The 60438-nt window shown below is 59.2% G+C and overlaps 4 protein-coding genes across 7 annotated transcripts; 3 read left to right on the forward strand and 1 right to left on the reverse strand.

Moving 5' to 3' along the window:
• Window positions 1-9550: 9550 nt before the first annotated feature.
• Window positions 9551-24647, forward strand: MAJIN (membrane anchored junction protein). Its single transcript, XM_062196386.1, has 11 exons — window positions 9551-9651; window positions 12391-12436; window positions 15358-15433; window positions 15600-15725; window positions 16517-16548; window positions 16854-16942; window positions 18735-18798; window positions 18913-18969; window positions 23283-23355; window positions 23983-24091; window positions 24536-24647. The coding sequence occupies exons 1-11, from the start codon at window positions 9551-9553 to the stop codon at window positions 24645-24647; spliced, it is 885 nt and encodes a 294-aa protein (XP_062052370.1).
• Window positions 24648-26843: 2196 nt separating this feature from the next.
• Window positions 26844-27547, forward strand: GPHA2 (glycoprotein hormone subunit alpha 2). The gene is made up of 4 exons (XM_062196389.1): window positions 26844-26852; window positions 26911-27010; window positions 27162-27346; window positions 27446-27547. The coding sequence occupies exons 1-4, from the start codon at window positions 26844-26846 to the stop codon at window positions 27545-27547; spliced, it is 396 nt and encodes a 131-aa protein (XP_062052373.1).
• A 188-nt stretch (window positions 27548-27735) lies between these two features.
• PPP2R5B (protein phosphatase 2 regulatory subunit B'beta) lies at window positions 27736-36193 on the reverse strand. The gene is made up of 14 exons (XM_062195880.1): window positions 36089-36193; window positions 35317-35779; window positions 34431-34627; window positions 34089-34190; window positions 33874-33966; window positions 33620-33750; window positions 31811-31870; window positions 31626-31734; window positions 30370-30423; window positions 30236-30286; window positions 29832-29951; window positions 29052-29179; window positions 28777-28878; window positions 27736-28391 (listed from the first exon to the last, which is right to left on the reverse strand). The coding sequence occupies exons 2-14, from the start codon at window positions 35513-35515 to the stop codon at window positions 28235-28237; spliced, it is 1503 nt and encodes a 500-aa protein (XP_062051864.1). The 5' UTR covers window positions 35516-35779; window positions 36089-36193; the 3' UTR covers window positions 27736-28234.
• An 8812-nt stretch (window positions 36194-45005) lies between these two features.
• ATG2A (autophagy related 2A) lies at window positions 45006-60169 on the forward strand. 4 transcript variants are annotated; one of them, XM_062195883.1, is made up of 41 exons: window positions 45006-45243; window positions 46399-46561; window positions 46650-46802; window positions 46946-47048; window positions 47296-47431; window positions 47541-47639; window positions 47824-47920; window positions 48006-48170; window positions 48272-48412; window positions 48722-48959; window positions 49035-49182; window positions 49284-49376; window positions 49595-49750; window positions 49858-50101; window positions 50364-50460; window positions 50551-50710; window positions 51237-51379; window positions 51465-51604; window positions 51711-51877; window positions 52175-52325; window positions 52456-52655; window positions 52747-52827; window positions 52989-53095; window positions 53185-53277; window positions 53894-53964; window positions 54095-54171; window positions 54507-54677; window positions 54810-54936; window positions 55021-55235; window positions 55437-55645; window positions 55851-55983; window positions 56945-57151; window positions 57277-57378; window positions 57461-57545; window positions 57620-57755; window positions 57839-57911; window positions 58071-58153; window positions 58333-58454; window positions 58542-58696; window positions 59359-59511; window positions 59589-60169. In XM_062195883.1, exons 1-41 carry the CDS (start codon window positions 45073-45075, stop codon window positions 59820-59822), a joined length of 5799 nt encoding a protein of 1932 aa, XP_062051867.1. In that variant the 5' UTR covers window positions 45006-45072; the 3' UTR covers window positions 59823-60169. The 4 variants fall into 4 exon arrangements, with proteins under 4 accessions (XP_062051867.1, XP_062051868.1, XP_062051865.1 ...); XM_062195884.1 differs by having other exon boundaries at window positions 54507-54671; XM_062195881.1 differs by having other exon boundaries at window positions 54810-55235.
• Window positions 60170-60438: the final 269 nt, after the last annotated feature.

Here is a 60438-nt window from a genome sequence, read left to right on the forward strand (position 1 = left end):
ATCACCTGTCAGGTGGCATCTGCGCTTGCTGGCTTTTCTCTGCTTTTTCAAAACCTTGATCTTTATGTGGTTGTTTTCACTAGGGTTTCAACTCAGTTGTGATCTCTTCTGAAAGGCCTTCACTGATCGCACTAGCTAAAGCAGCCTCCTGGTATTCTCCAGTGTAAAACCCTGGTTTCGGCCGGCGCCGCGGCTCACTAGGCTAATCCTCCGCCTTGCGGCGCCGGCACACCGGGTTCTAGTCCTGGTCAGGGCGCCAGATTCTGTCCCGGTTGCCCCTCTTCCAGGCCAGCTCTCTGCTGTGGCCCGGAGTACAGTGGAGGATGGCCCAAGTGCTTGGGCCCTGCACCCCATGGGAGACCAGGAGAAGCACCTGGCGGCAGCCATTGGAGGGTGAAACAACGGCAAAAGGAAGACCTTTCTCTCTCTCTCTCACTGTCCACTCTGCCTGTCAAAAAACAAAACAAAAAAAAAACCCTGGTTTCTCCACGTGACTTAGGGTCCTCAGATTACATGTAAGGGGCTGGCATTTAGCCTAGTTAAGATGCTCACATCCCGCAGAGTATCTGGGTTTAATTCCAGGGTCTGACTCCTGACTCCAGCTTCCTGCTAAAGTAGACCCTGTGAGCAAGTGATGACTGAAGTGGTTGGTTCCTGTTACCCATGCGCCAGACTTGGATTGAGCTCCTCACTCCCAGCTTCAACCCAGGGACTGTCGTGGGCAGTTGGGGAGTGAACCAATGGATGAAATTCTCTCTCTCTCTCTCTGTCAGGTTTTTGTTTGTTTGTTTGTTTTTAAGATTTACTTCTTTAGGAGCCAGCACTGTGGCGTAGCGGGTAAAGCCGCTGCCTGCAGTGCCGGCATCTCATATCTGCCTGGTTTGAGTCCCGGCTGTTCCACTTCCAATCCAGCTCTCTGCTATGGCCTGGGAAAGCAGTAGAAAGTGGCCCAAGTTCTTGGGCCGCTGCACCCACGTGGGAGACCTGGAAGAAGCTCCTGGCTCCTGGCTTTAGATTGGCGCAGCTCTGGCTATTGCAGCCAACTGAACCAGCAGATGGAAGACCTCCCTCTCTCTCTCTGCCTCTTCTTCTCTCTCTGTGTAACTCTGACTTTCAAGTAAATAAATAACTCTTTTAAAAAAAATTTACTTACTTGTTTTTATTTGAAAGGCAGAGTGACAGAGAAATCTTCCATCTGTTGTTTCACTCCCTAAATGCCCAAAACAGCCAGGGCTGGCCAAGCCAGAGCCAGGAACTACATCCGGGTTTCCCACGTGGGTGGCAGGGACTCAAGTACTGAGACATCATCTACTGTCTCCTAGGTGCATTAGCAGGAAACTGGGTTGGAAGACAGGTATGACTCAATCCTAGGCTCTCCCAGTATGGGGAGTGGTGTCCCAAGTGGCTTATTGTTGCTCGCCACACCTCCTTTAATGTAAGCCCTAAACACAAGAAATCGTATTCTCTTCCTATATCATCGCCCAGAGCCATGCCTGAAGCATTATAGACTCATATGTGTGCTAACTCTGCTTAGCTGTACAGTCTCACTAGCCCTGTCTTGCCCGTTGAGCGTTCCAGACTCCTATACTTCTGTCTGCTGAAAGTGCCGTACTTTTCTCCTCACTGAGGACCCGTGCACCTGCTGTTTGCTGCGCCATCTCACACCCTACACTCACTCTCCATTTGTGCCTCTAGCTCGTCCCTAGTCCTTCAGAAATGAGTCGCTTAGGCTTCTCTGTAACATGTTTCCATATCACCCCGCCTTTCTTTCATGGCAGTTGTCATTCTAAAAACTATTTGTAAACTCTGTGAAGGCAAGGATCAAGTTGTTATTTTTCCTGGTGTTATCTCCAGCAGTTAATTGCTGGTGCAGAGTGGGAAGGCAAGTATTTGTAAACTGAAGAAGCAAATGTTGAATGAACACAAGATTGAAAAGATTAAATCCGGTTAAAAATTGAGAGAGCAGTTAGCACAGAGAGTGAGTTAACTGAATCTTCCCCACCTTCTTGAAGAAGTAGAAGTCTTGGGTCATGTAAGATAGCAGACTTGAAAACATTAAGCAAACCAAAAGTGCTTTATAAATACAGATACTTTTAAATGAGGCCTCTTCGTCAAATCCCTGTGGTCTGGTGGTCTTCCAGAACACAAAACTTTGTTTCTTAGCAATCATTATATCTGATTCTGTTATTTTAGAGAATGCTCAGGTGTTAAACTGTGAAGAATTTAGGTGAATAGTGAATCTAGGTCAGTTTGTAAAGTAACCACCTTTTTGAAACTTCATTCAGCTGAACTGCCTTGCTCTAGGGACACATCTGAGTTTTAGTGTTGCCTTTGATGTGTGACCTTGGCCAAATCACATTATCTCCTCTAGCAGGTAGATCTTTTTATAAACCTAGTGAGTACAATTTTTATCTCCCCAATATGTCAGCAAAGTTGGATTAAATTAGAAAAATATTTCAGATTTCCTGAGTGAAATTTGTTCTGTTTATATTAGAAGTCATTTTATTAATTTCTTTAGAAGCCGCCATTGTTTCATGCCAGGAAAAAGCTGTGTATTTGTTTTTTTTAAAGATGCAATTATTGGTTTGAAAGGTGGAGTTACAGAAAGGCAGAGGCTATCTGGCGCCGCGGCTCAATAGGCTAATCCTCCGCCTAGCGGCGCCGGCACACCGGGTTCTAGTCCCGGTCGGGGTGCGGGATTCTGTCCCGGTTGCCCCTCTTCCAGGCCAGCTCTCTGCTCTGGCCCAGGAGTGCAGTGGAGGATGGCCCAAATACTTGGGCCCTGCACCCCATGGGAGACCAGGAGAAGCACCTGGCTCCTGCCATCGGATCAGCGCGGTGCGCCGGCTGCAGCGCGCTGGCCGCGGCGGCCATTGGAGGGTGAACCAACGGCAAAGGAAGACCTTTCTCTCTGTCTCTCTCTCTCACTGTCCACTCTGCCTGTCCAAAAAAAAAAAAAAAAGGCAGAGGCTGCAATGGCTGGAGCTGCGCCGATCCAAAGCAAGGAGCCAAGAGCTTCTTCTGGGCCTCCCGCTCAGGTGCAGGGGCCCAAGGACTTGGGCCATCTTCTACTGCTTTCCCAGGCCACAGCAGAGAGCTGGATTGGAAGCGGAGCAGCCGGGAGTTGAACCGAAGCCTATATGGGATGCTGGCACTGCAGGTGGCAGCTTTACCCACTATGCCACAGCTACAGCCCCAAAAGCTGTGTATTTGGAACAAGCTTTCTAGTCATATTTCCTTATATCCTTCTTCTGTCACTATGACCCTTGAGATATGTACATCAGAGACTTAGGATTTACAGCTCAAAATTATAAATGATACTTCCATTCTCTTTAGCCTAGAATATCCTCTCCACTATTTGTCTTTCTGAAACTAGTGATGCTTTTTTTTTTTTTCCTTTTCTTTTTAAAATCTACTTCCCAACATGTACTATTCTAGGGCAGCTCACCCAGTGGTGGAACCGAAAAATCAAATGTCCTTTATTTTCTGTAATTTTACATCCAGATGTTTTCTGGATTCCTAATAAGGTTGGTAGGATCTTTAGGGTGCTGCGGTGAATTCAGTGTGATATGAATGCTAACAGACAGCTTGATCTTCACATAACAAGCCACAGCTACTGGACAGGGTGATGAGATGAGACACTGTTGCTTTCCCAGAATGAGGAGCACGGTGCTACACCTGTTGACCAAAGGTAGTCTTCATTAGGTTCTAGGATGAAGGTGGAAGCAGAAGACGCACTTAGGTGAAAGAAACCCCTTGCTGCTCTATCGAGTGGTCCGCTAGGGCATTTTGATTTTGTGTCAGGGTGTCTTCCTGTAAGGCTTAATTACACACCCCCCAACAAAACAGAACAAACTGTCACAGTTTTGAGGACAAATCTACTCCTGCACAAATACCGTTGGCATTTTAAAGGTTATGCGTTACCTAAAAGAGTGGGAAGAGACTTAAGAGGAAATAGACTGCCATCATAAACATAGGAGTATCCTGGAGAGTCTTAGGTCTTTAACCTCTTCCTGTCCATATCTGAACACTTTGTTTAAAAAATTACTTCTTTTTAAAATGTTATTTATTTGAGCTGGTGCCGCGGCTCAATAGGTTAATCCTCTGCCTTGCGGTGTCGGCACACCAGGTTCTAGTCCCGGTCGGGGTGCTGGATTCTGTCCTGGTTGCCCCTCTTCCAGGCCCTGCACCCCATGGGAGACCAGGAGAAGCACCTGGTTCCTGCCTTCGGATCAGCACAGTGCGCCAGACGCGGCAGCCATTGGAGGGTGAACCAACGGCAAAGGAAGACCTTTCTCTCTGTCTCTCTCTCTCTCTCTCACTGTCCACTCTGCCTGTCAAAAATTTAAAAAAATAATAATAAAATTTTATTTATTTGAAAGAGAGTTAGAGAGAAGAGAGAGGTCTCTGTTCCACTGGTTCACTCCCCAAATGGCCACAACGGCTGGAGCTGAACCAATCTGAAGCCAGAAGCCAGGAGCTTCTTTCAGGTCTCCCACCTGGGAGCAAGGGCCAAGGATGTGGGCCACCCTCTGCTGCTTTCCCAAGCACATTAGTAGGGAGCTGGATCAAAAGTAGTGCAGCCAGGACTTGAACTGGCGCCCATATGGGATGCTGACACTGCAAGCTGAGACTTTAACTTGCTGTGCTACAACCCGAGCCCCTAAAAAATTACTTATTTATTTTGTAACCTATTTGCTAAGCACTACAATAAATAATTATACATGTGTTATTTCAATAACCCTCCTAATCAACTTGCAAAGTGAGGAAACAGAATAATTCCTTTTGAAAATACAACTTGAAGACAAACAAATGTGAATATAACCTTTCACACTCCAAATTATAAGTCTAAGAACCTTTCATCAGAAAAGCTTACATTTTGGTTTGCGTCTTTGTACCCAGAATGATTTTGCCTTGAGTCACCCAGAGTCATCATGGGTATAGCTTAATGAAGTGACTCACAAGATGCTATGTTACAATGGAAAATGCGTGAGACAAAGGGCTCAGCAGTCTTGGGGGACTGATCCCGGTTCCATGTTGATTATGTGACTTTGTGGAAGTTATTTCTTCTCTGATGGAGTTACTTCCTTCTTATCCCTTCTAAAATGAAAGGCACTTCCACTTAGAGGCGCCTATGAAGTTCTAGTTGGAAATACAGGCTTTTAGAGAGTATGAGTCTACTTCAGCGAGGGCGGGCAGACCTCTGAGGCCAGCCAAGCATTTTTGAAAATGGAAGGAGCTGGTCATCCATCCTCAATATCAATTCCAAAACATGGATGTTGGATTCACAGCATCAGTGAGATTTCCCTGTTTTGTTGCCACACTCATGAGTAGCCAGAGAGCCTGTCGTATCTGTTTTCTTATTTTTTATTTTTTAAAAATTTTTTTGACAGGCAGAGTGAGAGAGAGAGACAGAGAGAAAGGTTTTCCTTTGCCGTTGGTTCACCCTCCAATGGCCACTGTGGCCGGCGCGCTGAGGCCGGCGCACCGCGCTGATCTGAAGGCAGGAGCCAGGTGCTTCTCCTGGTCTCCCATGGGGTGCAGGGCCCAAGCACTTGGGCCATCCTCCACTGCACTCCTGGGCCAGAGCAGAGAGCTGGCCTGGAAGAGGGGCAACCGGGACAGAATCCGGCGCCCCGACCGGGACTAGAACCCGGTGTGCCGGCACTGCAAGGCAGAGGATTAGCCTAGTGAGCCACGGCGCTGGCTAGACACTGTTTTCTTATCTCCTTCCACCTCAGCAGTATCATCACCCTCAGGGCAGTCTGTCCCACTTCAGGTTCTGTGTACTGACCAATATGCTTCTTGAAGTGAAACAAATGACTAAAATCTTGAAAAGTCTAACATCGGTCCCTTCGTGTCATTTAACTCTAATTCTTGGATATTTTCAAGGAAAGATTCTTGGTTGAGATTTGTCAGGTTTTGTGTTGAGATGAGTTTTGGTCTCTTGAATTTGCTTTTCTTCTGAAGCATTAAGAGGAAAAACTCTTTAAATCTGTCATAACAGATGATGTTTATATAATACTTTGGAGTTTATGAAGTGCTGCCTACAGTATTGCCTCATTTAACCATCCCCCCTCCCACTCCCTACAGTGCAGGGGTAGTGAAATCTCCATTTGTAGATATGGAAACTAAGAAAGGAAGAGACTAGGTGACTTTCTCAGGGCATAATGACTAATAAGAGGCAAAAGTAGAACTCAAATTTTGGTCCTCTAATTTCAATTCATATGTCTCTCGCACTAACTCATACTGTTTGTAATTGTTCTTTGTTTTAAAGCCATCATGATTTGTGGCCACCTAAAAATGAGTCAAACCTGACCCTTCATCTGCAAGAGCCCACCAACTTAATAATAGTTACTAGGACATAGTGTCACCATGGCTACAGTACCCAGTGTTAGAAAACAACTCTGTGAAATCTTTGAGCACTACTACTATGTGTTTCTTTTGAATTGTGCTGTCTAATCTTTATTTTCAAATGAAGTAATTAGTGTGTGGTGTTTGTTTCTGAAGCGGGCAGCCAGCAATTAGCTGGAACAGGCCCTGGCTAGAAGAGGGTTATTTTTCTTTTCTCAGATAGCCAGCGGTAGTGCAGCACAGATTTCCTCTCTGGATTGTCATTTCCAGCAAATGGCCTTCATTTCCTTTGCTCTGATGCCCCGACCTCAGTCTGTAGGGAGGTGACAGAGCTTAGAAGAACCCCCTGAATATTGAGAGCCAAGTTCCTGTGGCAGCAACCTTACTTCACCAGGTGGGCTCCCTGCCTACTTCGAAAAGTCGTCTGGCTCCAGAACTCCAGCAGAGCAAGCCTGGGTTCCTACCATGCCTCGGACATGGGGCATCAGCAAATTTTTCTCAGGATATGAACAGTATTTCCCCTCCAGTAAGTCTGCATTTGGCAAAAACTGTCTGTTTTTATTTAAACTGCGATTCTAGTCTAAATAGTCCCAGGGGCTCTGGCTCCAATCTCCTGTCCTTCTAATCCCAAGCAGCTGAGATCAGACACTAAGGTATCTCCGTACTGGCAGCCCCAGACTTGAACTTTGGAAATTGTGGGAAATTTTACCCTTTGGGCACACGGAGCTTCTGATTCCACCATACAAGAGTTCCCTGCCGAGTAGAATTGGCATCAGGATAATATAGAGGAATGAATAATGAAAATAGTCTTTTATGTGTGTTATGGTATTTTGTTACTTACAAAGTGATTTTTTGTTTGTTTGTTTATTATCTTGATTGTTTTTCCTCCTTATAACCCAAAGGAGAATACTGGTGGAGTGGGTAAGACTGTCAAGGCTGGATTTCTGCTGATTCAGTTGGAATCCACATTCCATCATTCGTAGCTACAGGCAGATGACCTTGTCTCCAGTGCCTCCAGTTCCTCATCTATCAAATTTACACTATTTCATAGGCTTGTGAGGCTGAGATAATGTGTCAAGCGTTTAGAATAGGACATGTCAGAAATTGTTAGTTGTTATTGTATAAATAAGAAAACTAAGGCTCAGATAAATTATGTTATTAGAACTGGGATTCATGGGCCAGCACTGTGGCATAGCACGTAAAGCCACCACTTAACCTGCGGGCATTCCATACGAGCACCAGTTCGAGACCCAGTTGCTCCACTTCTGATTCAGCTCTCTGCTGTGTCTTGGGAAAACAGATCCCTGCCACCCATGTTGGGGACTGAGATGAAACTCCTGGCTTCAGGTCAGCCCAGTTCCAGCCGTTGTGGCAATTTGAAGTATGAACCAGCAGATGGAAGATCTCTCTCTTTCTCTCTCTCTCTGTGCCTCTGCCTCTCAAGTAAATCAATAAACCTTTAAAAAAAAAAAAAAAAAGGAACTGAGATTCAAACACAGATTTTCCATAAATTGTACCTGTTCTGTCTACTCCATGTCAGCTACCTCTGAAATCAGTACCTTGTGTTGTATAAAGGTAGTTTTGACTATCAGGAACTCTGGAAGTCTTTCTCTAATTACTTTTTTTTTTTTTTTTTTGACAGGCAGAGTTAGAAAGAGAGAGACCGAGAGGAAGGTCTTCCTTTTCCATTGGTTCACCCCCCAAATGTCCACTACGGCTGGCACTGTGCCTATCCGAAGCCAGGAGCCAGGTGCTTCCTTCTGGTCTCCCATGTGGGTGCAGGGCCCAAGCACTTGGGCCATCCTGCACTGCCTTCCCAGGCCACAGCAGAGAGCTGGATTGGAAGAGGAGCAACCAGGACAGAATCCGGCGCCCCAACCGGTACTAGAACCTGGGGTGCTGGCGCTACAGGCGGAGGATTAGCTTAGTGAGCCACGGTGCTGGCCACTAATTACTTTTTTTTTTTTTTTAAAGATTTATTTATTTGAGAGGCAGAGTTACAGACAGAGAGGTCTTCCACTCGCAGGTTCACTCTTCAAATGGCCACAATGGCCAGGGCCGGGCCAATCTGAAGCCAGGAACCAAGAGATTCTTCTGGGTCTCCCACATGGATGCAGGGGCCCAAGCACTTGGGCTGACCTCCACTGCTTTCTAAGGCCATTAGCAGAGAGCTGAGAGTGGATCATCTGGGACTCGACCAGTGCCCATATGGGATGCTGGCACCACAGGCAGAGGCCTAACCTATTATGCCACAGCGCCAGCCCCTCTAATTACTATTTAAAGTCCCATCTGAAGAGATGGAGTACAGGGTTTATTATCTGTATTTACAAATGGGAAAAGCGCTCACAACTTAGACAATCATAGTGCACTTGATTCTTACCTCTGAGTGCATGCTAAATGCCATCTTGTTTTTGTTCCATCTCTCCCCTTTCCCAAGTTCTCTACAGAAAGGACCTTAAGGGGGCAAAAATTCTGGAATAGGAGTAAGAAATCTAGTAAGTGGTAGGAATATAGTAGGCCCTCATGGGGCACAGGAAACCTCACAGACTGGAGAGATGTAGCAATTCAGAGGTAGGGGAAAGAAGGCAATCCTGGCACCACTGGGAAATGGTAATGTGCGTCCTTATTGGCTGTGGCAGGAGATGTGTGATCCCTTAATTTTATCTAAAATTAATAGCAGAAAACTCCTAGTTGTACCTCTTCTTGGTGCGTATTTTGCATTATCTCATTACTTAACGTGAGTCTCCTCATATCCTCCTTGGTTCCAGGTAAAATAGGGACGGGGAAGAGAACAGATTCAGAGATGCTCAGAAGCTCTTTATTCTAGTGGAAACTCCGCGTCCTTAGAGCAGATGCTAGCATTATAAGTCTAATGGAACAGAAGTGATTTATACAAGGCCATTAAGATACCCAACAAAACGTGAATTCTGGCCTTGGGACTTCAAGCATAGAGGTCATCTCACACAACATGTATCTTTCCCCTGCGCAGAGGGCCACGACCCAGCCATGCATTGCAGGACTGAAGCTGGTGCACGGGCAGGGGTGCCAGTGTTGGGCATTTTACTCATGAAAAGATGCTGTAGATTAGGCAGGCCTCCTCCCCTGTATCTAAGGCCATTTTTAGCTTGTTAATAATGTATGTGATGTTAGTAATTATCTCCTGTTTCTACTTTATTTAGGCTGTCACTTGGAAGCAATGAGTTTAAAACCATTTACCTACCCATTTCCAGAGACGAGGTTTCTTCATGTCGGTCCCAGTGTGTATAAATTCAAAATCAGATATGGAAACAGCATCAGGTAACTTAATTTAAAAAAAAAAAACATTATTTGAGACAGAAAAAAAGAGAGACATAGAAGGAACTCCTGTCCACTGACTCACTCCTCAGTGCCTGCAACAGCTAGGGCTAGGCCAGGGTCAGAGCTGGGAGCTTGAAAATCAGTCCACATCTCCCTTGTGGGAGGCAGAGACCCAGCTACTTGAACCACCACCTGCTACCTCTCAGGGTGAGCAGGAAGTTGGAGATGTGAGTTGGAGTATCTGTCCAGTTGTAAAGGTAGGAGGGCGGCTTGTACAGCAGTGTAGCACATTCTCACAGGTCACACCTCTGCATTCACTCAGTCAGGAGACTGGTTGAAGAAGCACCTTGTTGGATTCTCTCTTCCAGGTATTTTATATTAAGTATATTTATTTTTCATACAGGTTTCTAAATTAGACACCAGGCCTTTATTTATTTGAAAGGCAGAATGACAGAGACAGACAGATGGAGAGATCTTCATCCACTGACTCACTCTCCAGATGGCCACAAGACCTTTGGCTGGGCCGGACCGAAGCTAGGATCCCAGAACTCAGTCCAATTCCACTTGAGCCATTACCTTGTGCCCCCTTGGGCACATGTTAGCAGGAAGCTAGGATTGGACGTGGAATTAAGTTTGAACACTGGTACTCAGTATGGGGTGTGTACATCCCAGTATCTTAACTACTACTACAAACACTGGCTTGAGGATGCTCACTTTAATCATTTCTATTCAAAATGGTACTGGTATTCTAGCTAGAGGACTTAAGCAAGAAATAATGTGAACTAAAATGTATCTAAATTGAGAGGGAAGAATGAAACTATCCGCATAGAGAACACACACACACACATACACACACACAGAGAGTATTAGAGCTAAGAAGTAGAGCAAAGTTACAAGATATAAGATGAACACATTGATTTTTGTGATTAAAATGGTAAATTTAATGTTTTTTAAAGATTTATTTTACTTGAAAGTCACAGTTACACAGAGAGAGAAGGAGAGAGAGAGAGAGAGAGAGAGAGAGAGAGAGAGAGAAGAGGAGAGGAGAGAGGTCTTCCATCCACTGGTTCACTCCCCAGTTGGCTGCAATGACTGGAGCTGTGCTGATCTGAAGCCAGGAGCCAGGAGCTTCTTCTGGGTCTCCCACACAGGTGCAGGGGCCCAATGAGTTGGGCCATCTTCTATTGCTTTCCCAGGCCATAGCTGAGAGCTGGATCGGAAGTGGAGCAGCTTGGGGCCAGGGGTGGTGGGGTGGTGGTGGTGCTATGGCACAGTAGGAAAAGCCACTGCCTACAGTGCTAGCATCCTATATGGGTGCTGGTTTGAGGCCCAGATGCTCCACTTCTTAACCATCTTCCTGCTGATAGCCTAGCGAAAGCAGCCAAGATGGCCTAAGTCCTTGGGCCCCTGTACCCATGTGGGAGACTGGATGGAGCTCCAGGCTCCTAGCTTTGGCCTGGCCCAGCCATGACCATTGCAGCCATTTAGGGGAGTGAACCAGAGGATGGAAGATCTCTCTTCCTCTCTGAAAAAGAAGCTGTTAAACAATGGTGGATAGTTTCCCAAAATTCAAATTTTTGCTTTGAAGAGCTGGTGCTATGGTGTAGTAGTCCAAGTTTCTGCTTGCAGTGCCAGCATCCCATATGGACACAGCTTCATGAACCGGCTGCTCTACTTTTGATCCAGCTCTCTGCTATGTCCTAGGAAAACAGTAGAAGGTGAACCAAGTGCTTGGGCCCCTGCACCCACCTGGGAGCTGGGAAGAAGCTTCTGGCTCCCAGCTTCAGATTGGTTCAACTCTGGCCATTGCAGCCATTTGGGGAGTGTACCAATGGATGGAAGACCTTTCTCTCTGTCTCTCCCTCTCTATCTGTAAGTCTACCTCTCAAGTAAATAAATAAAAATCTTTAAAAAATGGTTTTTTGCTTGAAAGACCCAAATTTATTGTTGACAGTAAACAATCAGTTGATTTCCTTATGATGATGTGTACTTTATTCATTTTGAGGAAAATGTCTGTCAGACTTCCAAGTCTGACAAACCATAGTTTATCAGCTGATCATTCAAGTAAAATATAATTTTATGAAAAAAGCAGCTAGTTCAGTTTGCGACTTGCACAGTCACACAAGTGCTTTTTCTGAAGACAACCATCATGTTTGGTAGGCAGACTTGCTTTATGCACACTTCCGGTTTTACCAGGTGCCACATTGAATAGCTGTGTAATCAATGGTTGAGATTTTATAAAGTCATTAACTTTTTACTGCTTCCAGAATGATTTGAAATGAAACAGGATTTTTCCCTCTGTGCAGCAGTAGAGATTGCTGTGAACGCTGTCCTAAGCTGCACTCCAGCCTCACGCAGCCGCCCAGATTGTGCAAAAGCACCGGCAGTTTTGCCCACCACTGCTTTTGCACAAATGGGTACACGTGTTAACCCAGGGAAAAGAGTGAAAGAACATCTTAGTACCATTATTGTTAAGAAAATACTTTTGACCTTGGAGATTCTTTGAAAGGGACTTAGGAACTCCAGGGTTCTCCAAACCACACTTTGAATGTAACTTGTCTAGCAAATTGCTAACTTTCACAGGAAGAATCTCAGGTTTTGTCAGGTTACTGGAGAAGCCATTTCAGTACAGCCTTGTCCCAGTGCTCAGACCAACCACCAGTGTCATTCATGCTCTACAGAGTCTGCTCGTTCAGGGCTTTCCATCTTCTTACTCGTCTCTGTCTGTTTACTTTCTAGAGGAATAGAGATAGAAAATAAGGACATCATCGTCGAGGAGCTGGAGGTAGGAAAAGCAGCAGACCACGTTGGGGCGGTTGTTCTGGAAGGCACAGATGCCCCCATGTCCACACTTGAATTTCCTACAAACTGGTAACCCTGGGTAACTTGGCTTCTCCTTTTCCACACTTCCTCTGCAAAGAAACTATACCGTGTTTCAGAGAAACTTAAAGCCTGTATCCTTCCTGAATTCTAGTGAAGTGTCAGCACCTTGGAGGCTACGAGTTGCTTAGCTTCCACTAGAACTCGCAGCCGTTGGCAGGCGGCTCTCTTTCGTGGCGGCTGGCATCCAGGAAGCTTCCGGAGGACGGCTGCCTTCTAGAGGGCTCTGGGAAACCACCCCAAACCACCGCCTGGCACTTGACGTTCAGGAAGCTCACTGTAAATACACAGACAAGGCTGTTGTGTCTCCATCCGAATTGGAAACATTGGCAATTGCTCTGTTCCCACATCATTTTCATTCCATTTCTACCCAGCTCTGGTTTAAGTTCTGCCACGGAGAGACGACTAAGCAGTAAAGTAAATCGGTGAAAGCACTGGACACAGAATTAGAGTTCTGGGGGCTGGCCCTGCATTCCAGTCCTGGCTTAGCCATTGTTACCCTTGGCAAATCATTTATCAGCCTGACTCCAAATTGCCTGGATATAAATTGAGAAGTTTAAACTACAGGTGGAGTAGGTTGGGATTGAGAATTCTTTTCAAAATTTGGAATATTGGTCTCTGCATAATAAGATTTCTTGGGACCCAAGCCTAAACGTGAAATTAGTTTATGTTTCACTTCTGCCTTATGCTCTTAGCCTAAGGTAATTTTATACTCTCTTCTCACATGAAGTCAGATGTGGAATTTTCCACCTGTGGCACCATGTTACTGCTCAAACATTTTGGGTTTTGGAGCATTTTGGATTTTGGACTTTCAGATTAGGAACGCTTAACCTGTGGTTTATCCTATTCTAACGGTGCAACTCAGTAACTTATGACTATTGTGACTTACGAAGACATATGCCTCCTCATTTCAAGGAATTAGAATACTAGTAAAAATACACTTAAACAGAACTGCTTAAAACTTTGAGGCATAGCTTTTAAGGTACCTGTGGCTCTTCAGCTAAATGTTGAAAGATCCAGTAGGACCTTGTAGGACCTCAAGGACATCATAAATTACAAGTAACTTAGTAGGCACCAGGAGAATTTTTGTTTATTTTGTGAGCACCTTCAGTTAATTTGGGCAGGAAAAAGCTCAGAACAGCATAGTAGAGTGAAGGGAGCATGGACTTCAGAACCATCCAGTCTAGATTTAAATTCAGGTTCTGCCATCATAGTGTGACTTTGGGCAGACTAACGGCCCTGAGTCTGTTTCCATACCTGTCCAGTGGGTTAATAAGGAATGCCTGACTTCAAGATCAGAAATAGATGTGTGCAATACCTGCCACTCAGGAGCTCAATAAGTGGTAGCTGTGAAGCATTTGCATATTTTATATATCATATTGAAGTTTCCAAAGTGCTTTTTATATACTTTTTTTATACTTCATTAGTTTGGGGGAAGATGTCATCATTCTCTTTGATTTAGCGAGCATTTAGTGGGAGGCAGTCTACCTTAATAGTTAGGAATATTTTTTTTAAAGATTTATTTATTTATTTGAGGGGCGGCGCCGTGGCTCACTTAGTTAATCCTCCGCCTGCGGCGCCAGCATCCCATATGGGCACCGGGTTCTAGTCCCAGTTGCTTTTCTTCCAGTCCAGCTCTCTGCTGTGGCCTGGGAAGGCAGTGGAGGATGGCCCAAGTGCTTGGGCCCTGCACCCACATGGGAGACCAGGAGGAAGCACCTGGCTCCTGGCTTCGGATCGGTGCAGTGCGCCAGCCGTAGCGGCCATTTGAGGGGTGAACCAACGGAAGGAAGACCTTTCTCTGTGTCTATAACTCTACCTGTCAAATAAAAAAAGATTTATTTATTTATTTGAAATGCAGAGTTACAGAAAGGCAGAGGCAGAGAGAGAGAGAGATTTTCCATTTGCTGGTTCACTCCCCAGATGGCCACAACGGCCAGGCGGAACTGGACTGATCTGAAGCCAGGAGCTAAGAGCTAGGAGCCAGGAGCCATCCTCCTCTGCTTTCCCAAGCACATTAGCAGGGAGCTGGATTGGAAGTGGAGCATCCGGGACTTGAACCAGTGCCTGTGTAGGATGCCAGCGTTGCAGGCAGTGGCTTTTTCTGCTACACCACAACACCAGCCCTAAATATTAGCTATTATAATCAAGACACCATGCTAGAATGCAGAATTCAAAGATAAACAAGACACAGTTTCTGCCTACTATAGGCCAAAACATTAGGAAATGCAGTAATCTTATAATAATTCCAAATTAATTAATTGGTAAAGACTAATAGGCTTAGATTAATTAGGGGTTAATCCAGATTTAAAGAGCATAGAAAAAAGTTTCACTTAAGCAAAAGCAAAATAACTATTTAAGTATTAGTATTGTTCATTCATTCAATAACCGTGTATGGAGGACCTGTGATACAACACTCCCTATGGTGGGCACTGTAGACGTGATGGTAAGATAAGTCAGGTGCACGTCCTACTTCCAGCAGGTCTCCTGATCAAATGAAACGTATGTGTGTGGGATGTAGTAAAGGGCCAGGGCTTACTGTGAAGTTTGAGTCTAAAAGTTGATTACAACTTGGGGAATCAGGGAAAGCTTTCTGGAGGAGGTGTCTTGAATTTAAAGGATATGGTAGGATTTGGCTGATGGATGGAACAGGTGTTTCAGGTAGGAAATGAGCTGTGCAGAAGCATAGAGAGGGAGAAGCAGGAGGCACATTGGGGGCACAGCAAATACTTCAGTTTCCTAGAGCCTGCGAGGAGCAGTGATGAGCATCAGTGGGAATATTGAGTCTCAACAATATTATTAAAGAATTTTCAACTGTTTTTCCAGGATTCTATCCGTGTGGTCTTGGGAAACTTGGACAATCTGCAGCCTTTCACTACAGAGCACTTCGTTATATTTCCCTGTATCCTTTCTTTGCTGGCTGCCAATGGGCTCCCACTCATGTTACATTCGCGTAGCTTCAGCGAAGCTGTAGGCAGTTTGGAGGGGAGAGGAGAGCAAGTGTCGGCCCTCAGACGGTGGCCGGGGTGCGTGCTGGCTTCCTGCTCGCTCCTTAGCTGTGTCCCCAGATAAAAGCAAATGGGAAAGAGTCTCTCACCTGAAATTCAAACATGGGGAAGCTGTCCTGATCCCGTACCCGTTTGTGTTCACACTCTACGTGGAGCTGAACCGCTTTCATGAAAACCTGTCACCTGGTGAGTGACATGATGGGCGTGTGGCTGGGAGAAAAGAAAACAGATCCGCAGTGGGAGCTGAGCGTGGTGAGCAGGCCTGCCAGCCTGGGCTCCAGCCACAGTGCGGAAGTCGGGAACACATACAGCAAGCCAGGGTGGCCTTGCCACTTAATAGCTCTGTGACCTTAGATAAATGACTTGATCTTCCTCCACCTCCTTGAGGAAATGGTGAGTAATACTAGTACCTTTCTCATCGAGTTATTAAGAGGATTAAATGCTCCTAAACTTAGATTTATATCATAATGCAAATACAGGTAAGCGAAAGCACCAAGTCTGGTTTAGAGCAATCAGTGGAAGCTAACTGTTCCGTGAACGTGTCCGTCTGTTTTCTCCGGTGACCTTCACGTTAGTGGTGTTGTAGAGGAATCTCCCGATTTTTACTACCTGAGGGTCATGACTGTGTTATGCCTTGAAGAAAAAGTAAGCATTTTGATTTGAAAAAGGGTGCGAAGACCTTGCCTCCAACGGGTTGGTCACTGATGCCTGAAGTGGCATTTGTTTCCTTTCATCTCCTTTTAAGTGGCGTATTGCTGCAGTGCGGATCAAACCTTTTCAGCTTGTAAATGACAAACGTTTTGAGACAAGGGGGAAGAGAGTTTGGACACTGTTTCTAGGGAAAGTGGTGCCAGGGACAAGGGAGATGGGCGCATGGGAAGGTTTTGTCTACAGCCAGTTCTGAGAAATACACAGCAGCCAGAAAGCCAGGCGGAACAGAGGCTTGATGCTTTCTCACGCCACGTTTCCCATTGCAGGAGAAGCAGTGAAGGCCACCCCTCCTGGCAGGGTAAGTTCGCCTTCTCTACAGAGCGAAAGTCTCCTTCCCACCTCCTGTTCCCCAGAATCCTGCCGTCTCTGCCTCTTACTTTTGCCCCCTCAGTTGCTGCTCACGTCCAATCAGGATACACCTGCAACCATGTTTTCCCCTTGGCTAGATTTTGGAGACTAAGTCTCCAGCAGAATGGGGTCTTGCTTGGAAAGCTGATGTTAAGAGTTGCATGTGGCAGTTTAAAGATGCAGCGTTCTCTTCTGTACCCTATGAATTGAGAGAATTCTGGGAAAGGAGTCCCAGGAGAACGTTTCTCTCCGAAGGTCCTCACTGCAAAATCATCTGGATCCATGATGAGAAAACGAAAATGCACAGAAGAACCCAGCTCCCCCGGCAGGCCGGAGCCGGCCAGGTCAGTGACGCGGGCGAGGGGCTGGCCCTGCACCTGGTTAGGTGATGAGGGAGAGAGGCTGACCCTGCAGCCTAGTTAAGCTTTGCCAGTCATGGCTGCTTGTCCATCCTGTCCTAGGGTGAGTCACTTGCTTTTTAAAGGTTCAATCAGTAGCTGCCTATTCCAATGGCTGGACTAAGGAAAGGAAGCAAGTTGATATTTGCAGTGTAATCTGTTTTTGTTTTTAAATATTCATTTATTTATTTGAAAGGCAGAGTTACAGAGAGAGAGAGAGAGGTCTTCCATCTGCTGGTTCACTCCCCAGTTGGCAGCAATGGCTAGAGCTGTGCCGATCCAAAGTCAGGAGCCAGGAGCTTCTTCCTGGTCTCCCACGCAGGTGCAGGGACCCAAGGACTTGAGCCATCTTCTATTGCTTTCCCAGGCCATAGCAGAGAGCTGGATCAGAAGTGGAGCAGCTGGGACTCGAACTGGTGCCCATATAGGATGCTGTTGTTTCAGGCCAGGGCTTTAACCTGCTGCACTACAGTGCCAGCTGCAATTTTATTTTTGTTTTTAAATATTCATTTATTTATTTGAAAGGCAGAGTTAGAGAGAGAGGGAGAGAGGGAGAGAGAGAGAGCGAGAGCACTTTCATCCACTGGCTGAAGCCAGGAGCCTGGATCCAGGTATCCCACATGGAGAGCAGGGGTCCAGATACTTGGGCCGTCTTCTGCTGCTTTCCCAGGCACAGTGTCAGGGAGCTGGGTGGGGAGTGGAGCAGCCAGCACTCAGACTGCTACTCCTACTGGATGCCTGTGTCACAGGTGGCAGCTTAACCCCTGCACCAAACACCAGACCTGTCATTGGAACACAGCCTCTCTCAGCAAAGTCGCATTGTCTGTTCATCAAGATGAAGGCTGAGAGGAGGTACAGTCAGACCTCATACAACTGGACTCAATGCATCCAAAAACTGTGTACTCGGCAGTGTTATCAGAAGGCACAGACTTACCTAACATCTAAGAATACTATACAGGGAAGCCTTTGAAAGTGAGAGCGAACAAAGATAGTGCCTTTTACAGCAGTGACCAGGGAGCTTTTGGACCCTGAAGTGGTGGTCCAGGCTAGCATGTCTGCGAGGGCTATGACCCAGGTATCGGGGGGCTGCGCTCTCGGGGAGAAGAGCCGTCCTGGGGTGCTGAGGCTGCTACTGCGGAGGCTTCTTTCGCTCTTTCCCGTCTCTGTCAGGGACCAAATGGGCCAGCAAGACAATCCAGTCCTTCTTAGCACCCCAGAGGGAGTGGCTTGTTCTCCAGCTCACGGCTGGCAGCAGCTATTCCTCTCCTGGGGCTGTGCCGGCCCCGGGATAGACAGAGTGTGAGAGCAGGCCGTGAGGGAACTGCCCCTGTGCTGTCCAGGTGCACGTGTCAGTGAAGTTAGGGCGATTCCTGCCGAGCCAGGTGCAGGGTGAAGACCCCTGGGGGTGTGGGGATTCGCTCTGTTCCGTCTGACTGAGTTTTCCTTGGATATGAGGCTCGCCTTCCTTCTCTCTGGGTTTTGTTGCACAATCAAGTATTTCAAAATCTGATACCTGCTGTCAATCACATTTTTCCTGTCTCAAACCCTAGTTCCTTAGGTGTTGGGATAACTGGTTCATAGCTGCACCCAATGAAAATTTGGCCGTACGATTTATTCTGCCAGCCAGGAGCAGTATAAAAATAGCCAACCTGCTGAAATATTCATTCGGGCCACATTTGCTCGAACGGAGTGAAGTTGCTGCTGCCAGTAACATTTCCCGGGCTTCTCTCCGCCACAGGGCCAAGACGGGGACTTCCAGTCGCAGCCTCAGCAAAAAGAAGCCCCCTGTGGAATCCAGGAGGGTAAGCACCGAAGTGGAGGTACTGGGGTTACTGGCTCCGTCACGCGTGGGGGTTCCTGTGGCCAGCACACCCTGGTCCGTGAGTGCCGACTGAGCTGACCGCACTCCTTCTCAGGCTCGCTGCCTGCAGAGCAGCATTCAGCCACGCTGCCCTTGCCACACCACCCCGAGAGTGACTGCATAACACACACACTGTCAAGGAGCCCTGTGGTGAAAATGTCCGCCTATCTTACAGCACTGACACTTGTACTCTGTAGTGGAAATAACAAAATAGATGTGTATTGATTAGCGATGGCATTCAGCATAGAATTTTTTATTTAGAAAACTTCATCCACTGGCTGGCGCCGTGGCTTAACAGGCTAATCCTCCGCCTTGCGGCGCCGGCACACCGGGTTCTAGTCCTGGTTGGGGCGCCGGATTCTATCCTGGTTGCCCCTCTTCCAGGCCAGCTCTCTGCTATGGCCCGGGAAGGCAGTGGAGGATGGCCTAAGTCCTTGGGCCCTGCACCCGCATGGAAGACCAGGAGAAGCACCTGGCTCCTGGCTTCGGATCAGCACGATGCGCCGGCTGCAGCGGCCATTGGAGGGTGAACCAGCGGCAAAAAGGAAGACCTTTCTCTCTGTCTCTCTCTCTCACTATCCACTCTGCCTGTAAAAAAAAAAAAAAAAAGAAAAAGAAAACTTCATCCACACTGGGTCTGAGTCTAGCAGCACCTGGTTTTCACAGGTGAGCCAGGCAAGGAGCAGCAGTGGAAGCTTCCAGAAGGAGAGGGACTCCTGGAGCAGCGGGGAGCTGGCTCCAGGGCATTTGATTCAGTTTGGCAGCTGCTCCCCGTGTAGGTATTCATGTCTCTGCTCCTCTTCCATGTCAGGGCTTCTTTGCCATAATTATCTCCAAAATAACGCCCTTTCCCTTCCCCCTGCAGTAGCCATTGCTCTGTCCAGGCCTTACAGAGTCTGCCTTTGTTCCTACTTCTGTCCCTAAAGGGGACGTAGAGCTCTGACCTCGTACTCCAACTCTGACAATTCGTCTTTCACCTTCCCAGGACACATGACATGATTCACTAGCAAATATTTATGTGGCACTCATTCAACAACTTTTCATTGTCCACTGTGAACCGAGGGCCAGGGATGTGGCGCTGTCCTCTACAAAGCCAGCAGTGCAAAGCAAGGCACACAGTTGCTAAGGATGTGCTGTGTGCCGGGTAGAGGAAACACAGCACACAGAGGCCGTGGAGTGTCTACAGAGGAAAGGTCCCGGGGGCAGGCTGCATGGTACCGCGGGCTAACCCGCTGCCTACAGTGTCTCCTGTTGGAGCGCTAGTGTGAGTCCCCATTGCTTGCTTCTGTCCGGCTTCCTGCCACCCACGTGGGAATCCCAAATGGAGTTCCTGGCTCCTGGCTCCAGGCTGCAGCCATTGCAGGCATTTGGAGAGTGAACCACTGTCGCTTTTAAATAAATAAATAAATCTTTAAAAAAAAAAAAAAAAGCGTTCGCAGAGTAGGTCAGAGTGGGTAGCGCTCAGGCCCAGGGGAAGAGTGCAGTGCTTTGGCTCGTGCGGGCTTGTGCACCCGGGCTGAGGGTGCCACGCTGAGACACGTTCCTGGAGAGGTCGGCCTGGGCTGGGCTGGAAGGGCCCTGTGGCCACCGTAAGGTCACAGGAATTCCTGGAAAACACTTTCCAGTAGAAGAGTGAGGTGACAGTCCTTTCTAAACCATGTTCTGTCTCCTGTTTGCATGCATTATGTTGGGGGCTGGAGTTCACAGAAACATGGGAACACCTAGTTTCTTCCTTCCAGGGACTTATAACTTAGCTGAGGGGAAGGGTGAGCCCTTGGGAATTTAGACCACAGACAGAGGCAGAGGACAGGGCCTTTGTTGGGCCGTGGCTGACTGGCCCACTGGGCAAACCTGTGTAGACAGTCGCCCCCTCTATGCCGCCATCTTCTAGAGAGGTAAGAAGAAGAAAGGAGGACGTACAAGAAGAGTACATGATGCTCCAGAGAACAAAGACATTGATACAACCAGATAATTACTATTAAAGGAGCATTTCCCTCCCGCCCTACCCTTCGTGCCTACCTATTCTTGGTTTGACACATCATCTCCCTCAAGAACTGTACCCACAGCTTCTTACTCAGCATAATTACCTTGTCAGCCTGATTCTGGGTTCGGAAAGAACTCTGAGTAAAAGGAGCACGTTTACTGATGTGGACTCAAAGCCCAAGGACCTTCTTCATCACAGACCCTGTTCCCAGGATGAGGATTTCCTCCTGAGTTAAAGTGACCACAGTGACTCCCAGCGTAAGTCAGATGAGCCAGAAAAATTGAATTCGCTCTTACGGTCCAAGGCTGACTATCTCCCCACTCTGGGGCAGTGGAGTGAGGGATCACAGGCAGTGTGGGCTGCGCATGTCTGAACACATCAGGAGCCTGTGCAGGAAGAGCTCAGAACACAACACGTCTCTCTGTCCGAGAGCTGTTTGGGAGACAATGGGAAGGGAGGACAGAGCCCTTAACCCTGTTACTCCAGAGCCCAGACCTAGCGATCCGGAATGTGGAAGGATACACATGGGCCAGAGCAGCGGGGGGAGGCTGCGCACTGCAGGCGCCTCCACCCGAACTGCACTTCTCAGCAGGTGTGGCCACAAACTCCCAGAGGCGGCCTGGCGTAGCTGCCACTCTGCTGGTCATTAGGGCTGCTCTGTGCAGCGGGATTGAAGCCCAAAACCAGAGTTCCATTAAATATGTAAGAATCATTCCCTCAAGTCCAAAGCAGAGCTGGGCCCTCCAACTCTTTCATCTGCTTAGAGAAGGTAAGAATGGGCTCCCCTTCCTCCCCTTCCTCCCCTTGTACAGGACTCTGACTTAGATGGCCGCCTTTGTGGCCTGGGATTTGTTGGAGACTCTCTCAGAAGTATCTGCTATTCTAATCTGAAGTGTGTGCTTACATGGGGCTGGTCCTAGCTTCCCTAGGGGCACGTCACACTTCTGCCCCCCAGAACCCCGTGGACAGCCTGCAGCCCCTCATCATAGCAAAACAGCTCAAGGAAACCCAGCCCTGCAGGGGGAGGCCCCAGATCTTGGCTGGGTGAAGATTCTGGCCAGCGGCAGGGATTTCCAGAGAAAATGTCTGAGCCATGTTTCTATCAGGGTGCTTGCCAGAAAATGGTGTGGGCCTGGGACCAGGTTGCAGGATGCCCTTCTGAAAGTACAGAGGAATTTAACAAGGCCTTAGTAGCACAGGAAGAAATAATAAGATTGCATTGTGGCGTGGTGGCTGCTAACGCCACGGTCATGTTTCTGCAGTGTCTGGCTCTAGCCTTGCTGATTGTACTCTTTAAAAAAAAATTATTTATTCATTTGAAAAGACAGAGTTATATAGAGAGGGAAAGACAGAGAGAGAGGGGGATCTTTCATCTGCTGGTTCACTCTCCAAATGGTCACAACAGCCAGAGCTGGGCCAGGCCGAAGCCAGAAGCTTCTTCTGGGTCTCCCATGTGGGTGGCAGTGGCCATCTTTTGCTGCCTTCCCAGGCCACCAGCAGGGAGCTGGATGGGAAATGGAGCAGCCAGGACACAAACCAGCACCCACATGGGACACTGCCATCACAGGTGGTTCTCCTTCTTGAGTGGCACCGGGCCCATGTGTGTCGTGTCCCTGTTTGGAATTCCGTGCCCTCCTCGACCAGTGAATGAAGTTCCACTCATTCATCAGGGCCCTGCTGACACATCACGTCCCCGGGGACGCCTGCCTAGACCCAGCACACTGCAGAGACCACCCTGGCTGCTGACGCATGGCTGGTACCAGCTTTACCCCACTGACTACACATTTCTCCATGTTAATGCTAAGGTCCGCATGAGTTCTGAAGCCTCAACGTTCTAGGACTCAGTAACGTGGAATGCAAGTTCAACCCAGCTTGGTTTGTTCTTGGCTCTTTTTTTATTTTTTATTTATTTATTTTTTAAGGTTTATTTATTTATTTAAAAGTCAGAGTTACACAGAGAGAAGAGAGGCAGAGAGAGAGAGAGGTCTTCCATCCACTGGTTCACTCCCCAATTGGCCACAACGGCTGGAGCTGTGCCTATCCAAAGCCAGAAGCCAGGAGCTTCTTCTGGGTCTCCCATGCAGGTGCAAGGGCCCAAGGACCTGGGCCATCTTCCACTGCTTTCCCAGGCCATAGCAGAGAGCTGGATCAGAAGTGGAGCAGCCAGGACTTAAACCGGCACCCATATGGGATGCTGGCACTGCAAGCCGTGGCTTTACCCGCTACACCACAGGGCTGGCCCCTGTTCTCTGCTCTTACATCTTCTGGTGTTCTAGGGACAATGATTAGGAGGCTGGAATGTAGAAAGGACGGTCCTCCAGCAGGAAACAGAACCTGCCTGGGCGGCCGGAAGCAGAGCCCATGCTGATGTGAGCGAGTTCACCAGCGAACAGCGCGAGGTCATCAAGCTCTGAGACCTTGCTTGGATTTCTTTTTATCAGAACAAGGAAAGAAAAACCCAGCAGGAGTGTCAGCAGCCCTCGGCCTCTGACACCACGGACGTCCGGGAAGAGGGTAGGTTCTGGACCATCCCTGTTTGTCTCCTTGATTCCCCTGTGCCCTGTGGTTCTGCTGAGCAAGGAGCAGCCCGGGGCTGAGTCCGCTCACTGAGTGGGTGGCGGGCCTCGTCCTGGGGCATGCGGCTTGTTAGGAGCCCCCCCTCCGGTCCTAAAGGAGTGAAGGCAGGAAATGCGTGTCGTCCTCTGCTTCTGGTGGTGAACTTGACGCCCGCGCCGGGGAGGAGTGTGTGGCGTTAGTGTGGAAAGTGCCACCGTGGCCGGGAACGCCGCCTGCTGAGGTGCTGCCCTTCCACCAGCACGAGGATTCAGTGTGGGCTGTGGTCCCGGAGGCAGGGCTGGAGCAAGTGAGCTCTCCACCCAGTTCCTGCTCCCTGTGGAAACAGCAGCCATGGCGGGAGGGGGGGGGGGGTGTGTGGCCTTGACCTGGGGATGTCGCTCAGGAGCCTGACTTTGAAAATGCCCCAAGGTCAGACTAGCGTCTTCCTGTGCTGAGATGAACTTGGGGGTGGGGGTGCGGGGTCAGGACACACAGTCACCTGGCTGTAAAGAGCTTGGCGGGAGGCTGCTCACATGAGCAGTCCATGGGCTCCCCTCTGCTCCCGCCTGAGTGCTTTCCTTACAGGGTCTAGGCGCAGACCCCGTACTGCAGAGCCAGCTGTCCCACCCCCGCGGGAAGACAGCCTGCCTCCCCCTGGAGAGACAGCAGCCGGCGGCTTCTTTGGCTTTCTGCGGTAAGAGTGCCGTCCCGCCGTGGCAGAGCCGCCAGGAGCCTTCTCGCAGCGCTTCCGCGGTTACTTCCAGGACAGACGATAGACAGGAGCTCGAGAACGGGGTCTTGCTCGCCCCTGCACAGCTCCCCTCTGTCCTGAAGGCCTGTGTAGGGCCTGGCTCCAGAAGCACGGGCTGCACGGCCGGTCGCTGCCTACCTTGGCCACCCGGGTGATGGTCACCAGATGCTTCTGCTCCCCCCGACCTCAGCTGCCTCCTGGGAGCCCTTTCGCAGAGCAGAACCCAGGAGGTCCCTCCATCGCGGGGCAGCCACCCACTGCAAGTCTGTCTCCTCGGCCTCCCCCTCCCCCGGATATAACCTCATGTGAGGGCCCTTCCGAATGCTGCTCCAGACTGGCTCCCCAGAGCAGACGCGGGCGGGTCAGCCCCTGCTTCTCGCCCTGCAGCGCCCTCTTCCCGTTCCGGTACTTCTTCAGGAAGAGCAGCGGCGAGCCTGCCCAGAGCGAGGGCACCTGGAACCCCGCGGCCGCGCCTCCTCCGGCTCCGTCCTCGCCTTAGGACGCCTCGGCCACGGGCACCGAGGCCCCTCCAGAGGAGTCCTCCTGTGGGTTTGTCCGGTCCTTTGCCACCTTATAATTGAATGTTTTTGTTCCAATTTAAAATTAAATTTTTTAAAAGAATGCAACTTCCTAACATCTTGGGAACTTCACTGCCCCCGGGGCCAGTTTAGGTGGTGTGTCTTCAGCACTTAGGAGCCTACTGATAATAAATTATTTACGGAGAGTTGTTGATGGAACTGAGTGACGTGGAGGTGGAGAGAACCAGCTGTTCCCTCCAGATCCGAGAAACAGTGCCTGACCTTCGACCCCCGATGGCACTGTCGGGCGAGGAAAAGGGGCCTTGAGACTCCCTTCTGAGCCCTACTGACCCCAAAGAAATGGTCTCCCCCAGACTTACCCAGTTCGGCGGCAAAGTGTAGCTTCTCCAAGGTAACGCGCCTCTCGCCGCTGTCCCTCAGGCTTTGACGGGAAAGCCCGTCACTCTGTCGGGTGGGCGCTGGGGTCAGCAGACCAGGACCCCGGAGAAGACCAGGGCACCGGAGCTCTGCCTGCAACCAAGGCACTGGGCTGGGACAGTTAGATGTGCATGGGACCAAATGACCGGTGAGATGTGGAGGTCGCGTTCGTTCAGAGCGAAGGAAGCGTTTTTCACCCTAATAGACGTCCGGTACTGGAACAGGCCACCGGGTGAGGCCGCAGCCTGTCACCCGAAGCTTCTACACCGCTGGCTACCTGTTGCGTGCTCGAGGAGTCCCCTGGGAGTGGGGAAGTGGGCACTGGGAGCCGAGCACCCCCAGCACAGCTGACCCGGCAACAGCGGCCGCGCTCAGACGGCGCTGACAGCCTGGCAGTCTGGGGTCGGCCCCTCCTCCTGAGCGGCCCCCTTCTGACCCCTCCCCACCCCAGTCCCCTGGCAGCTTCCCCCAGCTCTTTGCCAGTGCCGTCTAACACTGCTGGCTGACGACCGCTGAGCGCCAGTCCGCCTGACCCTGAGCGGCTGTAGTGGGTGGCCCTCCTCCGAGGCTTGCTTGCCTCACCTGTCCGAGGCTGGACTCAGATCAGGCGATCAGATACGCTGGGTCTTCCAGAAGGGGTCTCTGTTACACCAGGCACTTGGGGGCCGCCAGCTCAGAGCCCCATTCTGGCTGACCCCTGGGTGTGAGGTCATCCACTTGACGCTGGGAGTGGAGCTCTGAACAGACCGTCACGCTGGGTGCACCCAGGAGACCCCCGGGCCCCCTCCTTCCCCAAGCCCTTTCTCTGCAGGACGGTGGTGTCAAAGTTGGGAGTGGGAGGTCCCAGACAGGCAAGTGCCCCCCTCTCCAGGCCACACACGGCCTTGATGGAGCTGTCTCCCCGCCTCCCCACCTGTGCACGGGCCCCACTCCGCCAGCCCTGGGCGGGAGTTTCGGACAACACTGGGAGCACCCCAGGTGGAACTGCCCGAGGCCTCAGGCTGGGAGGCGGCCTGAAAGCCGATCTCCAGGGGGGCGTGGCTCCCAAAGGCCGGCAAATAAAAAGCCTGACAGCCGGGCCCAGTCCAGGCCAGCGGAGACCAAGGCAGGGAGACACTGAGCCACTCCGTTCCTGAGCCTCAGAGATGGTGAGTGGCCTGGGGGGGGGGGGGGGAGGGGGAGAGCACGAGGACCCGGCGGGTCAGGGGAGGAGGCGTGTGCTCCAGGGGAGACCCCGTGCACAGAGGGCTGACACACAGTCCCACTCAGAGACAGCGCCCACACGGGCAGGCAGGCGGGCCACATACGGGAAGACAGCCCCACTCAGAGACAGCGCCCACACGGGCAGGCAGGCGGGCCACATACGGGAAGACAGCCCCACTCAGAGATAGTGCCCACACGGGCAGGCAGGCGGGCCACATACGGGAAGACAGCCCCACTCAGAGATAGTGCCCACACGGGCAGGCAGGCGGGCCACATACGGGAAGACAGCCCTCCACTCAGAGATAGTGCCCACACGGGCAGGCAGGCAGGCGGGCCACATATGGGAAGACAGCCCCACTCAGAGACAGCGCCCACACGGGCGGGCAGGCGGGCCACATACGGGAAGACAGCCCCACTCAGAGACAGCGCCCACACGGGCAGGCAGGCGGGCCACATACGGGAAGACAGCCCCACTCAGAGACAGCGCCCACACGGGCAGGCAGGCGGGCCACATACGGGAAGACAGCCCTCCACGCATGCAGCAAGTGCGCTCGCCTGGAGCTACGCAGTATCTGACGTAGACTTCCACCCACTACGCCTCAGGTGCCCGCCAGATACCCCCAGGCCCTGCTCCTCTGCCTGCTGGTCATACTCACTGAAGGCTGGGGTCGCGAGGCAGCCACCCCCGGCTGTCACTTACACCGTGAGTATCTCGGGCACCAGAGGGCTGGGGGAGCGGAAGTTCTGGGCGGGAGCAAGGAGCTGACAGACAGGCGGCACCCTAGACAGACCCCCGGGAGGCAGCCAGCAGGAGCTGGGCGAGCCTCCATCCACCCCTCGCTGCCTCCGTCTAGCCTTCAATGTGACAGTGCGAAGTGATCGGCAAGGCACCTGCCGGGGCTCCCACGTGGCTCAGGCCTGTGTGGGCCACTGTGAGTCCAGCGCCTTCCCCTCCCGGTACTCTGTGCTGGTGGCCAGCGGCTACCGACACAACATCACCTCTGTCTCTCAGTGCTGCACCATCAGCAGTCTGAAAAAGGTGAGGAAGGCCCGCGCGGGGGTGGGGGCGGAGGCAGACAGGAGGTGGGGACCCAAGATGGCCCCACGAAGGGGACCTGGAACAGACTCCCCCGCCCAGGTGAAGGTGCAGCTGCAGTGCGTGGGCCACCGGACGGAGCAGCTGGAGATCTTCACGGCCAGGGCCTGCCAGTGCGACATGTGCCGCCTCGCCCGCTACTAGTCCGGCTACCTGCTGCCCTCCCCGGCTCAGGGGCCGGAGAAGCTGGGCCCGGGGCGCCGAACCTGGGGGCTCCAGCTCTGCCCTCCTAAGAGTTGGCGGTGCCCCGCGCCGCCTGGCCCTCCCAGCCAGGCTCTGGCCCGCGCCGCCCTCTCCACCCACCCCTAAATAAACCAGGCCGGTCTTGAGCTTCTCTCTTTATTAAGTCTGCCCCCAGCCAGGGGAGGGGGAAGACCAGGACTGCTGCGACCCCTCTTACCCAGGGCACTGTGCCCTCACCCCTCCCCCTGCGGAATAAATAAAAAGGGGACAGGAAGCCGAGGGCGAAGGTGGGGGGAGACGCTCAGGCCCAGGATGGCGTCTGTGCTGAGGGGGAGCGGGCGAGAATAAATAGACCACGGAGCCCACGGCGGGCGTGAGACGGGCAGGCGAGGCGCTGAGGGCCCTGTCCGGCCGGGAGCAGGGCAGGGGCACCTGCCAGCTGGAGCCCGGCGTGGCAGCTTCCCGGTCACTCGCCCCGTCAAGTCCTGCCTCCAGGGCCTGAGAGTTCAGCTGCCAAGGCCGCCCCCTCCTCTCCTGGCTCCCTGCGGCCCAGGCAGGGAGTCCTCAGATCCCACTCTGGGCCCCGAGGCAGAAGGGAGGGAGGGTCTGCCGGCTCTGGGTGTCGCCTCGTCCCTGCCCGAGGGCTCTCTAGCTCTGGCCTCCACTGGCAGCCACCTGGGGTACAAGCCGCTGCAGGGGGGCCTCCCTGGCCCCCTGGGTCCCCTGGGTCCCCTGTAGCCGGCGCAGCCGCAGCTCCTCCAGACCTTGCCACAGCTCCTGACGCTCCCGGGCCTTCTGCTGCTCCCTGGGGAGAGAGGCGAGGCAGCTCCACTGCCCGGGGGCTACCCACGGCCCAGCCTTCCTCACCACCCCCGCTGCCAAGGGGCAGCATGAAGGCATGTTCTCCGTGGCTCGAGGGGACCCCGGCTTGGGGAGAGAGCTGAGGAGACGCTGACCCCCGCTGTGGGAAGGAGTGGGCCCGCCGGACTCTGGGCGGCCCTAGCTGAATCTGAGGAAGCCTGGGGGACCACGGCTAGACTGGCGGAGGGCGAGGAGGGCACTGGGCAGGGACACGGAGAGGTCTGAGCGTGGGACCAGACAGGGCTCGGGTACCCCTCCGCCGCCACTTCCCCGAGGGTCTCGTTCCTTCCTGCTCTCTCCTCCTCCCCACCCCAGCCCCCACCACTCACTGCTGCTTTTCCAGCTTGTAGGAGGCCGTGAGCTCATCAAACAGCTTGCCGTTCATCTCCATGAAGGTCTTGAGCACGTTGTAGATGAGAGACACGATGGTTCTGGCAGGCCAAGGGAAGGGGCTGTGGCCACGAGACCTCCCGCTCTGCCTGTGCCCAGCGCCCAGCCCCACGTGCAGGCCCCTCCCCCTTCCAGCACTTTCTCCGATCCTCCAGCAAGGACCCAGTGGCCCTGCTCCCGGGTCTGTGGGCCGGGTCCCAGGCTGGGCGCTCACTGATTCCAGTGCTCCTTGGAGACTTGGTAGAGGGTCCCAAACACAGCAGGCAGCACAGTGTGGCAGTTGTCCTCAATGAGGCTCAGGATATACTCGTTGTTCCAGAAATACAGAGCCCGCTCTGCAACCTGCGGCAGGCGAGACGGCAGCGAGGGCCTGGCGGCGCCTCCAGGCTGCGCGAGGTCTGGAACCCGCCCCTCGCCCAAACCCCAGGTCCCCCGGCCTCCACACACCACGGGAACCCCCAACCTGTGTCTCCTCTGCAGAACGGGGCTGTGAGGGCCTGCACCTGCACAGGGCTGCTGTCAGGAAGCCAATGAGACCCTACAGCTGTGTGGGCCGGAGGCCCTGATGGCTCCCGCTGAGGGCGGCCTCTGAGGGGGAGTGAGCTCCCGTGCAGGACGCCACGAGCCCCCGTGGCCAGGGGCGGTGTGGGGAAGCCCGGCTGCGAGCCAGCGTGAGGCCAATGAAGCCTCCGGCCACGAAGGGAGGGAACAGGACGCCGGAGACGGCCCCCTCTGTTTACCAAACAGCCTGCGCTGTGCGGGCTCCGGCCTCACACCGCCCCGGGAGGAGGTGGTCCTTGGCCTGTTTTACAGGGGAGGAGGCTTAACCAGACTCGGGGTGCGGAGTGATTCGCCTGACCTAGGTCTCCTGACCCCAAGTCCAGCCTCTCCCCATTACCAGGCCTAGGACTGGAAGAGAAACTGAGGCCGAGAGGGGTCTTAGCTGAGCTGCTCCTCCTCCCCCGGCCCTGGTCCCGCCCGCCCCGGCACTTACCTGGAAGTGGGGGCTGGAGACACAGCGAGCCACCTGCTTGAACAGGGGCTCCTGGATCTTCACAAACTGGGAGGGCTCAATGACGTCCAGGATCTCCTCCACCTCCCCCAGGAACATGACCTGGGCACGGGGTGGAGCTCAAGCCCACGGCCGGCCCGCACACCCCCCATCCCCCCAGGAACATGAGCTGGGCATGGGGTCAGGCCATATGCCCCCATCCCCCCAGGAACATGACCTGGGCACGGGGTGGAGCTCAAGCCCACGGCCGGCCCGCACACCCCCCATCCTCCCAGGAACATGACCTGGTCCACGGGGTCGGCGGCTCAAGTCCACGCCTGGCCTGCACACCCACCCCTGCTCGCCTCCTGGAAGCTGAGCCCTCCCAACCTCCCCCTGCTGCGTACCTCCTTCTGGGTGCAGGTTTTTGGCCAATATTTGAGCAGCCCGCGGATCACCTGTGGGGGTGAGGCAGGGGCTCAGACCTGCAGAGGCGAGGGGCCTGCCCCGCCCCCCCCCCCCCCCCCCCCGCAGGACTCACGTGCTCTGTCAGCGTGGCGTCCTTCTCCAGGAACTGCACGACACAGTAGGCCAGCTGGGGGGGGGGGGAAGGCCTGGGGTGAGCAGGGGGCCGGGCGCCGAGGACCCCGCTCTCATTCCCCAACCATCACCTGCCTGCCTGGGGTGTACCAGGGCGGGATGGGAGGGGGGGCCGCCTGCCTGGGGTGTACCAGGGCGGGATAGGCAGGGGGACCACCTGTCTGGGGTGTACCAGGGCGGGATGGGCGGGGGGACCACCTGTCTGGGGTGTACCAGGGCGGGATGGGCGGGGGGGGGGAACCGCCTGCCTGGGGTGTACCAGGGCGGGATGGGCGGGGGGCCCACCTGTCTGGGGTGTACCAGGCGGGATGGGCGGGGGGACCACCTGCCTGGTGTGTACCAGGGCGGGATAGGCAGGGGGGCCCACCTGTCTGGGGTGTACCAGGGCGGGATGGGCGGGGGGCCCACCTGTCTGGGGTGTACCAGGGGGGATGGGAGGGGGGGCTGCCTGCCTGGGGTGCACCAGGGCGGGATGGGAGGGGGGGGACCGCCTGCCTGGGGTGTACCAGGGCGGGATGGGCGGGGGGACCACCTGTCTGGGGTGTACCAGGGCGGGATGGGAGGGGGGACCACCTGTCTGGGGTGTACCAGGGCGGGATGGGAGGGGGGCCGCCTGCCTGGGGTGTACCAGGGCGGGATGGGCGGGGGGACCACCTGTCTGGGGTGTACCAGGGCGGGATGGGCGGGGGGACCACCTGTCTGGGGTGTACCAGGGCGGGATGGGAGGGGGGCCGCCTGCCTGGGGTGTACCAGGGCGGGATGGGAGGGGGGCCCACCTGTCTGGGGTGCACCAGGGCGGGATGGGAGGGGGGCCCACCTGTCTGGGGTGTACCAGGGTGGAATGGGCGGGGGCCCGCCTGCCTGGGGTGTACCAGGGGGGATGGGAGGGGGGCCCACCTGTCTGGGGTGTACCAGGGTGGGATAGGCAGGGGGGCCCACCTGTCTGGGGTGTACCAGGGCGGGATGGGAGGGGGGCCCACCTGTCTGGGGTGTACCGGGTGGGATGGGCGGGGGGACCACCTGTCTGGGGTGTACCAGGGGGGATGGGCGGGGGGACCACCTGCCTGGGGTGCACCAGGGCGGGATGGGCGGGGGTGCCCGCCTGCCTAGGGTGTACCAGGGGGGATGAGAGGGGGGGCCCACCTCCCTGGGGTGTACCAGGGCGGAATGGGCGGGGGCCCGCCTGCCTGGCCTCACCTGGGCGTGAAAGACGGACAGGGATTTGACGGAGTGCAGGGGAATCAGGACTCGAACCAGGAACTGCTTGTGCTCGGTCTTCAGGGGCAGCGCGAAGCCGTTGATGATGCTGAGGAGGAAGGAGGGGACGGTCGCCACCCGGCCCCCGGCCCCCTCCCCGGCCCGCCGCCCCGCCCCGCAGTCACCTTCCTAAGATCTCCAGCAGCTCTGCCACGCCATTGAAGTGCTCGAACTCATAGATGAACCTGCGGGGACAGCAGGCAGGAGGTCAGGGCGGCTGGGGGCCCGGCCCCTCCCGGCCGCCTCAGCCCAGCACCCCCGCCACGCCTACTCCTTTCTCTGGTGAAGTCCAGCTCAGCCCTGACCCTCCGGCCTGACCCCCACGCTGCCAGCAAGCACCCAGCGCGCCCTCCACTCGCATGCCAGCGACCCTCTGTGCCACGAAGTTAGCACAACGCCGCGGGGCAGGGAGCTGCGCCCACTCTACAGAAGGGCAGGTCGAGGCTCGGTTAAGCGCTGGATCAGGGCCTGAGCTGTGGGGCCGCAGGGTAAGTGGCCACCTGCGGCACCAGCACCCCAGACCAAGCGCCGTCCGCCTCCGATCCAGCTCCCCGCTAACGTGCCCACGAAGGCAGCTGGACGATGGCCCCGACATCCACATGGGAGACCCGGACCAAGATCTGGGTGACTGGCTTCAGCGTGGACCAGCCTGGCTATTGTAGCCATCTGGGGAGTCAACCAGCAGATGAAAGATCTCTCTCTCTCTCTCTCTTATTCTGCCTTTCAAATAAATACATCTTTTAAAAAAAAAAAAAAAAAAGTGGTGGGGCTGGCACTACGGAGCAAGGGGTTGAGCCACTGCCTGTGACATGGCATCTCATAGGAGTGGGGGTTCGAGTCCCAGCTGCTCCACTTCCCATCCAGCTCCCTGCTAATGCGCCTGGGAAAATAGTAGAAGATGGCCCACGTGCTTGGGCCCCTGCACCCCTATGAGAGACCTGGATGGATGGAGCTCCCGCCTCCTGGCTTCAGCGTGGCCCAGCCCTGGCCACGGCAGTCACCTGGGGAGTGAACCAGCAGATGGAAGCTCCATCTATGTGCTTCTCTCTCTCTCCCTCTGTCACCCTGCCTTTCAAATAAGTAAATCTTTAAGGGGCCAGCGCCGTGGTGTAGCAGGTAAAGCCGCCGCCTGCAGTGCCGACATCCCATATGGGTGCTGGTCCAAGTCCTGGCTGCTCCACTTCCGATCCAGCTCTCTGCTATGGCCTGGGAGAGCAGTAGAAGATGGCCCAAGTGCTTGGCCCCTGCACCCGCGTGGGAGACCCAGAAGAAGCTCCTGGCTTTGGATTGGCACAGCTCTGGTTGTTGTGGCCATCAGGGGAGTGAACCAGCGGATGGAAGACCTCTCTATCTCTCTCTCTCTCTGTCTCTCTCCTTCTCTCTCTGTGTAACTCTGACTTTCAAACAAATAAATCTTTTTAAAAAATAAGTAAATCTCTAAAAAAGAAAAAACAAAACAAAACAAAAAACCAAAGCGGTGGTACATATAGGGCACTCCGAGGGCCTGGCGGACAGAGACCAGCGCGCTCAGCCGACGGCTCCCTCGTGAGTGGTGGCCTCGCGGTCGGTAAAGATCCAACGACGAGGGAACTCAGGAGTGCCCAAGGAGCTTCACCAAATGCTGGAACTAAACCGGATGCCGGCCGCCAGCCGCAGGCCCCGCACCGCACAGAGACCCTCCCCCTTACGGCCCAGCGTGACACGGCTCAGGAAACTCGGCCCCCGTGGACCACGTCCTCTCTCGGCCTCCACTATATCATCAGCGAAATGGAAAGAAACCCCATGTTCTTTGCCTTCACCGGCTTCGTTATAAGCAGAATCTGAGCCAGGTTGCCGAGGAAGAACCCTAGGAGCCAGAACGCCAGCAGGGCCCCGGGGCCCGGCAGCTCCCCGCTCCCCTCCCAGGGCGCTGCGGGGCCGGCAGGGGCGCTCACCGGAGGAAGATGTGGTTACACTGCTTGCGGATGTAGGCCCGGAGCCCCAGGAACTTGCCGTAGACCCGGTGCAGGATGGTCTTGAGGTACTCGCGCTCCCGAGGGTCCTCGCTGTCGAACAGCTCCAGCAGCTGCGGGAGCCAGGCTCAAGTTCGGGTGAGGGGCCCACCCCAGGGTGCTTCCGTCCCACCCCACGCCCCTCTGGGAGCCAGCCCAAGCCCTGGGCGCCACCCCGCCTGGGCTCCCCACTTCACCATCAGGACAAACTTTTGATCCACATATCTCTTGGCCACGGAGGGCTGGAAGTCGGGGCTCTCCAGGAAACGCAGGAAGAACTCATACACCAGCTGGCGGAGGGGACAGACAGCGTCCAGGGCCAGCCCTCCCCAGGGGCCGGGGCTCGGCAGCCCCTCGCCCCAGGCCTCAGCGCTCCCGACACGGGACGCCCTGCCTTCCCGGCCCCTCACACCTGCAGATGTGGCCACGAAGGCTCCAGGTTGGGCTCATCCTCTTCAGGGTCGAATTCGGGGTTCTCGCTGGGCGGCAGGGTCCGGAAGATGTTCACTGAGATCTGAGGGGTTGCAGCCAGGGTTCTCGGAGGAAGAACCTCGTCCAGGGTTCTCGTGTCTCCCCTTGGGCAGTCACTGGGCGGGAGCACCCAGCTCGGAGGAGACGCACCCCCGCCCCTCGGCAGGTGCAAGGCCCCGGTGAGATTCAGGCCCTGAGCTGGGGCCAGGAGGCCCAGGGCGAGCGGGCACGAGGTGTTCCCCCCCAGGGCCCCCACCCCGCAGGCCGGGCGCCAGGCGCTCACCATGCGGATGATGTCGGGGTACACGGGCTCTATGAGGACGCCCCGGGTGCTCCCCACACACTCCACCAGCTCATTGAGCGCCGCCCGCTTCACCTCCTTCCCCTTCAGGTCGGCCACGCAGTCCAAGAAGTCGAACATCACCCCGCACTGGGCCAGCTTCCGGCTCAGCAGCTCGTGCAGCTCGGAGGCGGGCACATCTGGGCAGGGGAGGAGGCAGGGGCTGAGCTGGGCACGGCCGCCCCCAGGCCCCACGCTCGGGCGCCATCCCCCACTCCCCTCCCTGCTCGGGGGTTACAGGGTCCCCTTCCTTTCTCCTCTGCAGAGGACTCCAAGCTCCCGAAGACAAGGATCGCCTCTTACCTACTGGTAGCCATGGCAATGAGAGCTAATGTTTCAGTCCGGGCAGTCCAGGCTCAGGGACTCAGTGGCCTGACTCACTGCACTAGCACAGCCTTGGACCAGGTGCCCCAAGCAGCCACAGCCGCCTCTCCTAAGTGGTACCCTGTTCTGCTAGCCAGAGGGGACGGGCGATCTCTGGGGAGCTCCCTGGCCCAGCTGGCCCGGCCCTGCGGCCCAGCAGTGCGGGCAGGAGCTACACGGGCTCCCCCGGGATCCAGGCCAAGTGGCTGCTCCAGGACCCCAGCAGCTGGCCGGGCTGATAGTGGCCTCCGGGGGCCCAAGCCGCGGGCCCCACCCTTGGCCCTGCTCTGCCCCCAGGGTGGTGCCACCTCTAGACGCCCCACCCCCGGGAATGACAGGCCGGTCGGGCCATGCGTCAGCACGCACGCAGCCGGGCTGAGGGTCTGTCCCGCCGCTGGAGCCGCTGGCCCACAGACCCAGGCCGGCCACTTCCCGCGCCCCCACCCCAGGGCCTGCGGCCGCTCACCTTTGAGCAGGGGCAGCGGCGTCAGCTCTTGCTGGTTGCTCTGATAGCGGAACTGAGAGGAGCTGTGCGAGCGCCGAGGCCGCGCTCTGCGGAGGGAGCGGCGCGAGAAGCCGTCCACCTTGTCGGCCGGGGGCACGGGCGACAGCCCCGGGGAGGAGGGGCTGGTGGGGGTGCTGGCGGGGGGCAGCTTCGTCTCCATGGCGCCGGGCACAAGTCAAGCTCTCAGGGCCCCCAGGCTCCCCTCTGGGCCTGGAGGACACCGTGTGACGCCGACCGCACTAACTCGGGTCCATCCTGCTGGGGCGTGGGGGGGGGGGCACAACCCAGTCCCGGGCCCCCCCCCTCCAGGGCCCCCAGCAACTGCCCGGTCCTGGGGGGCCAGGCAGGGTGGGAAGGAGGGCAGCTCAGGCCTCAGCGCCTTCCTGGGGGTCCAGCAGAGTCCAGCGGGGTTCGTCGCCTGCCTCTTGAGAAAACCAAGTGGGGGGGGGAGAGGTCAGGCGAAGGGAGCAGCCGGACCGGAAAATCGGGGCGCCCGTTCCTTCCCGTCGCGGACCGGCCGCCCAGCTCCTAGCAAACCCTGCCGAGAAAGGGCCTGTTCCCTCTCGGAGCGGGGACCGGCCTGCTCCACGAAGGCCAGCCTCCAGCCGCCGTGGACATCCCGGGACCGGGGGGGGAGGGGGCTGTCCCCCTGCCAGCCCCGCCTGGGACTGAGCACCCCCCGCGCCTCAGCGCCTCCTTCCTGGGCCCCCAAACCTCACGCGCGGGCACTCACTTTCCAGACACCCCGAGCCCCAGGGCGGGGGGAGCGGAGCCGGGGGTCAGGGCTCCCTCGCAGCGGTCCCGCTCGCGGCGCTGGGGCTGGGCGGCGGCGCTCCTGGGTTCTCGCCCCGGCTCAGGGCGGGCTGGGGCATGCCCCCCGCTCTGCCCCGCGCCGGGGCCGCGCGCGCCGCAGCTCGGGCTGCCCAAGTCCGGGGCTCCGGGCGAGCGCGGTGCGCACCGGCACCCGCCGCCCCGCCGCTCGGGATGACATCAAGCCGCCTCCCCCCGCCGGCCGCGCCGCCCGCCCCGCCCCGCCCCGCGGCTGGGCGGGGGCGCTGCGCCGGGGCCCGGGGGCCGCTGGGAAGTGTAGTTCCCGCGCTGCGCACAGGGCGCCAGGCCGGGGGGGCGGCGGAAGGGACGCCCGGGCTCGGGAAAGGAGGCTGCGAGGGCCACGAGGGGGACCCCGCAGTCGGCACCGGGAGGCCGAGTGACGCCAGCACCCAGAGGCCCGGCGGGCCCCCCGAGCCCCTGGCTGTGCCCGCGGGCACCCCGGCCTCACGCAGGACGTGAGGCACCCTTCAGACGCCCGCGTGGGAACCGGCGCTAAACTAGTTAATCGGCTGCGGCGCCCCGGGGCCTGCTGGGAGGCCCAGGGGCTGCTGGGAAATGTAGTCCCTGCTCAGCTCCGCAGTCCCCCTCCTGGCCCTTACGGCTGCGGTGACATCATGGTCTGGGCTTTAAAGGGCCAGCGCCTGAGTGGCCATCGTGAGAGCAGAGGGTGCTGGCCCCGAGCTGCCGCCCCACCCCAGCCCCTCTGGGCCCTGAAGTGTGCGTGTTGGGGGATGGGGCGTGCACAGCCCTCCTGCTGCGGTGCAGGTGGGATCCCAGGAGTTTGGCCCAAACTTCCCACCCTGCAGCCCTCGGCCCCCTGCCCAGGAACCCTGGACCCCAACGCCCTTGCTTCCCCTGAACTGCGGCGACAGCTGTTCCGCCTGGGTGAACAGCCCGATGCTGGGCAGTGGGAGAGTGGACTGAGAGTGGACAATGCGCGCAGGGGTGGGGCTGGGCTCCTGCGGAACTGGGCCGACAGAGCCTGCGGGAGCAGAGAGCAGAGGCCAGGACCCAGAACTAATCACGCGTCCTGAGCAGCGCCCACCTTGGCCAGAACGCTGTCAGCCGGGACCGTCATCTCCCTCCGTGCCCAACTCCATCTTCGGGAGATGGAGCTTCTCGCAGGCCCCTGAACAAGAAGCTGGGGGCTGGGGCGGGAGTGGGGGGCTGGGCGGGGAGGGGGGGCCTTCTACAGTCAGACGAGGACTCCCAGGCCCAGGGGGCACAAGTGCCTTGCCCAGGGTCACACACCCTGCCCGCAAAAGCTGGGATCAGGGCCAGGGGCCAGGCACCTGTCTCTTCAGGTTCCCTCAAGGCCAGACAGACCACGGAGGGCTGGCGCTTTGTGCAGAGGACCGGGGCCTAAGCTTGGGGCAAAGCCACAAGCCCTCTCAAGACGCGGCGTTGAAGTGGCCTGGGAGAGGCAGGGTGGAGATTCTTTTTAGACACTTCTATGGGTGTTTGAAAGGACACACATGACATTCACCCATTGGAGTTGTTTCATGGGCACAGCATTGCCGTTCTGGAAAGATTGCCAGACATTTGACCCTCAGCAATGCGATGCACTTAACACTACAGAATCGGTCACCTGAAAACGGGTAAGAGGGGCCGGCGCTGTGGTGTGGTGGGTAAAGCCGCCGCCTGCAGTGCCGGCATCCCACATGGACTCCGGTTCGAGTCCTGGCTGCTCCACTTCCGATCCAGCTCTCTGCTATGGCCTGGGAGAGCAATAGAAGATGGCCCAAGTGCTTGGGCCCCTGCACCTGCGTGGGAGACCCAGAAGAAGCTCCTGGCTCCTGGCTTCAGATCAGCGCAGCTCCAGCCGTTGCAGCCAATTGGGGAGTGAACCATCGGATGGAAGACCTCTCTCTCTCTCTCTCTCTCTCTGCCTCTCTCTCCCTCTGCCTCTCCCTCTCCTTCTCTCTCTGTGCAACTCTGACTTTCAAATAAATAAGTAGGTTTTTTTTTTAAAAGCGGGTGAGGTGGAGTGTGCCTCTGGTGCAGCAGCCATGACACCCTCGCCCCTGTCAGAGTCCGGGTTCGAGGCCCAGCTGCAGTGCGATTCCAGCTTCCTGCTAGTGCACACCCCGGGAAGCAGCAGGTGGTGGCCCGAGGAGCGGGGTCCCGGCGCCCATGGGGGAGACCTGGACTGGATTCTTGGCTCCTGGACGTTTGGAGAGTGAAGCAATAAAAAAAGGAATTCTCTCAAATAAAATGAATGCAGTTTTTGTTAACAGTTAAGGTGGTGAAATGTATGCTGTGCGTATGTTCCCACAGTGTAAACAAAGTGTGTTACCCTGTGACGTGTGCAATGATGGACATCCATTGAAAATGAAATCTTTTAGGGGCTGGCGCTGTGCAAAGCCCTGGCCTGCAGTGCCGGCATCGCATATGGGCACCGGTTCAAGACCCGGCTGTTCCATTTCTGATCCAGCTCCCTGCTAATGTGCCTGGGAAAGCAATGGAAGATGGCCCAGGTCCTTGGGCCCCTGCACCCACATGGGAGACCTGGAAGAAGCTCCTGGCTCCTGGCTTTGGATCGGCACAGCTCTGGCCATTGTGGCCAATTGGGGAGTGAACCAGCAGATGGAAGACCTCTCTCTCTCTCTCTCTCTCTCTCCTTCTTTCTGTAACTCTTTCAAATAAATAAAATAAATTCTTAAAAAAAAGAAAATGAAAATTTTTAAAGGTTTATTTACTTATTTGAAAGGCAGAGTTACAGAGAGAGGGAGAGGGAGAGGGAGAGGGAGGGAGAGAGAGAGAGAGGTTTTCCATCCGCTGGTTCACTCCCCAGTTGGCCACCACGGCTGGGACTGGGCCAGTCCGAAGCCAGGAGCCAGGAGCTTCTTCCTGGTCTCCCACATGAGTGCAGGGGCCCAAGCACTTGGGCCATCTTCTGCTGCTTCCCCAGGAGCATTAGCAGGGAGCTGGACCTGAAGTGGAGCAGCCGGGACCTGAACGGGCACCCATATGTGATGCTGGCATCACAGGTGGCAGCTTAACCCACTCTGCCACAATGCCGGCCTCCAAAATGAAGTTTTTACAAATCATCCAGTTTAGTTGTTCAGTTTAACAGCTTTTGGTCCTGCCGTAAGCGAAGTTTCTTTTTATCGCACTGGGCTCCTGGTTGCCCCAGAGCTGACCCCGTGGAGCTCCGTCAGCCTGGCCCCCCTGTGCCTTGTCATGCTCCCTGGGACCTCCCCCTCCAGCTCCATCCGGCCCTGCTGGCCTCTCCTCCTCCCGCACCCTCCAGGTCTCCCCCAAGGACCAAATCCAAAGCCGCAACTGGGGCAGACGTTTGGCCTGGCAGGTAAGCCCCTGGGACACCCACGTCTAAGCCCCTGGGACACCCAGGTCGCGGAACAGAGTGCCGGGCTGCAAGTCTAGGCCCTGCGCGGACGCTCACCCGGGAGGCTCAGCCCTGCGCGGACGCTCACCTGGGAGGCGGCAGGTGATGGCTCAGGTATCTGGGTCCCTGCCACCCACACGGGAGACCTGGGCTGGGTTCTGAGCTCCTGGCTTGAGTCCGCCCACCCCAGCCACCGCTGTTGCAGCACGTAGGAGATGACTGTCCTGCTGCCTTCCCAAAAAAAAAGGGGGCCCGGCGCCGTGGCTCACTTGGTTAATCCGCCTGCAGTGCTGGCATCCCATATGGGCGCCGGGTTCTAGTCCCAGTTGCTTCCATATGGGACGCCGGCTTCGCAGGGGGTGGCTTTACCCACTACACCACACGTTGGCCTCAGATTTGTGAGTACTTCCAGGCCAGCTCTCTGCTGTGGCCCGGGAAGGCAGTGGAGGATGGCCCAAGTGGTTGGGCCCTGCACCCCATGGGAGACCAGGAGAAGCACCTGGCTCCTGGCTTCAGATCGGCGTAGCGTCAGCCTTGGCGGCCATTTGGGGGGTGAACCAACAGAACGAAGACCTTTCTCTCTGTCTCTCTCTCTCTCTCTAATTCTATCTGTCAAATAAAAAAAAGAAAAGAAAAAAGAAAGGCCAGCCAGGGCCAGTGCTGCAGTGCAACAGGTTAAGCTGCCGCCTGCAGCGCTAGCATTCCCTGTGGACGCTGGTTCGAGTCCCGGCTGCTCCACTTCTGACCCAGCTTCCTGCTAATGTACCTGGGAGGGCAGCAGAAATGGCCCAAGTACTTGAGCCCTTGTCACCCATGTGGGAGACCCAGATGGAGCTCCAGACTCCAGACTTGGAGCCATCTGGAGAGTGAACCAGCAGACGAAAGATCTCTCTCTCTCTCTCTCTCTCAGTTTCAAATAAATAAATAAATCTTTGGGGTCAGCATTGTGGTATAGCAGGTTGAACCTTCTCCCAGGACATCGGCATCCCAAATGGGCATTGGTTCGAGTCCCGGCTGTTCCACTTCCTCTCCAGCCCCCTGGTAATGTACTTGGTCCCCTTCATCCGCGTGGGAGACTTGGATGAAGCTCCTAGATCCCGGCTGCGGTCTGGCCCAATCCTGAGCGTTGCAGCCATTTTGGGAGTGAACCAGCGGATAGAAGATTCTCCTCTCTCTCTCTCTCTCTCCCTCTTTCTCTGTAATTCTGCCTTTTAAGTAAATAAATAAATCTTAAAAAAAAAAAAGCCAGCCCACAAATTTGTGAAAAAATGCCTAATATCACTAACCACCAGAGAAATGCAACTCAAGACCACAATATTGGGGGCCGGCACTGTGGCGCAGCGGGTTAATGCCCTGACCTGAAGCGCTGGCATCCCATAGGGGTGCCAGTTCGAGACCCGCTGCTACACTTCCTGTCCAGCTCTCTGCTATGGCCCAGGAAAGCAGTGGAAGAGAACCAAGTCCTTGGGCCCCTGCACCCACGTGGGAGACCCAGAAGAAGCTCCTGACTCCTGGCTTCAGATCGGCACAGCTCCGGCTGTTGCGGCCATTTGGGGAGTGAACCAGTGGATGGAAGACCTCCCTCTCTCTCTCTCTCTGCCCCTCCTCACTCTCTGTAACTCTGACTTTCAAATAAAATAAATAAATCTTTAAAAAAGACCACAATATCACCTGGCCTCTGTTGGAATGGCTACAACCAAAAACAAAAAAACAAGTGTTGGTAATGGAGAAAGGGAAACTCATTTTAAAAATTTATTTATTGACTTTTTAAGATTTATTTATTTATTTGAAAGTCAGAGATAGTTAGAGAGAGAGGTCTTCCATCCACTGGTTCACTCCCCAGAAGGCCACAACGGCCAGGTCTGGGCCGGGCTGGGCCTGGGAGCCAGGAGCCAGGGGCATCTCCAGGTCTCCCAAGTGGATGGCAGGGGCCCAAGCACTGGAGCCATCTTTGCTGCTTTCCCAGGAGCATTAGAAGGAAGTGAGATTGGAAGTGGAGCAGCCAGGTCACGAACGGGTGCCCATCTGGGATGTTGGCCTCACGGGTGGGGGCTTTACCCGCTACGTCACAGTGCTGGTCCCAATTCATTTGATTCTCAAAATTTACTTATTTGAAACAGGAGAGAGAGCGAGAGCGAGCGGGAAAATGTCAATCTTCCATCTGCCGGCTCAGGCCCCAAATGGCCACACCTTCCAGGTGTGTAAATCTAAAACTAGACTCCAAACACCTGTGTTCTCCCTGGTCCGTGGTAACTGAGCACCTACCAGGTCATCTATAGAAGCCAAAGTGACCCTTCGAGACGCCGTGACCTCCAACAGCCCTTGTCTCCACTGTTGACGGTTGGTTGTTGTTTTTTTTTTTTTTTCATACAATTTGTTGAACTCTGTACTTAGCATAGAATGAATCTTATGTGTACAAAGTTAATTGAAAATAGATCTTAGGAAAAAGTAAGAATGGGAGAAGGAGAGGCAGGAGTTAGAAGGGTGGGAAGAATCACCAGGTTCCTAAGGTTGTCTTTGTGGAACGCACCGAGTTCGTATACCTTAAATAAAAGGCTTCTGGGGCCGGCGCCGTGGCTTAACAGGCTAATCCTCCACCTGCAGCGCCGGCACACCGGGTTCTAGTCCCGGTCGGGGCGCCGGACTCTATCCCGGTTGCCCCTCTTCCAGGCCAGCTCTCTGCTATGGCCCGGGAAGGCAGTGGAGGATGGCCCAGGTCCTTGGGCCCTGCACCCGCATGGGAGACCAGGAGAGGCACCTGGCTCCTGGCTTCGGATCAGCGCGGCGCGCCGGCCACGGTGGCCATTGGAGGGTGAACCAACGGCAAAAAGGAAGACCTTCCTCTCTGTCTCTTTCTCACAATCCACTCTGCCTGTCAAAAAATAAATAAAATAAAATAAAAGGCTTCTGGGGGCCCAAAATCAAATTCGTCTGAAATAAAATGTCCCAAAACCAGAAAGCCACGGGCTCCAGGCCGCCTCCCACGACCCTCCCACAGCTGTCCTGATCCCACCAAGGAACTTCCAGAGAGCGCCCCCCGGGGGGAGGGGAGACCCCCCCAGGGCCCCTAACATCTACACCACACCGCTGCCCGGCGGGTTTCCATCTAGTCTCAGGTGGGGAGCCCCTCGCTCGGGAGCCACCCTCTAGGCAAAGCGGGGTCCCTCCTTCTCTCTACCTGGGGTCTCTCCCAGACCCCCTGAGCTGGGCAGGATCCGTGGTGGTCCCAGCCAGTGCACTGGTCAGGACTGTGGGCCTACGGCATGGCCTGGGACTTCCTCCCGGAAATGACCCCCGGGACCCCCTACACCACCTTCTCTCCCAAGAGAATGCCGGCCTGACCTGTCGAACCCTCTGCCGTGATGTACACACTGCACTTGGGACCGGCCCAGGAATGGACTCCTCAGGGGCAGGTGTGGCCGCCAGTCCGGGCACAGTGGGGCGGACGGGAGTGCAGGCTGGCCCCGGAGACCACCCCCGGGGGCTCTCAGAGGCGTCGATGGCCCGGACTCTGGGTCCCCAGCCTTTGCATGCGCTGCACCCCGTTCCCAGGGCCGGGGAACAAACGGCCGCCCCCTCCAAAAGCCAGACCCGTGTCCCCAGGCACCCAGCTACACGGCCTCAGCTCCCTGCCCTGCAAAACGGGGATTTCACAGCGCCTCCCGGGCGGCAAATACAGCATGAGACGCAGCAAGCCGGGGCCTCGGACAACACGGGGCTCATCAGTGATGTCTATTCTGTATCGCTGTTAATTTAGCAGACAACCGGAGGGAGCGGCACGGCGGCCCTGGCCAGCCACGGACAGCCAATGTCTCGATCCTCGTCGCCATCCTGTCGGCCTCCCTCCCGGGGCCTCTGCAGCGTGTCCAGAAGTGGTTCCAAGGCTTCTCCTCCGTGCTTGTCAGGCAGTGAGCCCGCCTCACCCACTGGCCCAAGGCTGCCGAGGCCAACTGCCAGAGCCCAGGTCCCTCCCAGCTGCACCCCAGCTCCCACCGCAGGCGAGAATCCAACTCCCCGGGAACGCTACCACCGAGCCCCCCCCCCCCCAACCAAAAAAGCCTCCAGGGTCTGCAGGCCCCAGCTCTGTGGGGGAGGAGGTTAGATTGAGCCTGGGGGAATCCTGGGAGAATCCCCGCTCTTCAGCACCAGGTGGGCTGCCTGGCCCGAGCGCACTGGGCAGTAGAACTTGCCCATCTTTCCTCCAAGGCAGGCACCCTAGGGCGGCCCCTCTGCACTGAGTAGTGAAACCTTGGGAGGAACTTTTCCTAGTCCACACTCTGCAACCCTTGGTCCTGGAGGAGGAGGAGGGGGAAGGGAAACGGCTGGGGGGGGGGGAGGGAGCTGGACCCCCGCCCTTGTAAGCCCTGTCTCAGCATGGACCACAGGCTCAGCGCTCAGCTCCCCGCGGCGCCGCCCGCCTGGCCTGCCAGGGGCATTCATTCTCTCCATTTAACCGCACAGCCCTGCCTACCCCGGTCTGGGTGACTGGGAGCTCGCCCTCTCTCCCCGGCTCTCTGATTCTGTCCCATCCGTTCTGACAGATGCCCAGTAAACCTTGCTACCTTGCTTACCGCTGTTCTCTGTCTCACATCTGAACTCTTTCGTGCGCAAAGAACCCACTGCCTGTCTCCCTGACGCTGCAGCCTCTGCTGTGGCTGTGTTCCACAGAAACCCCGTGCGCGTCATACAACTCCCCATGTCAGGATTTGTGTTGAAAATCACACAAACCGGGCCGGCGCTGTGGCGTAGCAGGAAAAGCCGCCTGCAGTGCCGCCATCCCACGTGGGCGCCGGTTCAAATCCCGGCTGCTCCACTTCCAACTGCTATGGCCTGGGAAAGCAGTGGAAGATGGCCCAAGTCCTAGGTCCCCTGCACCCACGTGGGAGACCCGGAGGAAGCTCCTGGCTCCTGGCTTCGGATCCGCACAGCCAACTAGGGAGTGAACCAGTGGATGGAAGACCTCTCTCTTTCTCTCTCTCTCTCTCTCTGTCTCTCCTCTCTCTGCATAACTCTGACTTTCAAATAAATAAAGTAAATCTTTAAAAAATTTTTTTCACTTATTGTTTTCACAGTTGCATGGTGCAGATCTTACACTACCAAGTTTGATGGGACACTGTCCCTTTAAATCCTGCCCAACCACCTGAGTAGGTGGACAAACTGGCGCATGCGCACTCCTCTGCGGGACCGGCCCCCTCGAGCAACAGCCTTCCCCGAGCCTGTAGGAGGGAGGTTAAAGGTCCTCCCACACAGTCCTTATACGCAAGCGTAAATCCTAGTTGCGAGCACTATATCATGCCGGGAGCCCAGTCCCTTTTTCACTCCCGAAAGTCCCACCCCCGCCAAGGCCAATCAGCGGCCCTCGCCCTTTGCCATGGCCAATGGCAGCGCGCTTGGGGGGCGTGGCCGAGCGTCCGGGGGCGCGGCCTGGTGCTGAGAGAAGCGGCGGGGCGAGCCGGGGGCTCCAGTGAACAGCGCCGCCGGACGGGGATCACCGGCGGGCGGCGAGCGGAGGCGGCCCGGGCCCGGCGGTCTCCGAGATGTCACGATGGCTGTGGCCGTGGTCGAACTGTGTGAAAGAGCGGGTCTGCCGCTACTTGCTGCACCACTACCTGGGTCACTTCTTCCAGGAGCACCTCAGCCTGGACCAGCTCAGCCTGGATCTCTACAAGGGCAGCGTCGCCCTCCGGGACATCCACCTGGAGATCTGGGTGAGGAGCCGGGCCGCAGCCCGGGCAGGTGCGGAGGGAGGGAGGGTCGCCGCGACCGGACCCGCGACGGGCCGGGCCGGGGGAGCAGCCACCCTGGCTGGTCGCTTCGGAGCGGGGAGGGGTCCGCGTCCCCACCGCCCGGGGGACGCGGAGCCGGGGAGGGGTCCGCGTCTCCACCGCCCTGGGGACGCGGAGCCGGGGAGGGGTGTCCCTCGTCTGGAGGCCGCCAGCATCATCCCGAGTCGGGGACCCCCCAGAGCCGGCACCCAGGCTGCGGCCCGGGCGGGCTGGCGGGGGTCCAGAGACCCGGCCAGGGCACCTGTGGAAAGCTTGACCTCCTGACCTCCGGCCCGGGCCGGTGGGCGGGGTTCGCCTCCGGATGTGGATGTCAACAACAGCGTCAGCCCCGTGTTGATCAACACGGCGGCGTGCGACGGCTACTGACACCTACTTCCTGTTTGGGGAGCGCGGGAGGACCAGGGCTGTTTGGGGGAGGGACTTGGGAGTCAGCATCCCCACCCAGAGGTGGGGGGAGTCCGGCTGAGGCTGGGGGCGGCCGGGGGCCCTGACTCACAGCTCAGCTGACCCGGCCAGGAGCAGTTAGAGGCCCCGGCTCCCGACTGCTGTGCAGGGAGGCAGGAGAGGGCGTGGGGGCACTGGCCTGTCTGTCTTCTGGCTGGCGCAGGGGGGTCTACAGCTAGGGGGTGGCCAGGCCTTGGCCCTCTCGCTCTGCCTGTGCCTGGTCACCGGATCCGACAGGTGTGGTACGGAGGCCATCTCTGGTGCTCCTGCCCAGAGCGCCTGGGGTCGCAGGGGGGAGGCAGGTGGGCGGCCGTTCACAAGGAGCCCAGACGGGCAGGAGACGTTTCAGCCAGGGCCTCGGCTGCACCACGGCTCTGAGGCTGAGGGTCCTGTGGGCGCCGCTCCTGGGCGTCACTCCCAGGTCACTGTGGGCACTGCGACCCTCTGCCAGTCCTCCATGCCCATCACGCCCATGGCTGGAGCACGCCCCCGTCCATGCTCTCCACCTCCCTCCTCTGCCTCGGCTCTCCCTCCTGCACCTGCCCAGGCAGGGCGACCACACGAGGCCAGGGCAGCCAGCAGACCGAGGGCCTGGGCTCGGCTGAGCTGGCCTTGTGCCCTGCCTGCTCGCAGTCTGTGAACGAGGTGCTGGAGTCCATGGAGTCGCCGCTGGAGCTGGTAGAAGGCTTTGTGGGCTCCATCGAGGTGGCCGTGCCCTGGGCCGCCCTGCTCACCGACCACTGCACGGTGCGCGTGTCCGGCCTCCAGCTCACCCTGCAGCCCCGCCAGAGCCCAGGTGAGGCCGGGACGGGCCCGGCGGAGTGGGCCTGGGCCCCAGGAGCCCACGGAGCCTGCTTGCCCTGAGACCCGCTCCCTCCCCGTAGGGCCAGGGCCTGCAGACTCCCAGAGCTGGGCCTCCTGCATGACCACCAGCCTGCAGCTGGCCCAGGAGTGTCTGCGGGCCGGGATGCCGGAGCCCTCGGAGCCCCCGCAGCCACTGGAGGGGCTGGAGATGTTCGCCCAGACCATCGAGACTGGTGAGCAGCCCCTCCCCAGCCCCCTGCCCCTCCATGGCCCGCGGGATGGGGCCCAGGCAGCATCGGGACCCCCTGCTACCCAGGAGGGAAACTGCATCTCCCATTGCTGCTCCTCCTGACCCGAGCCCCCCCCCCCCCCAAAGTGCTGCGGAGGATCAAGGTGACCTTTCTGGACACGGTTGTGAGAGTGGAGCGCTCGCCGGGCGACGGGGAGCCAGGCGTGGCCGTGGAGGTCCACGTGCAGAGGTAGGGTGGGAGCTGTGCAAGTGCTCTGGCCGTGCCCCCAGCCCAGCCTGGGTGGCCGTGGGGGTTGTGTATGATCCTGGACTGGCGTCTGGGGCCAGCCAAGGGCCTAAGAGCAAGGAAGCCAGACCTGGAGGCCCAGGATGGCCTGGGTGTGAGTGGGCAGCTCTGCAGGGCAGGCTCCCTGACCCCGTGCCCCCAGCGCGGAGCCCTGGGGTGGCCGGGGCGGAGCTGAGCCTGCGCTCCGCAGACTGGACTACTGTGACGAGGCCGTGCGAGACCCGAGCCAAGCGCCGCCGGTAGACGTGCACCAGCCGCCCGCCTTCCTGCACAAGCTGCTGCAGCTGGCCGGCGTCCGCCTGCACTTCGAGGAGCTCCCGCCCCAGGTGGGCCCCCTCGGATTCCTGCGGCCGCTTTGTGCTTGGGCTCCCTGGGGGGCCCTGCTGTCCCTTCTGACCACCCCGTCGCTCCACACCCTGTGTCCTCACCTCGCAGGAGGAACCTCCGGAGCCCCCCGTGCAGATTGGCAGCTGCTCAGGGTACATGGAACTCGTGGTGAAGCTGAAACAAAACGAAGCCTTCCCGGGCCCCAAGGCAGGTCCCTGGGCCCCCGGGGGGGAGGGTCGCGCCCCATCTCCAGCCCAGAGCGGGTGTCGGGGAGCGGGGTGGCCCGGCAAGTGGCCTGCTGCTGCCCCAGAGTGTGGGTCAGTGGGGGTGGGGGCAGCTCTCGGGACCAGGGTGCGAGCATCGGCTCCATGCTGCCCCCTGGCCCCCTTAGTTGGAGGTGGCGGGACAGCTGGGCTCCCTGCACCTGCTCCTGACCCCACGGCAGCTCCAGCAGCTTCAGGAACTGCTTGGCGCCGTGAGCCTCCCAGGTGAGGCCTCGGGCAGCCCAGGGGGTGGGAGGGCTAGGGAGGGCTGGCCAGGCTGGGCTGAAGTGTGGTCCTCCCGCCCCCGCAGACCCCGAAGGCCTGGCTGACAAGCTGAACAAGAGCCGGCCACTGGGCGCCGAAGACCTGTGGCTGATTGAACAGGACCTGAACCAGCAGCTGCAGGCGGGCGCCGCGGCGGAGCCCCTCAGCCCAGACCCTCTTTCCAACCCCCTTCTGAACCTGGACAGCACCGGTGGGTGTGGGGCCAGGCCTGGGGCAGAGAGGGAGCAAGGGTGGGTGGGAGAGTTGGGGGCCGAGCCTGGCTGCCCCTGACGCCGCCCGCCCGGTCCCCAGACCTCTTCTTCTCCATGGCGGGCCTCACCAGCAGCGTGGCCTCAGCCGTCTCCGAGCTCTCGCTCTCAGACGTGGACCTGGGCTCCTCAGTGCACAGCCGCGTGGGCTCCCGCCGGGCTTCTGCCCAGGCCCCCCGAGCTGGTGAGTCGGGCTCCCCTGGGCGGTGCTGCACCGAATGCTGAGACTCCGTGGGGCTGTGTTCGCGAGAGCTCACTGTGGGCCAGGCCCCGGGCTGGCGTTGTCATCCCCGGTCCTCCTAGCATCCTTGGAGGGTGGAGCTGAGGCGGGGGAGGGCCTGGCACACGGGACCACTCTGTCTTCCCCGCTCACCGAGCTCCCCCAGAGCCACACAAGCCACGTCTTCTCCTGGCCCAGTCCTGGGCCACGCCTCGCTCCGCCCAGAGCCACCTGGGAACTCGATCCCCCAGCGAAGCCCCTGTGTCCCCTCAGGCAAGGCGGCCCCCACGCCTCTCCCAGACACCCTGCGCCCTGACTCGCTGCTGAAGATGACCTTGGGGGGCCTGACCTTGACCCTGCAGCAGACATCCGCCCCGTCTCCTGGCCCACCTGACCTCGCTGCCCGCTTTTTTGCCGAGTTTGATGCCGCCAAGGAGGGGCCTATCGGCTCCCGTGACTTCCACCACCTGCGGCCCCACTTCCAGAGAGCCTGTCCCTGCAGCCACGTGCGGTAGGTGCCCGAGGCAGGGGCCCGCAGGGGGCGACGGGAGCCCCCAAGCCGCCCACTCACGCTCGCTCCTCGCAGGCTGACGGGCGCGGCGGTGCAGCTGTCCTGGGAGCTGCGCACGGGCAGCCGAGGCCGGCGGACCAGCAGCACGGAGGTGCACTTCGGGCAGCTGGAGGTGCTGGAGTGTCTCTGGCCCAGGGGCGCCTCGGAGCCGGAGTACACGGAGGTGAGGGCAGAGTCCGCCGGGCGGCGCCGGGGGATGGGACGCCCAGGCCTGGCATCCAGGCCTGACTGTTCACCCACCCCACCCCCCGCCTCCCATCCCAGATCCTGAGTTTTCCCAGTAACCTGAGCTCCCAGGCCTCAGCTCGGCCTTCCGCCCACCTGCGCCACACCCAGACCCTGCGTCGTGTGCCCAAGGTAACCTGCCCTCCATGCCAGACCTGGTGGCTGTTGGTGGCGTCCCTGTTGCCTTGGCGTCTCCTCTGCCTGTGCCCCCTCCTGGGTCTTCTGCCCGAGTTCCTCTCTCATCGACTGGGAGGGCTCCAGGTTTTGTTTTGCCTCGGGGAGCCCCGTGCCATCTGCCTGGACCACCACACGACACACGGCCCCTCTGACCCAAGCGCCCTCGCCCCCAGAGCCGACCCCGGCGCTCAGTTGCCTGCCATTGCCACTCAGAGCTGGCCTTGGACCTGGACGACTTCCAAGCGGACGTGGAGCTCGGGGCCCTGGACCGGCTCGCTGCCCTGCTGCGCCTGGCCACCACACCCCCCGAGCCGCCTGCCGGCCTCCTGGTGAGCAGCCCAGGGGGCCGCACCGGGGAGGAGAGCAGGTGTGGAGGCCCTGGCTGTTGACCACAGACGGAGGGTTGCTGGTGGCACTCTGACCCCTGCCCCCACAGACAGAGCCCCCGCCGATGACCGAGCAGCAGACCGTGTTTCGGCTGGCGGCGCCCCGGGCCACACTGCGGCTGCGCTTCCCCATCGCCGACCTGCGGCCCGAGCGCGACCCCTGGGCAGGCCGGGCCGTGCGGGCCGAGCAGCTGCGGCTGGAGCTGAGTGAGCCCCAGTTCCGGTCAGAGCTTAGCAGTGGGCCCGGGCCCCCAGCGCCCACCCACCTGGAGCTCACCTGCTCCGACCTGCATGGTGAGAGCCCCAGGGGACAGCGTCTGGGGGTCTGGGCCTTGGGGGGAGGGGGCTGGGGCACAGTGGGACCAGCCCCTGGCTCAGGTCCTTGACAGCTGTGCAGGGCACCAAGCATTGCCTGTCCCTGGGCAGCGGGCAGAGGGGACCCTTCGTGCCTGCGCCGTTGTGGAACATGGGTGTGGGGGGCCGGGGCTGACAGCCGGCGCTGGGGGACATCTGGCAGAGGCGACAGTGACGACCCCTCCCTGCTCTGCCCCTCCAGGTGTGTACGAAGACGGCGAGAAGCCACCTGTCTCCTGTCTCCGAGTCTCCAAAGCCCTGGACCCCAAGAGCACTGGGCACAAGTACTTCCTGCCCCAGTAAGTGGGGGCTCTGGGAGGGGCCGCAGGAGGCCGGCGGGGCACCAGGCGCAGGGGCCCTCCGGCCAGTGACAGACCTGTGCCCGGCAGGGTAGTGCTGACCCTGAACCCCCAGGCCAGCAGCGCGCAGTGGGAGGTGGCCGCACAGAAGGGAGAGGAGCTGGAACTGTCCACGGAGAGCCCCTGCGAGCTGCAGGAGCCCGAGCCCTCGCCCTTCTCCTCCAAGAGGACCATGTACGAGACGGAGGAGGTGAGGCCCGGCCCCCGCTCTCCCCGCACCCCCAGCCCCTCCCAGCCTGTGCTGCAGCCTTGCCTGCAGGCCAAGACAACCTCGTCTCCAGTTGCTTCCGGCCAGTGGGGGAGGTGGGTCCCCTCCCTTCCGGCTCCTGGGGTGGGCGCGACCCTGGGACCTGGGTCCTCCTGGGCTGGACACCCCGACCGTGCCCGCCTCGGGCTGAAGGCGATGGGGGCTGAGTGAGGAGCACCCAGGCCTGACCTGTGGAGCCAGGCTGCCCGGGTTTGAATCCAGGCTCTGCCACTTGGCGGCTGTGTCACCCTGAGCAGTTAGCTACGCGACGGGTTCTCTCGCTGGACAGTGGGCACTGTAGCCTCTGTCTCAGGCCTGTGGGAGGACCAGGGGCGGTCACAGGTGGGAGGCTGGAGACCCGGGCCTGAGAAGGGCGCCCAGGAGTGACGGTGGGCGGGACTCGGGGCCCACGCAGGTGTCTCTCGGCGGCGCTCTGCCCGCTGAGCCTCTCACCGACCGCCCCGTGCAGATGGTGATTCCCGGAGACCCCGAGGAGATGCGGACATTCCAGACTCGGACCCTGGCGCTGTCCCGCTGCACCCTGGAAGTGACCCTGCCCAGTGCCCACATCTTCCTGCCTAGCAAGGAGGTCTACGAGAGCATCTACAACAGGTGGAGACACGGGGCAGGCGGGGCCGTGCACGGGCCGAGCCCCGGCCCCACTCACCTCTGCCATCCGCCCGCCCGCCCGCCGCAGGATCAACAATGACCTGCTCATGTGGGAGCCCGCGGACCTGCTGCCCACCCCCGGCCCCGCCGCCCAGCCCCCCGGCTGCCCCAGCCCCTCTTCCCTGTGGCACGACAGCTTCAAGATGTGCAAGTCCGCCTTCAAGCTGGGTATGTGGGCGGCCGGCGCCACACCGGTGCGAGGGCCCTGCAGCCGGGAGGGCCAGGCCAGCCTTCCCGGGCCTCCTGCCCAGCCGCTGCCCTGGTCTCACCCCAGACTCGGACTCAGACGATGAAGACGCCCCCTTCTTCTCCGTGGGGGCATCCGGTGCCCCCCAGCAGCCGCCGGCCGCTGAGCCCTCGAGCTCTGCTCTCTCCCAGAGCACCCTGTCTGCCCTGGTGACGGTGCTGAAGGGTCGGATCACAGTGCTCTGCGAGGCCAAGGTGAGGGCAGCGGGGCGGGGGGAGGAGGGCGGGCACCCACCACCCCATGCACCGAGCAGCCACTTCCTGGCGCTGGGGCAGGATGCCCATAGGGTGACCTCCGGGAGGCAGGTGGGGCGGGATGAGGCTCCCCCTTTGGACAAAGAGGCGAGCGCTGCCGCCCAGAGCGCCCAAAGCGCCCAGTGCCTAGCCTGTGGGAGAAGCTGGAGCTGACCCCGACCACCAGGGCCCCCAGCACCCCCTCTCCCGAGGGGGTGCGAGCTGCTGAGGACCCTGGTGGAGCCACGCTGTCCGCAGGACGAGGGTGGCGGGCGGCTGGAGGCCGTGCACGGGGAGCTCGTGTTGGACGTGGAGCAGGGCACCATCTTCAGCGTCTCCCAGTACCGGGGCCAGCCTGGACTCGGCTATTTCTGCCTGGAAGCTGAGAGGGCCACCCTGTACCACCGAGGTGTGAGGGCTGGCGCCGTTCGCCACCGCGGAACTGGGGGTGGGGGTGGCTGCCAGCAGGGACCCCCGGGGCACCTGGGGCAGCGTGCGTAGCCAGTTGCTTGGCACGGGCTCACCAGCTCCCTCCCCAGCGGCCGTGGACGACTACGTGCTGCCCACTCACCTGGAGCTGCCCAGCTGTCCCCCGCCGGCCCGGCTAGCCCCCACCATCTACCCCTCAGAAGAAGGCGTGACCGAGCAGGGCGCCTCGGGCCGCAAGGGCCAGGGCCGGGGCCCGCACATGCTGTCCGCTGCTGTGCGCATCCACCTGGACCCCCACAGGAACATCAAGGTACAGTTTCCTCTGCTTGCCGCCGGCCGCCATCCCCATGTCTGGTGGGGTGGGGGGATCCCCACTGTGCTGACGGCACCCCCACCCCCAGGAGTTCCTGGTGACGCTGCGGCTGCACAGAGCCACCCTGCGCCACTACATGGCCTTGCCTGAGCAGAGCTGGCACTCCCAGGTGAGCCGGCACAGCCGGGGAGTCCCCCCCCCCCCCCCCGCCGAGGGCGAGCAGGTCTGGAGTGTGGGCTGGGCCGGAGCACCTGGCCAGGGCTGTGGTGGACAGCCAGTGGGGGCAGGGGCGGAGGACTGCACCGTCACCGCCCGCCCCGGCCGCCCCAGCTGCTGGAGTTCCTAGGCGTGCCTGACGACCCTGTGCTGGGCTACCTGCCCCCCACGGTCATCACCGTCCTGCACACACACCTGTTCTCCTGCGCCGTGGACTACAGGTACCGGGCCGGGGGGCAGGCCGGGGGCTGGGCGGAGGGGCCTGCCCACGGCGGTGGGGAGCCCGCCCCAGCCCGAGTGTGATCCCCAGGCCGCTCTACCTCCCCGTGCGAGTCCTCATCACCGCGGAGACCTTCACGCTGTCCAGCAACATCGTCATGGACACGTCCACCTTCCTGCTCAGGTGAGCAGGCCGCTGGGCCCAGCCCTGCAAGTGAGGACTTCTCCCACCGCCCTGGAGGCCCGGCCGGCCTAAGGTCAGAGCCTGGCCCGGTGTGCTGCCTCTCTGGCAGTCCCCCTTGCGGGGTGTCCCGAGACTGTCGGGGTGAGAGGGATGGACGCAGCTCCCCGCTGTGACGGTGCCCTCGTGTGGTCACCCAGTAACTGATGGAGCCCCCCCCCACCAGAGGGCGCCGTGCAGCGGTGACTCAGGTGCGAGAATAAGGTCAGAGGAATGTGAGATGTCAGAGCACAGCGTCCGTAGAAACCGGACACAAAGCTACCTGGGTGTCCAACAGTGTGCTTCCAAGGGGCGTGGTATAGACCCGTGTGTGGCTGCGTAGACGAGACCAGAGAGGCGTGGCTGGCTCAGGACCTGGGCCGGATGGGCTGGACATCATGAGTGGCTTCATTGAGGCCCCAGTGGGGGGGTGGGGCTGGAAGTGCTGGGGGAGCCCTAAGCGCTGCCCCACTGAAGTGGTGCCTGCGGGCTGGGCGGCCAGGCCCCTTCTCCCCCTGCGCCCATGGAAACACAGGCCAGAGAGGTGAGCCCGCCACCCCGCTGCCCCACTCCCCACCAGGTTCATCCTCGACGACTCGGCCTTGTTCCTGTCCGACAAGTGTGAGGTGGAGACCCTGGATCTGCGGCGAGGTGGGCACGGCCGGGCCTGGGCGCGCTCCCTGCTGAGGGGCCACGGCCCCCAGCACATGCCAAGTCTTCCGCGGGGGGGGCGGGGGGGGCCGAGGAGCCGGAAGGAACCTTCTCCAGCTTTCTCCTCTAGATTACGTCTGTGTCCTGGATGTTGACCTCCTGGAGCTTGTGATCAAAACCTGGAAGGGGAGCACGGAGGGCAAACTGGTGAGTGGGGGTCCCAGGGCCCCGCGGTCCTGCTGCCCGGGCCCTCGCCCTTCTCTGCTTGGCTCAGTGCGGATGAAGGGTCTCGGCCCCGCCACCAGAGGGCAGTGCGGCCAGGGCCGGGCAGGTTCTCTGGAGTTGTAAAGGGGATAGGACTCAGCTCCCTGGGTGTCGGGGGGCAGAGGCAGGCGTGGACCCACCGCCTCGGGTGACCCTGGCCGAGCCCCTCACTCTGGGCTCAGGTTACCCGTCTGCTCAGTGGTGGGCTCACGGGGCAGGCTGACCACACCAGGGAGGACAGCGGGCTGCGCTGACGTGCCCTGCCCCGCCGCCCGCAGAGCCAGCCGCTGTTCGAGCTGCGCTGCTCCAACAACGTGCTGCACGTGCACAGCTGTGCTGACTCCTGCGCCCTGCTGGTCAACCTGCTGCAGTACGTACTGAGCGCGGGCGACCTGCACCCCCCGCCCCGGCCCCCCAGCCCCACGGAGATCGCCGGCCAGAAGGTACAGGTGAGCCTGGCCACGCAGGCTGCCAGAGCTCAGCCAGGCCCCTCGCCGGCCCTGGTCCTCGGGCCTGGGGTTGGGGGAGCCCCGGGGCCGCCCGCCCTGCGCGCTCACTGCCCGCTCCTCTGCCTGGCCCAGCTCTCGGAGAGCCCCGCCTCCCTGCCCGCCTGCCCCCCGGTGGAGACGGCCCTCATCAACCAGCGGGACCTGGCCGACGCCCTGCTGGACACTGAGCGGGGCCTGCGGGAGCTGGCCCAGCCCTCAGGTGTGGGGACGTGCCGGGGACAGCAGATGCAGCCAAGTGTCCACAGCAGGCACGTCCCCAGACCGGCCTGTCTCTCTCCCGTAGGTGGCCCGCTCCCTCAGGCCTCTCCCGTCTCCGTCTACCTGTTCCCAGGTGAACGGAGTGGGGCCCAGCCCCCTTCGCCTCCTGCCGGGGGCCCTGCTGGCAGCTTAGGGGCCCGGTCCGAGGCAAAGCAGAATGAAAAGGAAGAGGAGGGGGAAGCAGACACACTGGACAGCGACGAGTTCTGCATCCTGGACGCCCCTGGCCTGGGCATCCCGGTGCGTGGTGGGGCGGGGGCGGGGGGAGGGAGCCGAGCAGCCAGGGCAGCCCTCGGCCCGGCACGCGCCCTCCTGGATGTCCCTGCAGACGTGGGCTCTGGGGCTGGTGGCCCAGGGCAGCCATCTTTTGTCAATGGGGAGAAGGAAGGGAGACCCGGGGCCGCCTCCACGCCACGCCTCTCAGCCTCGTGTTCCCAGCAGCCTCGAGACGGGGAGCCCGTGGTGACGCAGCTGCACCCAGGCCCCATCGTCGTACAGGACGGACACTTCTCGCGGCCGCTGGGCAGCACGGACCTGCTGCGGGCCCCCGCCCACTTCCCCGTGCCCAGCAGCCGCGTGGTGCTCCGTGAGGTCTCACTCGTCTGGCACCTGTACGGGGGCCGGGACTTCGGCCCCCACCCTGGCCACAGGTGAGGGGCGGGGGCAGCGGGAGGGGGGTGTGTCCGGCCACGACCTGGAGCCCTCCCACCCCTTGCCCGCCTCACTCTCCTCCCCGGCCCCGCCTCCCACCAAGAGTGGGCTGGGAGGGGGTGTGTGTCCCAAGGTGGGTGGGCCCGCTCTGAGGGGCACGGGAAGGGGTTCCACTGAGGGACTGTTCCCTGCCCCCCTTCCCAGGGCGAGAGTTGGCCTCCCAGGCCGGGGCTCCCCTTCCCGCTGTTCCGGCCCCAACCGGCCCCAGAACACGTGGCGGACACAGGGGGGCAGCGGGCGGCAGCACCAGGTCCTCATGGAGATCCAGCTCAGCAAGGTGAGTGGGGGGCGCCGTGTGCCCGCTCTGCCCCCCACCCCCTCCCCAGGGCAGCCCCCAGGTGCTGGTGGCAGGGAGCCCGTGCCTTCGTGGTGGAGGGAGCCGGGCAGAACTGAGTGAGACGCACCCTGTGCGTCAGCTGGGGGACGCTCAGGTAGAGCAAGGTGGGGGGCAAGGAAGTGAAGCGGCAAGCAGGAGAGGGTCTCAGGAAGAGGGGGCCCGCGAGCAGGGAGCACCCCGCCCGCCCCCCCCCCAGCAGCTGAGCAAGGGAGGGAGGAGGCCAAGCCAGGCATCCTCAGGGCTCGCTCCTTCCGGTTCCGGCTAGAGTGAGACGGGAGCGGAGAGATCAGAGTCCTGCCCTGGGTGGCATGGGCGAGAAACAGCCAGGCCTGGGACGCTCGCAGAGGGCGCTCCTACTCAGAGCAGCCCCCAGCCAGTGCTGTGGGCCTGGTGACGGCCGAGCACCGTGGACCGGGGGACGTGCCGGGGAGCCAGTGGCTGTGCAGGGAGACAGGGTGGGGGGGTGCAGGGGAGCCAGCCCCCCCCCCCCCCAGGGTGCAAGGCCCTGCCAGGCCGAGGCGCTCAGAGAAGAGGCCTGGGGTTCTGCCTGTGTAGACAGTGATGGGGGGAGGACGGGGTCTGTGAGGGGGTGGGGAGGGGTGAGGCAGCTCGTGGAGGTACTGGGGGGAGCTGGGAGAAGTTCTGGCTGCTGGCGGGGTTGGAGGCAGCGGCCACTCGGCCAGAGGAAGGCTGTGGGGCAGGGGCGGCGGTTTCCAGGGAGGCAGCGAAGCGCTTGGCGTGGCCACGTGAAGTCCACGATGCTGGTGGGGTGGCCACGACGGGACCACAAGGCTGCGGCCCACGTGGGGCCGAGAGAAGGTAGCTGGGAGTCAGGGCCGGCCCTTCCCTCCTCTCGGGGCCTGCCGGCCCAGCGTACCCCCGCGCCTGCCCCCCGCCACAGGTGAGCTTCCAGCACGAGGTGTACCCAGCGGAGCCAGCCGCAGGCGCTGCGGCCCCCGGCCCGGAGCTGGAGGAGCGGCCACTGTCGCGCCAGGTGTTCATCGTGCAGGAGCTCGAGGTCCGGGACCGGCTCGCCTCCTCCCAGATCAACAAGTTCCTGTACCTGCACACCAGCGAGCGCATGCCGCGGCGCGCGCACTCCAACATGGTACGGGCCTGCGTGGGGGCTCGCCGCCCCGGGCTGGGCAGGCCACAGGGGCAGGGGCAGAGCCCCTCGGTGGGGGACAAGGCCCAGGGCCCCACGGGCACCCAGAGCTGGCCCTTTGTCCCCAGCTGACCATCAAAGCGTTGCACGTGGCCCCCACCACCGCCGTGGGTGGGCCCGAGTGCTGCCTCCGCGTCTCCCTGATGCCCCTGCGGCTGAACGTGGACCAGGTGAGTGGGCGGTGGGGAGAGCCCAGGTGGCCCCGGCCGTCTCGGGCCTGCGAGGCTGACCGCGTCCCAACTGTGCCTGCAGGATGCCCTCTTCTTCCTCAAGGACTTCTTCACCAGCCTGGCAGCTGGCATCAACCCCATGGTCCCAGGGGAGAGCTCCGCGGAGGGTGAGAGGCTGGGCCAGCGAGGTAGGGGCCAGGCCTCCCCGACCCCACCCTCACTCCATGGCCTCCACCCCCAGCTCACCCTGAGACGCGAGTCCGACCCAGCAGCCCCCAGGAAGGGCAGCCGGAGGGCGTGGAGACGGCAGGTGCACGGGAGGCCGCGGCGGGCGGGCACAGCTCCCCCTCGGCAGAGCGGCAGCCGGTCTACTTCAGGTAGGGCTGTGGGTGGGGGCCAGGCCAGGCTGCGGGGCACGGGGCGGCGACCAAGACCTATCCTCCCCTCCCCACCCACCCAGGGAGTTCCGCTTCACATCGGAGGTGCCCATCTGGCTAGATTACCATGGCAAGCACGTCACCGTGGACCAAGTGGTAAGGGTGGCCGTGTGGGCCGGGCCCCCGTGGGGTCCCTGTGCTGCTCAGGGCCTCCGTGCAGCGCCACTCAAGCCACTGAGTCGTGTCCAGCGGCTCTGCGGGCTGGCCGGTCCGCCGCCTGTGCCATCCCATAAACCTGACCCCCCCACCCCCCAGGGCACTTTCGCTGGCCTCCTCATCGGCCTGGCTCAGCTCAACTGCTCGGAGCTGAAGCTGAAGCGGCTCTGCTGCCGGCACGGGTGAGCCCCCGGGGTCCCCGCCGGCCCCACCCCCACCTCCTCACTGGTGGTGTGGCTCAGGCGCCCCTCACCGTGTCCCAGCGCTGCTCTGACGCAGTGGGAGGCCCTCGGAGCGGGCTGGGACGCCCAGGCACGCGCCACACGCTCCCCGCCTCCCCCTCCTCACCTCTTGCCCGCAGGCTCCTGGGTGTGGACAAGGTGCTGGGCTATGCTCTTAACGAGTGGCTGCAGGACATCCGCAAGAACCAGCTGCCCGGCCTGCTGGGCGGCGTGGGCCCCATGCACTCAGTCGTCCAGCTCTGTGAGTGTCCTGGGGGGTGAGGGGGCGGTCCTGGAACCAGGCGGGGCGGCCCGAGCCTCCCTGACCGCCGCGACCCCCCCACCCCAGTCCAAGGGTTCCGGGACCTGCTGTGGCTGCCCATTGAGCAGTACCGGAAGGACGGGCGCCTCATGCGGGGGCTGCAGCGGGGGGCTGCCTCCTTCGGCTCCTCCACAGCCTCCGCCGCCCTGGAGCTCAGCAACCGGCTGGTGCAGGCCATCCAGGTGAGAGCCGGGGCTCTCGGCCCCGCCCAGGCCGCCACAGCCCACCACGGCCCACCATGTGGGCATGCGCACAGCAGGTCTTACGGAGGGCGAGGGCTGTGTTCACAGAGACCCAGAGGCTGGCCCTGGCTCACTCAGGCCATGAGCCCTGCTAGGCCCAGGGGGACCCCCGGAGCTAGGAGCTGGCAGGCAGAGCCGGGCAGTAGGGAGGGTGACCGCGGCCTTGGTGGTTGTAGGCTCAGGCCTCGTGGGGTGGAGGGCTGGGTCTCAGAGGGCCTGGGGTTGGGTTGGAGAGCGCGGCATTGGGTGAGATGTGGGGGCAGAGGGGCTCACCAGTGGTCCACAGGGCCTCTGCAGCCACTGCCTCTGGGGCCCGGAGGCCAGGGGGGGAGCGGGGCGGCAGGTGGCACACAGCCCGGGCAGGAGCCTGCTTGTGTGAGGCGGTCAGCGGGGCAGGGTTTGGGTCTGAGGACCCTTTAGGGAAGCCCCTCCAATCATCTGTCCGGCCTGAATTTCTCCAGCCTGAGCCGTGGGAGTCAAGGAAGGGCCCGGGCGTGGGGGCCGGGGGGGGGGGAGGCTCTGGGGTGGGGCGTCCCTGCGCTGGCCAGGGGGCTGACGGGAGTGCCCAGGCCAGCTCCTCACACTGCACTGCGCTCTCTCAGGCCACGGCGGAGACCGTGTACGACATCCTGTCCCCGGCGGCACCCGTCTCCCGCTCCCTACAGGGCAAACGCTCTGCCCGAAGGCTGCGCAAAGGCCAGCAGCCTGCCGACCTGCGGGAGGGCGTGGCCAAGGCCTATGACACGGTTCGGGAGGTGAGGAAGCCCGGCCCCGCTCGCGATGACCCCCCCCACCCCCCCACAGAGCCTGCACTGACCTCTGACCTCCACAGGGCATCCTGGACACGGCTCAGACCATCTGTGACGTGGCGTCGCGGGGCCACGAGCAGAAGGGGCTGACGGGCGCCGTGGGGGGTGTGATCCGCCAGCTGCCGCCCACCGTGGTGAAGCCACTCATCGTGGCCACAGAGGCCACGTCCAGCCTGCTGGGGGGCATGCGCAACCAGATCCTCCCCGACGCCCACAAGCACCACGCCCTCAAGTGGCGCTCCGAGGCCCAGGACTGAGCCGAGGGCGCCCGGGACCCAGGGGGCTAGGCCTGGACCCTTCAGGGACGCCACTGTGAAGGGCCTTGGCCCCCGTTGCCAGTTCGCCGCGAGGCCGGGGCCCTGCCCTGCGGCCTCAGCCTGCCTGCACTTTCCTCGGGCCTGCGCCGCCGGCCGGGCCCACGCCGCCGCCCCATCCCAGGATGGGCGCTTCCGGACTCTTGGACCTGACCGCACTCAGCCAAATGTCTTTCCGTGTCTCGGGGAGGCAGGGGACAGACACCGTGTGGTTCAGTGTATTATTTTTACGCTCCTTGAGCGTGTGGGTCGGTGTCTGCATGAAGTGGAATAAACCGCGCCCACCGCCAGCCCCTCGCAGACCCCGAGTCTCTGTGGGGTCCGTTAGCCCCGGCCTCTGCCTGGGCCTGGCTCAGCCTGGTCCGGTGCTTACCAGATCCTTCCTCTGCCCACTCCTCGCGGTCGCCACCAGGGGTCGCCACCCGCTCCCGCTGTCTGCCCACCCTGCACTTCCCTGGCCCCGGCCCTGTCTTGTCACTTGGAGGGGGCGGTGGGGGGGCTGCACCCTGGCCCCTCCTCCTGAGAGACGAGCTCTGCGTGGCTGGGGAGGGAGGAGTGG

The sequence above is a fragment of the Lepus europaeus genome, chromosome 7 (assembly GCF_033115175.1).
Source record: "Lepus europaeus isolate LE1 chromosome 7, mLepTim1.pri, whole genome shotgun sequence".
Lineage (NCBI taxonomy): Eukaryota > Metazoa > Chordata > Mammalia > Lagomorpha > Leporidae > Lepus > Lepus europaeus.

Excerpts from the sequence above, each read along its gene's own strand:
- MAJIN (XM_062196386.1), top strand. The coding sequence starts at position 9,551 with ATGAGTTTAAAACCATTTACCTACCCATTTCCAGAGACGAGGTTTCTT. Across the intron at positions 9,652-12,390 it reads AGATATGGAAACAGCATCAG|AGGAATAGAGATAGAAAATA; the intron begins GTAACTTAATTT and ends TTTACTTTCTAG. Across the intron at positions 16,943-18,734 it reads GGCAGGCCGGAGCCGGCCAG|GGCCAAGACGGGGACTTCCA; the intron begins GTCAGTGACGCG and ends TCTCCGCCACAG.
- GPHA2 (XM_062196389.1), top strand. Across the intron at positions 27,011-27,161 it reads CCCCGGCTGTCACTTACACC|CCTTCAATGTGACAGTGCGA; the intron begins GTGAGTATCTCG and ends GCCTCCGTCTAG. Across the intron at positions 27,347-27,445 it reads CCATCAGCAGTCTGAAAAAG|GTGAAGGTGCAGCTGCAGTG; the intron begins GTGAGGAAGGCC and ends TCCCCCGCCCAG.
- PPP2R5B (XM_062195880.1), bottom strand. The coding sequence starts at position 35,515 with ATGGAGACGAAGCTGCCCCCCGCCAGCACCCCCACCAGCCCCTCCTCC. Across the intron at positions 34,191-34,430 it reads ACCCCGACATCATCCGCATG|ATCTCAGTGAACATCTTCCG; the intron begins GTGAGCGCCTGG and ends GCAACCCCTCAG. Across the intron at positions 31,735-31,810 it reads CTGCTGGAGATCTTAGGAAG|CATCATCAACGGCTTCGCGC; the intron begins GTGACTGCGGGG and ends CTTCCTCCTCAG.
- ATG2A (XM_062195881.1), top strand. The coding sequence starts at position 45,073 with ATGTCACGATGGCTGTGGCCGTGGTCGAACTGTGTGAAAGAGCGGGTC. Across the intron at positions 47,049-47,295 it reads GTGGAGGTCCACGTGCAGAG|ACTGGACTACTGTGACGAGG; the intron begins GTAGGGTGGGAG and ends TGCGCTCCGCAG. Across the intron at positions 57,756-57,838 it reads CGGCAGCCGGTCTACTTCAG|GGAGTTCCGCTTCACATCGG; the intron begins GTAGGGCTGTGG and ends CCACCCACCCAG.